This window comes from Sapajus apella, unplaced genomic scaffold (genome assembly GCF_009761245.1).
Source record: "Sapajus apella isolate SASKATOON/1434 unplaced genomic scaffold, GSC_monkey_1.0 scaffold45, whole genome shotgun sequence".
NCBI classification, from domain to species: domain Eukaryota; kingdom Metazoa; phylum Chordata; class Mammalia; order Primates; family Cebidae; genus Sapajus; species Sapajus apella.
The window spans coordinates 12,436,827-12,508,915 of record NW_022436985.1 but is presented as its reverse complement, the minus strand read 5'-3'; the positions used below and the strand labels follow the sequence as shown (position 1 = coordinate 12,508,915).

Sequence of the window (72,089 nt, the reverse complement as noted above, 5' to 3'; positions counted from 1 at the left end):
ACCTTCTTTTGTTTCTCCTAATATGAAGCTTGTGTTTCCTTCTGCCTGGGATGCTTTCCTTCCTCTTGTCAAATGGCCACCTCCATCTTATTGTTCTTAGATCTTAGCTCAGAAGACTTCTCCTCAGAGAAATATTCCTGTACTACTGTATCTGAAGTGTTCCTATACCCAATCACAGTGCCTCAATTATTTCCTCCAGGGTTTTTAGCATGATGTACAATTGCTTTTTTTGTGCTATTTGTTTAAATGAGTTTCTAATTAAACATAAAACAAACAAAAAGCCCTTAAGAAAGAAATTTATTAGTGTCACTACTTTATTGTCAGGCCATTAGAAAAGCTATTTGAGTCCTGTGACTTTCCACTATCCAGCAAATCATAATATCTGGTAGCTGTTATTCTCCTTATTAAACACAGATATCCATGTAGATAAGCATAATTTTCCCTTCATCCATGCTTTTCCTTTCCTTCACCTCTTATTGTGTTCTTATTATTGAGCTTCAGCTAATTGCCATAATGTCTGCTACACTCAGGCATTATGGCAATGACCATTTGGTCAATATTCTTAAATTGCTAATTTGCCTGCTCATCTCACAAATATTTACATATATATACTAGAATTCTAAATTTTCAAGCACTCAAGTATCAATGGTATTGAATTTGCACGGAAATAACTATCATCTTCCTTTTATACCCCTGCCTATCAGATAACATTGGCAAGATTAAAGCTATTACATAATACTTCATTTTATTTATACCCCATTTTATGAAAACAGACACAAATAAAAACAAAGAAAACTCTTAACCTCTAGATTTCTTTAGGAAATCATTGCCTGTAGGTCATTATATATTATGCTGCTTAGGTTGGTAAGAATTTGGTTTACAATATTGTTAATGATGAGGGTAGAACATCCATCTATGTTATAGTCCAAGAGTATAATGAGCTTTTATTATATGTATTTATTTCTAGAGACATGATTCAGTACAAGATAAAGCCGATCCATGGAATAAAAATTCTTCTTTTATGAAGACTAGATTCCTTTTTTTCCTTATTAAGTGGCACTCTATAGATTATTTGCAGAATCGTGTTTGGTACGTATCTGTGTGTGTGTGTGTGTGTGCAGTATGATTTGATCATCTCAATCTTGTTAGCTACCAATTCTCCTTTATTTTGCTTACCATCTCAATTTCTTCATCTAATCAGTCACCAAGCTCTATACATTCTACTTTGCTAAGTCTCCCAGCCAAGTCTTTCACATTTGCATCACTAAAGTATTAAATCAAGCCTTCCCTAATGATATATTTCTTGGATGATTGCAACAGGTTTCAAACTTTCTTCCTTTATTTGTTTCTTTTTTTGGATTTGTGTCTGAACTCCTTACCAGGAGGGTAACTTAGGGTGAGTTACATAGTATCCCTGAGGTTGAGTTTGCACTTTGCAAAATGGGCACAATCATATCACATTTTTATATTTGTTGTGAAGATTAAATGAGTTAATGTATGTAAATGCTTAGCATACATGAACAGCATGGGGGAACCACTCCCATGATCCAGCCAACTCCCACCAGGTCCCTCCCTCAACACATGGAGATTACAATTTGGATGAGATTTGGGTGGGGACACAGATCCAAACCATATCAATGGTGTTTTATTTTAAAATATTAACCAGTACCTAAATATTACTAGATATTTAAGAAATACAAACAACACAAAAGGAAATGGCCAAGATAAAGAAAAATAGAAAGCTGAAACAGGAAGAAACACAAGTAACACAGGGAGCTGAGTTCTCAATATGTAGAAGAGGAAGAAACTGTTCACCATAATATGATCACTTCATCTCCTTCCATGTTCTTAAAGCTAGTCTTTGCTGGAGTCAACAAAACTCATTGCCCCTCAAACATGTTCTATGTTTACCTGTTACTATTTCCTCTTCTGCTTGTGAAATCCAACTCAGGCTTTAAGTTCCAGCTCAAACGCCCCTAAACTCACAGCACTCACAGATCCTAATAACTGGAGGTAAATTTTCCCATCTCTGCACACTCCCAGAGGCGTTCCTTGTCTTTGCCCTAGTCTTTCCTTTTCTTTGTTATTCCAAATGTCCCCTAAGTCATCTGCATACTCTCTTCTCTTCTCCCAGCAAATTAGATGGTAACAGAGAGGTATATTTAGAGTCTTCATTTTGAGATCCAGCAGACTGAATAGATATCCTGTTTTGTTTTAAGAGGGAAAAGGCTATACACTTCTAAGACATCATTCTTCCCTCACCCACCATACCAGATGTAGCAGGCAGATAGCCTGGTGTCTAAAGATTTATCTTTCCATGTTCAGTTTCATACAACACTTCACCCTTGTATCAAGTACCCTTTCAGCACTCAGGAAATCGACACCATACTTTGGTAACAATCTTGATATATAGCCCTTTTCATGTATCACGTGCCGTCCCTATATATGTGTAGGAATGACTTTTATTTTATTTTTATTGAAAACTTCTATTTATTTTAAACTTTTTGAGGATAGAAATAAGTACATTAATCACTTTTACACCTTCCATGTCTTCCCTGTTGCTTTGTAAATAATAAGTATTAAATAAACGTCTAATGAATGAGTAGAATTGATTAGGATTATGGCTTGGATTTGAAGATGTTCACTTAGTACAACATGGAATTGTGTAATTTGTTGCTATTGTTTCCTTCGCTTTTTTTTTTTCCAGTTAAATACTTGGTTTTGAGCCAGAGCTTTTCAACACAGATACACAGACTTTCAGGGCTAATAATTCTCTGTACCTCATCTTTCAAGTACGGGATAAAAACAATCTATTCCTGAAATGGTCAATTCATTTCTACACCTTACATGCTCAGACTGAGGCCGGTGGTGACAAGCTGCCCTGGAAAGTTTACAGGGGGATATAAGACATGACTTAAGGAAAATGTCAGGTGACTTACAAAGTCCTCTTCAAAGGAATCCCCCTGCAGACCCAGACCTAATGCATATACTGCTTGTAATTGCTTCTCCTCTAGTCATGCTGTATGTGCTCATTTTAGTAATACTGAGTACTTCTCTGAAGGGACTGACATTCTCAATTTATCTGTTTTCAAAAATGATGCTTGAAAATTATGCTGATTTTACCTAGTTTTCTATTTCAACCATGGTACCTATGCTAACTAGTAAATTAAGTAGAATAAAGAGAAGATTATAGCCAAATGGTGATAACAATAATAAAAACTAGTAAAGTTACTTACTGTTTTCACACCAGCAAGGAAGCAATTTTTTGATACTGTTTTCAGCTTAAAACAAAATTATGGACTAATGTGTATAGGATTTTCTCTTAATTTAGTTTTGTATTTTCTTCTTTCTAAAGATCTTTTACTTTCTATTTGTGTGTGTGTGTGTGTGTGTGTGTATGTGTGTAAAATCTTTACCTTTCTAAAGATTTTTGAGGATTTAGGGTTTGTAAGTGTTTTGAATAATTGTATAACATACAAGTTAAGAATTACATTCTTGGCTGAGCATGGTGGCTCATACCTGTAATCCCAGCACTTTATGAGGCCAAGGCAGGTGGATCACCTGAGGTCAGGAGTTCGAAACCAGCCTGGCCAATATGATAAAACTCCATCTCTATGAAGAATGCAAAAATTTATCCAGGTATGGTGGTGGATGCCTGTATTCCCAGCTACTTGGGAGACTGACGCAGAATAATTGCTTGAACCTGGGAGGTGGAGGTTGCAGTGAGCCATGATGGTGGCATTGCACTCCAGCCTGGGCAACAGAGCAAGACTCCATCTCAAAAAAAAAAATGCATTCTTGACAGATATAAATAAGTTGGAAGGAGATCATGTTTCTTTGAATTTACAATTAAAGTCTTTTGTGTACTTGTATGTGCATACAGCAGTTCAAATTTGTGGGCCCTGTGTATAAGCCCAAGGAAAGGGGGAGCTTTAAAAGAGAAAGAATAGGCATATTTGGAATCATAACAATGTAAATATTTGAGTAAATAGGATTTTAAACCAAAGTACTACATTATATCATATATTTTAGTTTAGCATAGTATGAGGTTGAGAGGAACAGACAGAGGTTATGTTAAAAAAAAAAAAAAAAAATGCTCTTTTAAAATATATAAAAACATTCTGCCTGGGAACAGCCATAACTCTAAGTGTTGAAATTGCTGTCACCAGAGTAAAATACTTTCTATTTTCACATTTTGGGGGAATCTTACTCCCAAATCTTAGACCCTAATATGAATTCTCTAGTTTACATGTCAGCAGTTAACTTTTCATTAGGTGAGAGTGATGTTTGGAAAAATAAATTTGCAAGAAAGAAGAAGAAACCAGTGTTACCTACATATAGTAATCAATATGGCTGTATTAGTCTCTTTTTACAATAATTTAAAGAACTACCCGAGACTGGGTAATTTATAAAGAAAAGAGATTTAATTGACTCACAGTTCTGTATAGCTGGGGAGGCATCAGGAAGCTTGCAATCAAGGAGGAAGGTGAAGGGAAAGGAGCAAGGCATGTCTTACATGGCAGAGGGTGGGAGGAGAGAGAGAGAGGGAGGGAGCATGAGAGCAGCACAAGGGGAAAGTGTCATACTTTAAAACCATTGGCATTCATGAGAACTCACTCACTGTCATGGGAACAGCATGGAGGAAACCATCCCCATGATCCAATCACCTCCCACCAGGTCCCTCCTTTAACACACGGAGATTACAATTTGAGATGAGATTTGGGTGGGGACACAGAGGCAAACCATATCAATGGTGTTTTATTTTAAAATAAGAACCAATACCTAAGTATCACTAGATATTTAAGAAATACAAGCAACACAAAAGGAAATGACACGTATGCACTAAATAGAAAATAGCAACCAGGAAGATGCACAACTAACACAGGGAGCTGAAAAACAACCAACCAACCAAAGAAAGAAACAAAAAGCTACTTCTTGAATTGTATTTTATATATTTAGAGATATCTGTGATGATAACATACCCATAAAGCCAAAAAATTTTATTAAAAAAGATTAATTAGAGACTAACAAAAAATTACTGTGAAAAAAATCAATGGAAAATTTGGAAAACAGAATCAAATTTTTCAGGAGATAAATAAAATATAATGACAGGTCTCAGAGACAATAAGTATTAATCTGGGAAGTTTAACATGCATCTAAAAAGAGTAAAGAGTTGAAGGGAAGAAATAAGAAATGCAAAAGTATTTGTTAAATTTGAAGAAAGATACATCTTTTCAGATTGAAAGTGTCTACTGGGGTCAATAAGATTGAATATATTTTAAAAACACACACATATTTCTGTGTGTTTTAACAAGAAGGATAAAGTTTTATTAAAATTTCTAGGCATAAACACGAGTATGTATAAAAAATAACCAGATTAACATCAAATTTCTTTTTGATCAGTGATACAATATGCTGAAAGTTCTGATGGAATGACTTTTCATCTAAAATTCAATACAGAGTTAAACTATCAATCAGAGATAAAGGGATAATAAAAATGTTACATGATGTACAAAAATTCAGAAATTCTTTCTATCTCTAACTTCCTCAGGTGCAGGCAGGAGGAGATTCAGTATTATTCCCAGAGCAGGAAAAAAAAATTTCTAAGAAAAAGGAACAAGAAATAAAGGAACTACTTAAGAGTATAATGAAAAGAAATCTCAGGATGACAGAAGTACAGGCAGTTTTAGAGTACAATCAGTACAATTTAGAATGGGAAATCAGAAGCTTCCTTTAAGAACACTTTTCAAGGCTGTGCACGATGGCTCACACCTGTAATTTCAGTACTCTGTGAGGGCAAGGAGGGTGGATTGCTTGAATCCAGGAGTTTGAGACAAGCCTAGGGAACACAGCAAAATTCTGTCTCTACTAAAATTACAGATAGCTGGGCATGGTGGCTTGTGCCTGTAGTTCATCTACTTGGGAGGCTGAGGTGGAAGGATGGCTTGAGCCTGGGAATTAGAGGCTTCAGTGAGCCGAGATGGCACAACTACACCAGAGCTTGGGCAACCAGAATGAGACCCAGTCTCAAAATCATTCAGAAGACTACAATATAATATGTTCAATAGATAATGTGATTTAAAAATTGGAAGTTCTTAATAATATAGTGACTATTTCTTATGACAGGAATTGAAATTTAATTTAAAGAAACAAATATGTAAGAAAGTCATGCCCCAAGTATGTAACAAATAAAAACTGTAAATGATTTGAGCACTTGGAGAAGTAAAAAGAAAAAAGAATCCATTTGATCTTGATGTGTATAATGTCCTAATAGCAGCGGGGGCTTAGTGAATGTTATCTTTTCTATAGGTCTATCCAATTAATTAGTTTTATAATTAAGAGTAATTATATAGTTATAAGGATGTAAATACTGTATCTTGGTTTCTAATTTTGCAAGTGAAGCACTGAAATTTTAATTATACTTCCAGAATGAGATGTAAATGTTGTAAACCTTGACTATGTAATTGATGGTATAGCTGATGTGTCAGGAGGTACAGAGAAAGGATTATTGTAGGGGTGCATAGTAGGATGTCAAGAAAAAGTAGCTAAAGTTGAAAAAGTAAGAAAAAAATTGAAGTATATAACTTTATAGGGTTAATTATTGGAAGAACTAAAAATTAAAAATGTAATCAACACTCCTAAGTAGTGGGAAGAAAGGCAGGAACATAGGAGCTATATATGGGTACTGATTCTTTCTTAGTAGAGTCAATTGTTATCATTACTGACACATAAAGAAAGTAAACAGATAAAGTCGATAAACTAAGTGTGACAGTTAACTTTTTGTGTTGACTAGGCCATGAGATGTCAAAACCTTTGGTCAAACGTTATTCTTGGTGTTTTTGTGAGGATGTTGGATGACATTAACATGTAAATCTGTAGGCAGGGGAAAGTAGGTTGCTCTCCCTAATGTAGGTGGGCATTATCCAATCAGTTAAAAGCCTAAATATAACAAAAGGCTGACTCTCCTTTGAGTAAGAGAGAATTCCTTCTGCCTCATTGCTTTTGACTGGGTCATTACCTTATTTCTGCCTTTGGACTCATAATGAAACACTGGCTGGTACTGGGTCTTGAGATTACTGGCCTTAGACTGGAACTACGCCATCAGCACTCGTGGCCCTCAGCTTGCCAACTCTGCACATCTTAGGACTTGTCAGCCTTCATAATTGCATTAACCAGTTTCTTACAATAAATCTCTTCATATATATGGCCTATTGGCTCTCTTTCTCTGGAGAACCCTGCTCAATACACCAAGGAATATAGCTACAAACATATCCTTTAGAATTATGGTGATACCAGCATAAGATGTAAAAACCAAGGTAAATTCTAAAGAATGAATCACAGAGAAAGGGGATTTCAGTGAAGAGACTAGACTTTTGTGCTATTATATTTTATTATATACATGTATTAGATTATAAAAATAATAAAATACCAAACCTAAGAAATATATCTTTTAAATTATGAATTATACTTTATTCCTAGCTTTCTTGAAATATTTTCTTTTAAAGTCTGAAAAAATATATCACATATATTGTAAGAGTGAGAAAAAATTACAATTGAAAGTAGTAAATTTGAATGTATAAGGCATGTCATAATTAGATCTTCTAACAAGCCTGCACAAGTAAGCATCTTTAAAGGTGTTAATTGTTCACTTCTCACAAGCAAATTGACTATTCTACAGTTAGAGACTGATTTGATTGAATTTCTTCTGTTGTTAAATTATATTGTATGAAAATGCTATAAAGCAATGGCTATATGATGCTGGAAGGTGGCAAGATAGTTGAACCTAGGACAATACACTTTCAGACTGTTTTTGCTGTGTTATTAAGTGCTATGCATCATATTTAGTATAGTATTATGACAGATTTGAATTAAAAGGGGTCAGTATGAAACTATCAGGAAAAACATGAGTTAGTAATATATCAGTAAGCATCAGACTAGGTGCATCAGTGAAAACTGAAAACCCATACAAATGAGCAGTGGGCTGTTGATACACGTATTTCTGATATGATATATCTGTAATCAAGTCCAGAATGACTGTATTAGACCTCTCAAAGGTCATGGAAAAACTGGGATAACGAAATCCCTTGTAACTCTAGAAGTCTTAGAGCAATGGATTGCTGTTACTACATGCATCAAGCCATAATATCTAGTGGACAGACAGTTATACAAATTGCAAATAATGTGGGAACTTTTCACTCACTTTAGGCACTCATGAACCACACAATGGATTTCAGTAAAAACAAACAAATGAACAAAACCTCAGGGGAATTTCAGTGCCATTCCAACCTTAGGAAATTGAATTTATAAGTCATATATATGATTAGATCCTCTAACAAGCCTGAGCAAGAAAACTCCTCTGAAGCGGTTAGCTGTTCACTCTTTCAAAGTAAATCGACTATTCTGCAGTTGGAGACTGATTTTGAATAAGTTGCTTTTCGTATTAAATCACATTGAATGCAAGTGCTATAAAGTGATGTTTATATGGGACTGGGAATGGTGTCAAAATTGCTATAACAGTTAGCAAATACCTGTTAGAAATGTTCTACATAGACCCCACTACTAGCTGGTTAGGAACATGCCAAGTTACACACGAAGATATTTTTTGTGACCTTACCTTGTATGCCTGACTCTGCTGGCCCTAAGCCAGAATCATGTCATTTTCCATCTCTCATGCATATAATCCCTTTAGGACAAAGCAGACACCATCCAGTTTTCTTGCATCCAGCCACCATTCCATCAGCCGTAATCCCAGAGAGTCAAGTGTTAGCAAATCCCAGGTGTGTTCAAAAATATTTTTCAGATGCTGTTGAATCCCTTACAGCAAAAGGCTATGAGATTTAGGTTAAAAAGATTATTACATGATAAACAGTTTAATTCTGCAAGAAAATTATCCTAAATATACATGCACTCAACACTGATAACATTCAGATTCATAAAACAAGTACTTCTGGACGTGCAAATGAACTTACACAGCCAGACTAGATGATAATAGTGGGGGTCTTCAACACCCCATTGGCAGTGTGAGACAGATTATTGAAACAGAAAACTGACAAACAAATTCTGAACTTAAATTCAACATATCGGAACTAATAGACATCTGCAGAATACTCCATCCATCAGCCACAGAATATACATTCTTATATGCACATGGAACATACTCTAAGATCAACCACATGCTTGGCCAAAAAGTAATCTCAATAAATGTAAAAACTGAAATCATACCAATCATATTCTTGGACTATAGTAGAACAAAAATAGAAATCATGAAGTAGCATATTGTAACAAGATGATCCAGCTCAGTGACAGGGAATTTTATGGAAAGGGGGCTATGCCTACACTGAAGATGAGTTTAGTAGATAGTTATATTTGGAAAGCCTTTAACTGGATGTGAAGGCCCCAGTAAAGACAATTGATTTTAAAAGGGAGAATCACATGATCCACATGGGAAGACAAGAATGCCTGTGAAAGCTAGAAACCACTTTGAGTTTGGTTGCTACTGAGGAACATCAAGAATTTCTTTGATTTAGTTATTTATATATCATAGACAGCTTCCATGTTAAATGGTTTTCTATTTTGCAACTCATCATCCAGTGTAATTTGAGAACCAAAGCCTCCTTTCTTGTTTCTTTTTGAACAGTTTTCATCTCAATGCCAACTCATTCTGTATGGTATTTTTGCATACACTCACTTCTTTTCATGTATCCCCCTCATAAATGAGTTTTCTGAACTTATTTTTTCTTTTTTTTTTTTTTCCCGTTTATTTATTTTATTGCATTTTCGGTTTTGGGGTACATGTGAAGAACATGCAAAATTGTTGCATAGGAACACACATGGCAGTGTGATTTGCTGCCTTCCTCCCCATCACCTACATCTGGCATTTCTCCCCCTGCCATCCCTCCCCAGCTTCCTACCCCCCACCCTCCCTCCCCTATTTCCCCCCAACTGACCCCAGTGTGGAGTGCTCCCCTCCCTGTGTCCATGTGTTCTCGTTGTTCAACACCTGCCTATGAGTGAGAACATGCGGTGTTTGATCCTCTGCTCTTCTGTCAGTTTGCTGAGAATGATGGTTTCCAGGTTCATCCATGTCATTACAAAGAACCCTAACTCATCGTTTTTGATGGCTGCATAATATTCCATGGTGTATATGTGCCACATTTTCCCTATCCAGTCTATCATCGATGGGCATTTGGGTTGGTTCCAGGTCTTTGCTATTGTAAACAGTGCTGCAATGAACATTCGTGTGCACGTGTCCTTATAGTAGAACGATTTGTAATCCTTTGGATATATACCCAGTAATGGGATTGCTGGGTCAAATGGAATTTCTATTTCTATGTCCTTGAGGAATCTCCACACTGTTTTCCACAATGGTTGAACTAATTTACACTCCCACCAACAGTGTAAAAGTGTTCCTATTTCTCCACATCCTCTCCAGCATCTGTTGTCTCCAGATTTTTTAATGATCGCCATTCTAACTGGCGTGAGATGGTATCTCAATGTAGTTTTGATTTGCATTTCTCTGATGACCAGTGATGATGAGCATTTTTTCATATGTTTGTTGGCCTCACGTATGTCTTCTTTTGTAAAGTGTCTGTTCATATCCTTTGCCCATTTTTGAATGGGCTTGTTGGTTTTTTTCTTGTAAATCTGTTTTAGTTCTTTGTAAATTTTGGATATCAGCCCTTTGTCAGATGGGTAAACTGCAAAAATTTTTTCCCAATCTGTTGGTTGCCGATTTACTCTAATGATTGTTTCTTTTGCTGTGCAGAAGCTGTGGAGTTTGATTAGGTCCCATTTGTCTATTTTGGCTTTTGTTGTCAATGCTTTTGGTGTTTTGGTCATGAAGTCCTTGCCTACACCTACATCCTGAATGGTTTTACCTAGATTTTCTTCTAGGGTTTTTATGGTGTTAGGTCTTATGTTTAAGTCTTTAATCCATCTGGAGTTAATTTTAGTGTAAGGTGTCAGGAAGGGGTCCAGTTTCTGCTTTCTGCACATGGCTAGCCAGCTTTCCCAACACCATTTATTGAACAGGGAATCCTTTCCCCATTGCTTGTTTTTGACTGGTTTGTCAAAGATCAGATGGTTGTAGATATGTTGTGTTGCCTTCGAGACCTCTGTTCTGTTCCATTGGTCTATATCTCTGTTTTGGTACCAGTACCATGCTGTTTTGATTACTGTAGCCTTGTAGTATAGTTTGAAGTCTGGTAGTGTGATGCCCCCCGCTTTGTTCTTTTTGCTTAGAATTGACTTGGCTATGCGGGCTCTCTTTTGGTTCCATATGAAGTTTAAGGTGGTTTTTTCCAGTTCTGCAAAGAAGGTCATTGGTAGCTTGATGGGGATAGCATTGAACCTGTAAATTACTTTGGGCGGTATGGCCATTTTCACGATATTGATTCTTCCTAACCATGAACATGGAATGTTTCTCCATCTGTTTGTGTCCTCTCTTATTTCGTTGAGCAGTGGCTTGTAGTTCTCCTTGAAGAGGTCCTTTACATTCCTTGTTAGCTGTATTCCTAGGTATTTTATTCTCTTTGTGGCAATTGTGAATGGAAGTTTGTTCTTGATTTGGCTCTCTTTAAGTCTGTTATTGGTGTATAGGAATGCATGTGATTTTTGCACATTGATTTTGTATCCTGAGACTTTGCTGAACTTGCTTATCAGTTTCAGGAGGTTTGGGGCTGAGACGATGGGGTCTTCTAGATATACAATCATGTCGTCTGCAAATAGAGACAATTTGACTTCCTCCTGTCCTATTTGAATACCCTTTATTTCTTTTTCTTGCCTGATTGCTCTGGCTAGAACTTCTAATACTATATTGAATAGCAGTGGTGAGAGCGGGCATCCTTGCCTGGTGCCACATTTCAAGGGAAATGCTTCCAGTTTTTGCCCATTCAGTATGATATTGGCTGTTGGTTTGTCATAAATCGCTTTTATTATTTTGAGATATGTTCCATCGATACCTAGCTTATCGAGTGTTTTTAGCATAAAGGGCTGTTGAATTTTGTCAAAGGCCTTCGTTGCATCAATTGAGATAATCATGTGGTTTTTGTCTTTGGTTCTGTTTATGTGGTGAATTACGTTTATAGACTTGCGTATGTTGAACCAGCCTTGCATCCCCGGGATGAAGCCTACTTGATCATGGTGGATAAGCTTTTTGATGTGCTGTTGCAGTCGGCTTGTCAGTATTTTATTGAAGATTTTTGCATCTATGTTCATCATGGATATTGGCCTGAAGTTTTCTTTTCTTGTTGAGTCTCTGCCGGGTTTTGGAATCAGGATGATGTTAGTGTCATAAAATGATTTGGGAAGAATTCCCTCTTTTTGTATTGTTTGGAATAGTTTCAGAAGAAATGGTACCAGCTCCTCTTTGTATGTCTGGTAGAATTCAGCTGTGAACCCATCTGGACCTGGGCTTTTTTTGGGTGGTAAGCTCTTAATTGCTGCCTCAACTTCAGACCTTGTTATGGGTCTGTTTAGGGTTTTGGCTTCTTCCTGGTTTAGGCTTGGCAGGAGGCAAGTGTCCAGGAATTTATCCATTTCTTCCAGGTTTATTAGTTTGTGTACATAGAGTTGTTTGTAATAATCTCTGATGATGGTTTGAATTTCTGTGAAATCTGTGGTGATATCCCCTTGATCGTTTTTTATTGCATCAATTTGGTTATTCTCTCTTTTCTTTTTTATTAATCTGGCAAGTGGTCTGTCTATTTTGTTGATCTTTTCAAAAAACCAGCTCCTGGATTTATTGATTTTTTGAAGGGTTTTTTGTGTCTCTATCTCCTTCAGTTCTGCTCTGATCTTAGCTATTTCTTGTCTTCTGCTAGACTTTGAGTTTTTTTGATCTTGCTCCTCTAGCTCTTTCAGTTTTGACGATAGGGTGTCAATTTTTGATCTCTCCTTGCTTCTCATGTGGGCACTTATTGCTATATATTTTCCTCTAGAGACTGCTTTAAATGTGTCCCAGAGATTCTGGTATGTTGTGTCTTCATTCTCGTTGGTTTCGAAGAACATCTTTATTTCTGCCTTCATTTCATTGTTTACCCAGTCAACATTCAAGAGCAAGTTGTTCAGTTTCCATGAAGCTGTGCGGTTCTGAGTTAGTTTTTGAATTCTGAGTTCTAACTTGATTGCACTGTGGTCTGAGAGACTGTTTGTTACGATTTCCGTTCTTTTGCATTTGCAGAGGAGTGATTTACTCCCAATTATGTGGTCAATTTTAGACTAGGTGTGATGTGGTGCTGAGAAGAATGTATATTCTGTGGATTTGGGGTGGAGAGTTCTGTAAATGTCTATTAGGTTTGCTTGTTCCAGATCTGAGTTCAAGTCCTGGATTTCCTTGTTAATTTTCTGTCTGGTTGATCTGTCTAATGTTGACAATGGGGTGTTAAAGTCTCCCACTATTATTGTGTGGGAGTCTAAGTCTCTTTGTAAGTCATTAAGAACTTGCCTTATGTATCTGGGTGCTCCTGTATTGGGTGCATATATATTTAGGATCGTTAGCTCTTCTTGTTGCATTGATCCTTTTACCATTATGTAATGTCCCTCTTTGTCTCGTATGATCTTTGTTGCTTTAAAGTCTAATTTATCAGAGATGAGAATTGCAACTCCTGCTTTTTTTTGCTCTCCATTTGCTTGGTAAATCTTCCTCCATCCCTTTATTTTGAGCCTTTGTGTATCCTTGCATGTGAGATGGGTTTCCTGGATACAGCACACCGATGGGTTTGTCTTTTTATCCAATTTGCCAGTCTGTGTCTTTTGATTGGGGCATTTAGTCCATTTACATTTAGGGTTAATATTGTTATGTGTGAATTTGATACTGCCATTTTGGTGCTAGCTGGCTGTTTTGCCCTTTAGTTGAGCTGGTACTTGTTGTTCCTTTATATGTGTAGAGCCTCTTTCAGGAGCTCTTGTAGAGCTGGCCTGCTGGTGACGAAGTCTCTGAGTGCTTGCATGTTCCCAAAGGATTTTATTTTTCCTTCACTTATGAAGCTTAGTTTGGCTGGATAGGGGATTCTGGGTTGAAAGTTCTTTTCTTTAAGGATGTTGAATATTGGCCCCCATTCTCTTCTGGCTTGTAGGGTTTCTGCTGAGAGATCTCCTGTGAGTCTGATGGGCTTCCCTTTATGGGTAACCCGACCTTTCTCTCTGGCTGCCCTTAGTATTTTCTCCTTCATTTCGACCCTAGTGAATCTGACAATTATGTGCCTTGTGGTTGCTCTTCTTGACGAATATCTTTGTGGTGTTCTCTGTATTTCCTGGACTTGAATGTTTGCCTGCCTTGCTAGGTTGGGGAAGTTTTCCTGGATAATATCCTGAAGAGTATTTTCCAGCTTGGATTCATTCTCTTCGTCGTATTCGGGTACGCCTATCAAACGTAGATTAGGTCTTTTCACATAGTCCCACATTTCTTGGAGACTTTGTTCATTCCTTTTTACCCTTTTTTCTCCAGTCTTGCCTTCCCGTTTTATTTCATTGAGTTGATCTTCGACCTCTGATATCCTTTCTTCTGCTTGGTCAATTCGGCTGTTGATACTTGTGCATGCTTCACGAAGTTCTCGTGTTGCGTTTTTCAGCTCCATCAATTCACTTATATTCCTTTCTATTTTGTCCATTCTTGTTAGCATTTCGTCAAATCTTTTTTCAAGGTTCTTAGTTTCTTGGCATTTGGTTAGAACATGTTCTTTAAGTTCACAGAAGTTTCTTACTACCCACCTTCTGAAGTCTGATTCTGTCATTTCATCACACTCGTTCTCCCTCCAACTTTGTTCCTTTGCTGGTGAGGAGTTGTGATCCCTTTTAGGAGGAGAGGTGTTCTGGTTTCGGGTGTTTTCATTCTTTTTGCGCCGGTTTCTTCCCATCTTTAAGGATTTATCCACCTGTCGACTTTGTGGTTGTTGGCTTTCAGATTGGGTCTCAAATCTTTCAGATTGACGTTCTGTTTGTTGATGATGAGGTTATTTCTGTTTCTTGGTTTCCTTCTGACAGCCTGGCCCCTCTGCTGTAGGTCTGCTGAGGTTCACTCCAGGCCCTGCTTGCCTGGGGTTCACCTGCAGCAGCTGGTGCACAGCAAGGGTTGTTACCAGTTTTCTTCTTCTTCTATCTTTGTCCCAGAAGGATACCCGCCTCGTGTCAATCTGATCTCTCTTTTATGAGGTGTCTTTTTGGATATATAGGTGTCAGGGAGCTGCTTGAGGAGACGGTCTCTTCTATATAGGAGCTCAAACGGTGAGCTGCGAGCTCTGTTGTTGTTCATTCAGAGCTGCTAGGCAGGTACTTTTAAGTCTGCTGCAGCAGTACTCATAAACTGCTTTTTGTTCCCAGGTGCTCTGTCCCAGGGATTTAGGGCTTTATTTATGAGTTTCCGTTATGCTGCCGCCTTCCTTTTTTTTTTTTTTTTTCTCCTTCAGACCTGCCCAGCCCACCAAGGAGGCAGCCTAGTCACTGTCGGCCTATAGCAGCTTTGCTGAGCTGCTGTGGGCTCCGCCCCGCTGCCGAGTGAACTTCCCTGCAGTCCTGTTTATATGGGTGTAGTTAGAGCTGCTTTGGCGATGGTGGCCCGTCTCTGTTGGGGCGGAGTCTCTGCTGTGGCGGGTTGCCTTGGCAACGGCGGGCTGCCTCAGCAATGGCGGGTTGCCTTGGCAACGGCGGGCTGCCTTGGTAATGGCAGGCACCCCTCCCCCACAGAGCTGGACTGTCCCGGGTTTAGCTGCGCTTGCTGTGAAACTCTCAATCCAGAGTTTCTGGTTGCTGTTCTTTTGTGGGGGTGGGACCAGCCGAGCCTGATAGCCTGGCTCCCTGCCTCAGAGCCTTTTTTAAGTTGGTGTTCCAGTCGCCTGTTGAAGAGGCGCCGGGTTCTGTTTGTTTTCCCCTGCGGCCACTCACTGCGCTGGCTTAAACAGCGGCACTGAGGTTTGTGGCGCTTTTTTTTGTTTTTTCCCCTGGAATCTACTGTCCTGGTTCTCTGCTCAGTCCCCTTTTTGAGCCGGCGTACGGGCGACTTCCTGTGGCTCCAATCGCCAGCCTAAAGGGTCCCCGGACCAGTGTATTTTGTACGGAGAACCGCGGCTCTGGGGCGCTGACAAAGCAGGCGCGCGGGGCAAAGCAGGGGTGCCGGCCGGCACAGCCCCGCTGGCCGAAACAACCGCGCTGGCGACCGTGGAGCACCTGTGCCCAGGAATTTCCTAGTTTGTGGGCAATAAAAACGCGGCGTCCACTCACCCTCTGCGCTTTCACTGGGAGCTGCGATCCTGAGCTGTTCCTAAATGGCCATCTTGGATCCTCTCTCCGATGAGCCGATTCTTTGTATTTTAAGTTAAAACAGACACATAAGTCTATTAAAAATTCACAGCTGGCCAGGCGCGGTGGCTCAAGCCTGTAATCCCAGCACTTTGGGAGGCCGAGGCGGGTGGATCACGAGGTCAAGAGATCAAGACCATCCTGGTCAACATGGTGAAACCCCGTCTCTACTAAAAATACAAAACATTCTGAACTTATTTTTTCTGTAAAGGCAGACTAAGATTTTCTACAATACACAGAGAGAGTAAAGTACTCTATACAGCTGACACTTATTCCAAATATTTCATAATCAATGTATAACAGCTGTTTCAATTAATTCTCACATCATTCTGATGACTATTTTAATAAATTATATGTGCAAGTTATTTAAATACTAATAAAGAAAATCAGAGTATCACAAGAGAAGTTTCCAATATAGTTTATTTTAAAGAATATCAGCTTTTCTAGCTTTTTCTCTTTTTATCACATTATATGGAAAGAATAATAGGAAAATGCAGTTTCTCAAAAATGAAGTAGTCAAACTGGCACAATAATATTCAAAATTGTCTAGAGTAATAGTGAGAGAAAATAGCTTCTACTGGTTGTGATTTACAAATTCCAATGCTTTAATATTAACAGCTATAAACTGCATATGGGATGAAGCCTTGTGGGGCCCTGAGGTTTGGAAAACATGTCATTCTTGCATTAATGTTCCCACTGACACTCTTAATGCTAAATTTAACTTCTTAATATATTTTTCTATTAAAATATTTCCTATTTAAAAATTTGCATGGTTTATTCTCTCTGGGGTGTGTGTGTGTGTGTGTGTGTGTGTGTGTGTGTGTGCATGCGTGCGTGCATGTGTGTGTGTGTTTAAAGCTAATATAATTTAGATTAAATCACCCCAAAATAGCATTTACCTGCCTAGTCTTCCCAATGCATAATGTCAGGGATTTATTTTTTATTTTCATTTTTTCCATTTATTTATTTTATTGCATTTTAGGTTTTGGGGTACATGTGAAGAACATGCAAAATTGTTGCATAGGTACACATGTGGCAGTGTGATTTGCTGCCTTCCTCCCCATCACCTACATCTGGCATTTCTCCCCTTGCTATCTCTTCCCAGCTCCCCACCCCCCACTGTCCCTCCCCTATTTCCTCCCAACTGACCCCAGTGTGTAGTGCTCCCCTCCCTGTGTCCATGTGTTCTCATTGTTCAACACCCGCCTATGAGTGAGAACATGGATTTATTGATGATGTAGCTGCAGCCGAGAGGGCAAGATAGAAGGGTTGGTGAGAAAGGCATGAAAACTAGTGTTGGTGAATTTTACCTGACCATATTCTTTACCAAAGGCTGTTCTCTAAGTTGCTTTCTAAGGCATAGACTACCTTACTCTTTACTTTCACAGCTGCTCTGTTCCACTCTGTCTCTTGTCATTCTTCTTCCTTGTAAGTCTGATTACACAGTCATAATGTTTAATGTAATAATATCATTACATAATGATAATGGTCTGCTACCCATACCTTTTTTTTCTTTTTCTACAAAAGTACACCAAAGATGATTTTCTTGTGTACTAATAGAATGTGGTAGAAGAAACATAGTTTAAGTACTTACAACTTAAGAAGTCTTATAGAAACTATTCTTAACTTACTGGAGCCTTGAAACCACCATTCTGTGAGGAACCCAGCCAAGCCTATTGGAGGGTAAGAAGCCAAATGGAAGAGAACCAGTTGACAGTGAACACCAACTGCCAGACATGTGTAAGTCGGGCTGTCATATGACTGCAGGTACATGAGTGATTCCAAGTAAGACTAAAAGAACTGCTCAAATTGACGACTTATAGGACTGTGAGAATTAATATATCATTATTTTAAACTGCTAAGTTTTGGAGTGGTTTTTACATAGCAGTAGATAACTGAAACAATTCCAAAGTAGAGAACTGTCAAAAGAAATGGTCATCACCTGCAAAAGTCCAAGACTGAGATGTAACAAAATTACTACTCCATAATTGTAAAATTTCTTTGTCTCATGTTTTCTTAAAAATTTGTATAATTTTTATATGCATATGCCATTCCATCAGGAATTTATTTTTATAATCCAAAAATATTTGCAATTTTGTATTCTGTTAAATGCTATATCTATGTTTGTTTTGATCAGAAATGCATTTAAAATTTTTCTTACCATTAAATGCTCAAGCAAGATATGTTTTGTTTATGCTGTGGAAGCATAACCTCTGGTATACCACTCTGTATCCCAGTTTGAATAATAGAGTTTTCTAACACATAGCTATTGAAATGCAGTGTTGAAAAAGATGGTAATTTTATCTGTCCATCCCTTGCAGTTTTGCCTGACTGCTGTTTCTTTCATCATTTGTGATGAGCTCTCCTGCAGTTTCTCCTCTATATTCTTGAAGAAGAATAAAAGTCATAGTTATCTGATTATAAGCAGTATTCATAAGAGACCCCACTGAGAGCATCTAGACCTGGTTTTGGTCAGTTCTTTACAGACCTAAGGTTTTGTTTTTTGTTGAGAAAAATGTAATCTGTTCATTTTTGTTGTTACTGTTGCTAGAAAAAAATTAGTGGTTGCCTGGCAACCAGTTGCCCATCAGCTTCCTAAAGCAGGAGAAGCTGCTAGGTAAATCATTTTACTTTTTTTTTTCCCCCAGAAAAGACTGGACTTATCTGAACAGATTCTATGGTCTGAAAAATTATCCTGGAAGCATCAGAAAGACAAAAAAAAAATAATAAGAAAATGACTTGATCTTACATTAAGCCAGTTTACTATAGTTCTGCTATTAAAATATGGAAATACTTCCATGTATTTCCATACATAGCTATTGGTAAATAGCCACTTCTTTGATCAAGATGGGTGTTTTCTGTCCCCAGCTATCTTATTTTCTTCCCTGGCCTCACTCATACCTCTACACACAAAGCGGTAAGATCTGGAACAGCAGGGCTCTCCTCTAAGGCTCTGCTTCAGCAATTCTGATTATTAAATATTTTTAGTCTAACCCTTGGAAATGACTATGCCTACAGTTTCAGTTTTTATCAAAGTAATTGGGAGAATGGATTAAAAAAACATATAAAACAATAAAAAGGGCATGAGAGTATGAATAAAAGGGCTTGTTGTGTCATAACTTAATGACTCACTAGCTCAGTAACATTGATCTTGTCTATCATATTCACATCTGGATCATGAAGGGATTAAATTGTATAATCTCTAGGGCTATGGTCAGTGCAAAGTTTTAAAATAATTTAATAATTTAGGTAACCATTTTCATCTTTCAAGTTGAATTACATCTTAACTTAGAAAACATAAATGATTTAGGTAACATATAACTTGAAATGCAATGCCCATAGGTGATAGAAAAGACAACAAAATAAGCAGAAGGACACTGCTAGCAGAGGCTAATTATAAACCTTTGGAGAAAATGAAAAAACTGAGCAGTAAGACAGAAATAAGCGTGTTACTTTTGTAGACTGTTTATATATTTTAGGCATGCAACTCTCAGGTGATTTTATAATTGGATTTATTAAAACAAATCACAAAATTATAAACTTTATCAATAAGAGTTCCATCTGGGAGTAGCATAGTAAATGACTCTCTTCCAGAAGAGTAACATATTATGTTTAATGGCTTTCACATACTGATGAGATTTAGAAACAGAAAAGTATAACTTGCTCACTATAAATGTTTCAGTTAGAGAATATCGCTTAATTTACATAAAGTAATAATTATGATTCACTAAAGTTATATTTAAAAAGACATGAGGTTGGATATTAGCAAAATGATAAACTAGGAAGATCCATGTTTCCCCCACGGAAGCATCAAAAAATACCCAGAAATTGGTTGATTTAATCTTTAGAGAACCTCAAGAAAATAGTCAAAAGTCCACAGCAACCAAATATATGTCCAGTTAAGAAAAAGCCACCTTCAAAGTGGAATGAAATTTTATGGAATTTTTATTTTCCCTTCCTCCACCTTTTCCTCAGTCCAGTGTGATCTTGGTCTGAAGGAGGTGGTCTAGGCCAGCTTTCTGCCTAGAACAAGAAGAAGCATAGGAGATCTTATCTGCAAACTTCTCTTCTGTCTGGGGACTACCTGAAAGACTGGTGACTGTCTTCTTAACTCAGATCTTAATGGGGAAAAGCAGCAGGGTATACTTTTATACATGCTTTATTCCTGGGATGCAAGTATGCAAATCAGTAAATGTGATTCATCACATAAACAGAATTATAATATTTGGCTTTTGATAGTTTGATTATAATATGTTTCATTTTGGTCCCTTGGGATTTATCTTACTTGTTTTGTTAACAAGTAACAGGGGACTGATACTTGTTAAACTACAGATTTACCAATGCCTGGTGTAAAAGATTATAGGTGGAGACATACACTAGATTATCCAAGAACCCTGAGAAGAATCTAGGGTGATGCTTTTTGGGAAATTAATAAGACATTCAAAAGCAGCCATAGTGTGGGAAGTTGAGAAACTGCATGTGGCCCAAGATAAGAATGCATGGTCAGAAAAGACCTGAGAAGATCTTAGTCTTTCACCTGGGACTGATACTTAAGCTCAGAACAAGACTAGCTAATAAATGAAGGACTTCCCTGGCATAGAGCCAGTCTGCCAAGTCAGAAAGGGGTGGCTGCTTTTTCAAATGCCCTATTTAAAAGAAATCATAAGGCAAAAAAGAAACAGAAAAACATAGGTCACTCCAAGGAACAAAATAAATGGGCAGAAACTGTCCCTGAGGAAGATATGAGACTTACTAGACAAAGACTTTAAAACATGTATCTTAAATATCCTCAAAGATGTAAGGAAAACATGGGCAAAAATTAAATTTAACCTAGAAAATGATATATCAACAAGATTAGAATATCAACAAAGATAGAAGTTATACAAAGAAAATTCTGAAGCTAAAAAATAGAACTCCATTAAAAAATTCATAGAATTCAACAGCAGTTTTGAGCAGGGAAAAAAGAATCAGTGAACTTGAAAACAGAGCAATTGAAATTGTCAAATCTGAAGAACAAAATTTAAAAAAATGGAAAACAGTGAACAGAGCTTGGACACCATCAAAGCTGATCAATGTATCTATTATAGGAGTCACAGAATTAGAAGACAGAAAGAGGAAAGAGATATTATTTGAAAAGGTAATGGCTGAAAACTTCCCTATTATAAAAACATGGATGTACAAATTTAAGAAGCTCAAAGCACTCCAAGTAAGACAAATCCCAAGGGACCCAAAATAAAACAAATTTTAATCAAACTATCAAAAGCCAAATATTATAATTCTGTTTATGTGATGAATCACATTTATTGATTTACATACTTGCATCTCCGGAATAAAGCCTATTTCGTTGCAATGAATTAACTCTTTGACATACTGCTGAATTTGGTTTGCTAGTATTTTGTTGAGAATTTTTGCATGTATGTTCATCAGGTATATTGGCCTTTAGTTTTCTTTTCTCATTGTATCTTTGCCAGATTTTAGTATCAGAGTAATGCCGGCTTTCTGGAATGAGATAGGGAGGAACCATTTCTCCTTGATTTTTTGGAATAGTTTCAGCAGGAGTGGTACTAGCTCTTCTTATATGTCTGGTAGAATTTGGCTGTGAATCCATCTGGGTCAGGGCTTTTGTTCGTTGCCAGGTTATTTTTATACTAACTAAATTTCAGAACTCGTTATTGGTCTGCTCAGGGTCTTAGTTTCTTCCTGATTCAAACTTAGCAGGTATAAAGCCACATGTTCATCTCAATAAATGCAGAAAAAAGCTTTTCATAAAATCCAATATCTTTTCAAGGTAAAAATCTTCAACAAACTAGGCACTGAAGGAACATATCTCAAAATAATAACATTCATCTATAACAAAACCACAGCCAACGTTATACTTAACTGGCAAAATCTGGAAGCATTCACTTTGAGAATTAGGATAAGACAAAGTTGTTCACTGTCACCACTTCTTTTCAAACCAGTACTGGAAGCCCTAGCCAAAGCAATCAGGCATTCAAATAGGACAAGATAAAAGGCATTCAAATAAGAAAAGAAGAAGTTAAACTGTCTTAATTGATGATATGATTCTATACTTAAAAAACCCTAACGACTCCATAAAAAGGCTCCTAGAATTAATAAATGACTTGAGTAAAGTTTCAAGACACAAAAGCAATGTACAAAAAAGTAGCATTCCTATACACCAACAGAATTTAACCTGAGAGCCAAATAAAGAGTGCAGTTCTGTTTACAGTAACTACAAAAATAAAATACTTAGAAATACATTTAACCAAGGAAGTGCAAGATCTCTACAAGGAGAACTGTAAAACACTGCTGTCAGAAATTATGGATGAAACAAACAAATGGAATTCCTTGCTTATGAAATGGAGGGATCAATATCTATTAAATGGCCATACTGCCTAAAGCTATCTACAGATTTAATGCTATTTCTATTAAACCACCAAAATCATTTTTTACAGAATTTACAGAATTAGAAAAATCTCTTCTAAAATTTATATGGAACCCAATAAGAGCCTGAATAGTGAAAGAAATCCTAAACACAAAGAACAAAGCTGGAAGCATTACATTGCCCAGCTTTATACTACAAGGCCACAATAACTGTTGTACCAGTGCCAAACAGCATGGTACTGGTTTGGTACTGTTTTGTACCAGTACCAAAACAGCATGGTATTTGTACAAAAACAGACACATATAACAATGGAATAGAAAGGAGAACACAGAAATAAAGCTGCATGCCTACAACCAACTGATCTTGACAAACTCAACCAAAATCAATGGGGAAAGACTCTCTATTCAAAATGGTGCTGAGATAACTCGCTAGCCATATGCAGAAGGGTAAAATGGGACCCTACTTTTCACCATATGCGAAAGTTAACTCAGAATGAATTAAAGATTTAAATGTAAGACTTCAAACTGTAAGAATTCTAGAAGAAAACCTAGGAAACATCATTCTGGACATCAGCCTTGAAACAAATTTACTATGAATTCCTCCAAAGCAATTGCAACAAAACCAAAAATTGACAAGTGAGACCACATTAAATCTAGGAGCTTCTGCATAGCAAAATAAACTGTCAGCAGAGTAAACAGCCTACAGAATTGGTGCAAATGTTCATAAGCTATACCTTTGACAAAAGTGTAATTTCCAGAATCTATAACGAACTTAAATAATTCGACAAGCAAAAATAACTCCATTAAACATGGGTAAATGACATGAATACATACTTCTCAAAAGAAGACATACAAGTAGCCAAAAATATGAGAAAATGTTCATTATCACTAATCAAAGGGATGCAAATCAAAACCACAATGAGACACTATCTCACACCAGTCAGAATGGCTATTAATAAAATGTTAAAAAAAAAAAGATGTTGGTGAGTCTGCGGAGAAAAAGGAATATTTATACACTGCTGGTGGGAATGTAAAATAGTTCAGCTACTATGGAAAGCAGTTTGGAGATTTCTCAAAGAGCTAAAAATAGAACTACCATTTAACCCAGCAATTCCATTACTGGGTATATTCCCAAAGGAATAGAAATCATTCTACCAAAGAGAAACATACACTCATATGTTCAGTGCAGCACTATTCATAATAGCAAAAATATAGAATCAACCTAGGTACCTATCTATGGTGGATTAGATAAAGAAAAAGTGGTACATATACACCATGTAATACTGTGCAGCCATAAAAAAGAATGAAATAATGTCTTGCAGCAACATGGATTAAACCAGAGACCACTATCCTAAGTGAATTAATGCAGAAATAGAAAACTAAATACTTGATGTTCTTATTTATAAGCGGGAGCTGAACAATGGTAACACATGGACATGAAGATGGGGAAAATAAATATTCTAGAGTTAATTCATTCTACTTTTTCATGACAGAGCTGTTCAGTTGTAGAGTTTCTATATGCCATTGAAGTTAAATTAGTATCACTTCAAATTCTATTAACTTTAGGGTGTTTTAGGCAGTGAGTTCATGTCCTTTGCAGGGACATGGATGGAGCTGGAGACCATCTTCAACCATCTTGGTAATCACAAATAAAATACACACACACACACACACACACACACACACACACACACACACATGCATAAAAGGAAATGATCAGGGAATTAAAAACTTGTTATGATTCCACATATATGAGAAATCTAGAATAGTCAAATTCATAAAGAGGAGATAGAACAGTGTTGGGCAGGGGCTGGGAAAAAGAGGCAACAGAATATTATTGTTTAATAGGTGCTGAGTTTCAATTTGAAATGATGAGGAAGTTCTGGAGATGGATCGTGGTGATGGTAGCACAACAATGTGAATGTACTTTAGAGTCACTGAGTTGTGCACTCAAATGGTTATGATGGTAAACTTAATGTTAACTTTTACCACAACTTAAATAACAATATCAGGCAAAAGACATAAAATTATGAAGGATTTAAGTTAATAGCCATTATTTCTATAACATTTATTATAAATGCCACTGAGTTGAATATTTTGCATATATATGACTTATTTACTTAATTCAGTAACTTCATCAAAGTAAACAGATAAGCAAATCAAGGCTCAAAAAGTGAAATATTTTGCCCAAAAAAGAATACAAGACAGTGAAAAAGATGGAATTTAAATTTTCATTGGTCTGAGTAAAAACTCATTTCCTCTGTAATTTCATAGAAAAGAGAAAAAAATTAAAGAGGGCATTTAGGAAATTTATAGTTAAATATAAAGTTAATATTTATTGGAATATTTATAGAAACAAAGTAACAGCCTGTCATTAGAAATTCTAAGTGTTTTTATATGGAATCATATAAAATATTCTTGTTTATTTTCAAAAGTAAGGAAAAGTAATTTATTAATAAAATTGATTTTAGTGAAGACAACTCCAATTCACTATTTGATTTTAGGGAGTTAATCTCCTTTTTATTCTGGCAGAAGATTCTAGATACTCACCCAAATGTCTTCTCTTGTTCCTGAGTTCACAGCTAGAGCATACTTTCCAGACTGTTTGTGATTATGAGTTATTATATGACTGAGTTCTAGCCATTGGATTGTAAAAAGTAATATGTATTCATATGGGCTTTAAAATCCTTCCACTAAAACCCTCCATCTCTTTTCCATAGTTGTCAAAAATAACAAAAATAAATATGACATCCAGTGTGAGCTTGGAAGCTGCCAAGATGGCAGAAGCTGTGTCACAGTAAGTCTTTAAAATGCTGAAGAATAATGATGTCTTATTTAATTGTTCACTCACCTGATATTGTTCATGATCAAGAAATACACTTCTATTGTGTCTGAATCAGTATAAATGTGTGGTCTTTTCTGAATAGGAGTTAGCCTACTCTAACTAACAAAGTTATTATAATAACACCAGTAATAATTACTAGCTTGCTCCCCATTATTAGGTTATATTCTATCTTCTACTTATAACCAGTTAGAATGAGAAGGGTTAGAACATCAGCAAGATGGCAGAGTAGGCAATTCCAGTGCTCATCCCTCTATGGAAACATGAGTTTGAAGAACTATCTGTGCCTAAAAATACCTTCACAAAAGCTAAGATATTTAAGTGAGAGATTAAAGTACCTGAGTGGAGCACAGAAATAAGAAAAGACACAGAGCCTGGGAAGGACAATTTCACCTTAGCTACATTACCCCTTCCCCATGCCTGTGCAGCAAAACATGCAGAGAGATCCCTTTTGCATGGGATAAGGAGTGTGAAGTGAGTATCCAGCTTTGCCATTCACGCCAGCACCAGGTCAGTCTTAGTGACCCCTGATGCCAGATCAGCCTCCATGGCCCCAAGTTCCACACTAGCACCTGTGTACTCATTTTCTGAGCTTGCCTCTGACCCAGGATAGACGTGCCTCAGTGCCAGGCTGGCTCCCGTGGACTCAGGCTATAGGTAACAACAAATTGAAAAACACTGTAGACCAGATGGATCCGATAGACATACACAGAAAATTCCATCCAATAGTAGAATACACATTTTTCTCAAGCAACATGATCAATCACATGTTAGATTCTTCGTGATCAATCACGTTAGATCGCAAAACAAGTCTTAATAATTTAAAGATCAAAATCATATAAAGTACCTGTTTCAGCCACAATGAGGGAAACTAAAAATTAATAACAGCAAGCAACAACAACCAAACAAACTGAAAAACAAACAACAACCAAAAACACCCCACAGATACACAGAAAATAAGTAGCAGACTTAAAAACCCACTTAATTAAAAAGGAAATAAAAATGAAATTTGAAAAATATCTAGAGACAAATGAAAATGAAAACACATATCAAAAGTTAGGGGATGCAGCAAAAGCAGCACAAAGCAGGACATGTACAGTGATAAATCCCTACATTATAAAATAAGAAAGATCTCAAACAACTTAATATTATACCTCAAGGAACTAGAAAAAGAACAAAAGCCCAAACGTAAGAGAAGGAAAGAAATAATAAATGTCAGAGTAGGAAGAAACGAAAAAGACACTAACAAAACAATAGGAAAAAATCAACAAAATTACGAGTCAGTGTTTTGAAAAGATAAACAAAATGAACAAAGCCACAGCTATACTAAGTAAAAAAAAAGAGATAAGTCTCAAGTAAATAAAATCAGAAATAAAAGAGGAGACCTTACAACAGATGCCTCAGAAATAAAAAGGGATCATAAGGGACTATTAATCTCTTTAATAAATAGTGTTGGGAAAACTGGATATTTACATGCAAAAAATTAAAATTGAATTCTTATTCACAAAAATAAATGGATTAAAGTTTTGAACATAAGACATGAAACTAAACCTTCTAGAGGAAGAAGTAGAGAACATCTCCTTGTTATTGGTGTTGGCAATAATTTTTTGAATATCACACCAAAAAGCTGGTCAACAAAAGTAAAAATGAACAAGTGAGACTATATCAAACTAAAAAGTTTTTGCACAGCAAAGGAAAAAATGAACAACATGAAAAGACAAGCTACAGATTGAGATAAAATATTTGCAGACCATATATCTATAATAATAATAGTTTAATATCCAAATATATAAGGAACTCACATCTCAAAAACATAAAAACAAATAACCCAATAAAAATGGGCAAAATGCCTGACTAGACTTTTTTTATTCTTCCCAAGGAAGACACACTAATGATCAACAGGTATATAAATGGTTCTCAACAAGCATTAGGGAGATGCAAATCAAAATGACAAAAGATATCACATTATACCTGTTAGGATGGCTATTAACAAAAAGAGATAAGAAGTTTTGATCAGAATATGAGAAAGGGCAACCTATGTGCACTGTTGGTGGGAATGTAAATTGGTACAACTAGAAAATGTCATGAATATTTCTTAAAAAATGAAAAACAGAACTACCATATGACCCAGCAGATCTTCTGCTGGTTATACACCCAAAGGGAAGGATATCAGCACCTTGTTGAGATATCTACACTCCCACATTCATTGCAGCATTATTTACAGTAACAAAGCTGTGGGAACAACCTTAGAGTCCATGATGGATTAATGAGTAAAGAAATTGTCATCTCTCTCTCTCTCTCTGTCTTTCTCTCTCCCTCTCTGTGGGCTACAGACACACACACACACACACACACACACACACACACACACACACACACACACACACCACACACACAGAAATATTATTTAGACTGAAAAAGGAGATATTGTTATTTATAACAACATGGATAAACCTGGAAGACATTATGCTAGGTGAAATAGGGCAGACACAGAGATAAAAATGCCATAGGATTTCACTTATATGTGAAATATATATTTCAAACATGTAGAAACAGATAGTAGGTCAGGGGTGACCATGAATGGGTAGGGGAGGAAACAGGAAATTTATAAAAGATGACTGTATTTGTGTAGGAAATATAAGTCTAGAGATCTAACATACAGTATGAAGACTATAATGATATTATACAGTTGACCCTTGGACAACCCAGGTTTGAACTGTACAAGTCCACTTATATGTGGACTTTTTTCAAGCAAATACAGACAGAAAATTCAATTACTTGTGGGATGTGAAACCTGCATACACCAAAGGACAAATGTATAATGAAAATTTGCTAAGAGAATAGATTTTTTATGCTCATACTACACAAAAAGAATGGGTAATTATGAAAGGTAATTGAGGGATTGATGGTTTAGTTTGCTTAACTGTAGTAATCATTTCACTATGTATTTATGTAACAAAATGCATGTTGAACACCTTAAAAATATATATGATATATAGGCTGGGCGTGGTGGCTCACGCTTGTAATCCCAGCACTTTGGGAGGCCGAGGTGGGTGGATTACCTGAGGTCAGCAGTTCAAGACCAACTTGGCCAACATGGTGAAACCCCATCCCTTAAAAAAATAAAATAAAAAATATAATATATAAAAATATATATATTAATGTTAGGAAAAAACATTGTGAGCTATCCCCTCATACCTGTTTGGCTGGCTACTACCAGAGACAAAAGATAAGTATTGGCAAGGATGCAGAGAAAAGGGAACCTTTGTACACTGTTGATGGGAGTGTAAACTGGCACAGCTCTTACAGAAAACAGTATAGAAATTCATTAAAAATTAGAAATAGAACTACCATATCATATGGCAATTCCACTTTTGAGTATAAAGTCACATGTCACATGACAATGGGAATATGTTCTGAGAAATGTGTCATTAGGTGATTTTGTCATTGTGTGAACATAATAAAGTGAACTTACACAATCTAGATAGTATAGCTTACTACACATCTAGGCTATTTGGTATATGTTGTAGCCTACTGCTTCTAGGCTACAAACCTGCAAATCACGTACTTAATACTGTAGGCAATAGTAACACATTGGTCAGCATTTGTGTATCTGAACACACCTAAACATAGAAAGATACAATAAAAAGATGGTATAAAAGATAAAAAATGGGGGCTGGTCACAGTGGCTCATACTTGTAATACTAGTACTTTAGGAGTCCAAGCTGGGAGGATCCTGAGGCAAGGAGTTTGAGACAAGCCTAGGCAATGGCAAGACCCCAGCTCTAAAAAATATATAAATAAATAAAAATAAAAAATAGCTAGGTGTGATGGTACAGACCTGTAAGTTCCAGGCTGAGGTAAGTGGATTACTTGAGCCCAGGAGTTTGAGGCGACAATGAGCTATACTCCTGCCACGGGCATGGCACTCCAGCCTGGGTGACAAAGACTCTGTCTCTAAAATAAATGAGAATACCTGAACTACAACTGTATGCCATATGTGGATGGTTCTCACAAACTTAATGTTGAGTAAGAGAAGCAAGACACAAAACAATGTATACAGATATCATATGATTCCATATGTGTGAAACACAAAAAAATACAAACAAATTCATGTTGTTAGAAGACAGGAAAAGTGACTGGCTTAGGGGCTAGGGTAGTGACTGGGAGACTTCTGGGTGCTGGTAACACTCTGTTGATCCTGGTTAGATATGTGTTCATTTTGTGAAAATTCAAAGAGCTGATACTTAAACACATTTTGCTGTGTGTATACTAAACTTCAATGAAATGTATAAAAGTTTGAAAAAATAAAAAATACACACTTGTATAGGGCACTTACCGTGAATGAAGTTCCAGGGCTGGAAGTTCCTAAGGGTAAGTCAGTGAGTGTGAAGGCCTAGGACATTGCTGTACACTACTATAGACTATATAAACATTGTACACTTAAGTTACACTACATTTATAACAAAATATCCTCCGTTCTTCAAGAATAAATAAATTAACCTTCACTTACAGTAACTTTTTCACTTTATATACTTTTAAATTCATTTAAAACCTCTAGACTCTTTCATAATAACACAGTTTAAAACACAAACACAGTGTACAGTTGTATAAAAATACCTTCTTAAAAAATACTACATAATGCTGAAAGGATCAATACAACAAGAAGAGCTAATTATCCTAAATATATATGCACCCAACACAGAAGCACCCAGATATAATGCAAATTCTTAATGACTTATGAAGAGTCTTAGACTCCTGCACAATAATAGTGGGAGATTTTAACACCCCACTGTCAATATTAGATAGATTAACAAGGCAGAAAACCAACAAGGATATACAGGAATTGAACACAGAATTGGAAAAAGCAGACCTAATAGACATCTACAGAACTCTTCATTCACAGCCACAGATTATACATTCTTCTCAGCACCACATCGGACTTACTATATAATTGACCGCATAATTGGAAGTAAATCACTCATCACTCCTCAGCAAATTAAAAAAAAAAAACACCAAAAATCATAACAAACAGTCTCTCAGACCACAGTGCAATCAAATTAGATCTCAGCATTAAGAAACTAACTCAAAACCGCACAACTTCATGGAAACTGAACAACTGCCTCCTGAATGTTGACTGGATAAACAACGAAATGAAGACAGAGATAAAGTTGTTCTTTGAAACCAACCAGAAGAAAGACACAATGCACCAGGATCTCTGGGACACATTTAAAGCAGTGACTACAGGGAAATTTACAGCAATAAATGTCCACATGAGAAGTGAGGAAAGATCTAAAATCAACACCCTATCATCGAAATTGAAACAGCTAGAGGAGCAAGATAAAAAAACCTCAAAAGCTAGCAGAAGACAAGAAATAACTAAGAGCAGAGCAGAACTGAAGGAGATAGAGACATAAAAAACACTTCAAAAATTCAAAAAATACAGGAGCTGGTTTTTCAAAAAGATCAACAAAATAGACCACTAGCCAGATTAATAAAAAAGAAACAAGAGAAGAATCAAATAGATGCAATAAAAATTGATAAAGGGGATATCGCCACTGATCCCATAGAAATACAAACTACCATCAGAGATTACTACAAACAACTCTATGTACATAAGCCAGTAAACCTGGAAGAAATCCATGAATTCATCGACACTTGCACCCACGCAAACCTAAACCAGGAAGAAGTTGAAACCCTAAATAGACCAATAACAAGGGCTATTGAGGCAGCAATTAACAGCCTATCGACCAAAAAAACTCCAGGTCCAGACAGGTTTACAGCCGAATTCTACCAAACGTACAAAGACAAGCTGGTACTAATCATTCTGAAACCGTTCTAAACAATACAAAAGAGGGAATCCTCCCTAACTCATTTTATGAGACGAACATCATTCTGATACCAAAGCCTGGCAGAGACTCAGCAAAACAAGAAAACTTCAGGCCAATATCCATGATGAACATAGATGCAAAAATCTTCAATAAAATACTGGCAAACTGATTGCAACAGCACATCAAAAAGCTTATTCATCATGATCAAGTAGGCTTCATCTGGGGGATGCAAGACTGGTTCAACAGAGGCAAGTCTAAAAACGTAATTCACCACATAAGCCGAATCAAAGACAAAAACCATATGATTATCTCAAAAGATGCGAAGAAGGCTTTTGACAAAATTCAGCAGCCCTTTATGCTAAAAAATCTCAATAAACTAGGTATCAATGGAACCTATCACAAAATAATAAAAGCTATTTACCACAAACCCACAGCCAATATCATACTGAATGGGCAAAAATTGGAAGCATTCCCTTTGAAATCTGGCACTAGACAAGGATGCCCTCTCTCTCCACTCTTATTCAATATAGTATTGGAAGTTTTAGCCAGAGCAATCAGGCAAGAAAAAGAAATAAATGATATTCAATTAGGAAAGGAGGAAGTCAAATTGTCTCTATTTGGAGACCACATGATTGTATATTTAGAAGACCCCATCATCTCAGCTCAAACTCTCCTGAAGCTGAAAAGCAACTTCAGCAAAGTCTCAGGATACAAAATCAATGTGCAGAAATCACAAGCATTCCTGTACATCAATAACAGACAGCCAAATCAAGAGCAAACTTCAATTCACAATTGCTACAAGAAGAATAAAATATCTAGGAATAAAACTAACGAAGGAGGTAAAGGACCTCTTCAAGGACAACTACAAACCACTGCTCAAGGAAATAAGACAAAAACAGATGGAAAAACATCCCATGCTCATGGTTAGGAAGAATCAATATTATGAAAATGGCCATACTGAAAGTAATTTATAGATTTAATGCTATCCCCATCAAACTACCAAAGACTTTCTTCACAGAACTGGGAAAAAAAAACACTTTAAACTTCATATGGAACCAAAAGAGAGCCCAAATAGCCAAGACAATCCTAAGCAAAAAGAACAAAGCTGGTGGCATCATGCTGCTGGACCTCAAGCGATACTACAAGGCAACAGTAATCAAAACAGCATGGTACTGGTATAAAAACAGCGAAATAGACCAATGGAACCGAACAGAGGCCTCAGAAGCAACACCACACATTTACAACCATCTGATCTTTGACAAACCTGACAAAAACAAGCAATAGGGAAAGGATCCCCATTTTAATAAATAGTGTTAGGAAAAATGGCTAGCAATGTGCAGAAAGCAGAAACTGGGCCCCTTCCTGACACCTTACACTAAAATTAACTCCAGATGGGTTAAGGAATTAAACATAAGACCTAACACCATAAAAACCTAGAAGAAAACCTAGTCAAAACCATTCAGGACATAGGCATAGGCAAGGACTTCATGACTAAAACACCAAAAGCAATGGCAACAAAAGCCAAAAGAGACAAATGGTATCTAATTAAACCTCAGAGCTTCTATACAGCAAAAGAAACAATTGTTAGAGTGAACTAGCAACAAACTGAATGTGAAGAATTTTTTGCAATATACCCATCTGACAAAGGGCTAATATCCAGAATCTACAAAGAAATGAAACAGATTTACAAGAAAAAAACAAACCCATCCAAAAGTGGGTGAAGGATATGAACAGACACTTTTCAAAAGAAGACATATACAAGGCCAACAAACATATGAAAAAATGATTATCATCACTGGTCATTAGAGAAATGCAAATCAAAACCTCAAAACCATATTGAGATACTATGTCATGCCAGTTAGACTGGTGATCATTAAAAAATCAGGAGACAACAGGTGCTGGAGAGGATGTGGAGAAATAGGAACACTTTTACACAGTTGGTGGAAGTGTAAATTAGTTCAACCATTGTGGAAGACAGTTTGGCGATTCCTCAAGGATCTAGAAATAGAAATTCCATTTGACCTGGCAATCTCATTACTGGGTATATATCCAAAGGACTATAAATTGTTCTATTATAAAGACACGTGCACACACATGTTCATCACGGCACTGTTTACAATAGCAAAGACCTGGAACCAACCCAAATGCCCATGAATGATAGACTGGACAAAGAAAATGTGGCACATATACACCATGAAATACTATGCAGCCATAAAAAATAATGAGTTTGTGTCCTTTCTAGGGACATGGATGAACCTGGAAACCATCATGCTCAGCAAACTGACATAAGAATAGAAAATCAAACACTGCATGTTCTCACTCATAGGGGGTTGTTGAACAATGAGAACACTTGGACACAAAGAGGGGAGCATCACACACTGGAGTCTGTTGGTGGGGGCTACAGAAGGGCTAGTGGGAGGGAGGGTCGGTGAGGGATAACATGGGGAGAAATGTCTGATATAGGTGACGGGGGGTTGGTGGCAACAAACCGCCTTGCCATGAATGTACCTATGCAACAATCTTGCATGATCTGCACATGTACCCCAGAATCTAAAGCACAATAAAAGAAACCTTCTTTATATCCTTATTCTATAAACATTTTCAATTTTTTGTTTAAATTATTTTCTTTTTTGTTAAAAACTAGGAGAAAAATACACACACTAACCTAGGTCTACGCAGGGTCAGGATCATCAATATCACTGTCTTCCACCTCCACATCTTGTCCCAGTGAAAGGTCTTCATGGGCAATAACTCATATCAGCTTCATCTTCTACAAAACAATGACTTCTTCTGCAATATGTCCTGAAGAATCTGCCTGAGGCTGCTGTACAGTTAACTTTAAAAAAATAAGTAAGGGCATACTCTAAAATAGCAATGAAAATATAGTAAATAAATAAACCAGTAGCATAGTCATTTATTATCATTAGCAAGTATTACATACCACACATAATTGTATGTGCCATATTTTATACAACTGTCAGTGCGGTGTGCTTGTTTACATCAGCATCACCATGAACATGTGAGTAATGTAATTAATGCATTGCACTGTGACATTACAGTGGCTATGACATTAGGTGATAGGAATTTTTTACTCCATTATAATCATATGGGACCGCTGTCATATATGTTGTGTATCATTGATTGAAACATCCTGTTGTAGTGCATGACTATATATCCAAAGGAAATGAAATCAGTATTTCCAGGAGATATTTGCTCTCCAGTGTTCATCCAGCACTATTCACAATAGCCATGATATAGAAACAAGCCAAGAATTGATTGATAGATGAATGGGTAGAGAAAGTGACACACACGCTTACACAGGAATACTATTCAGCCACAAGAAAGGGGAAATCCAGTCATTGATGACAATATGGTTAAACATAGGGGACATTATGCTAATTGAAATATTCCAGACACTGGAAGACAAATACTGCATGATCTTGTTTATATATACGATCTAAAAAATTTGAACTCACAGAAGCAGAGAGTAGCATAATGTTTTCCAGGAACTAGGGTACAGAAAAAATTGGGAAACCTGTCCATTTCACAATGAACACTTATATCAAAACATCACATTGTACACCTTAAATATTGCTATGGTGAATGTCTGTGTCCCTTCCAAAATGCATGTGTTGAAACCCAATCACCAATGTGATATTTTTCAGAGGTGGATCTTTTGAAGCTGATAAGGAGTTAGTTTCCTTATAGAAGATGTTTCAAGGGTCTTCTTTGCCCTTCTACTATATGAGGGCACATCTAGAAGGTGCTATACATGAACCAGAAAGTGGTTCCTTACCAGACACAGTCCTCTGGTGTCTTGGTCTTTGGTTTCTTAGCCTCCAGAGCTGTGAAAAATAGATTTCTATTGTTTGTAAGCCACCAAGTCTCTGGCACTTTACTATAGCAGCCAAAACAAATTCAGAAAAAATATATAAAATTATTATTTGTCAATTATACCTTTATAAAGCTGGAAAAAGAATATATTTCATTGAAATCTAAACATTAAAAATTAAAGCTTTGATTAAGAAAAGAATAACAAGGTTTGGATATGATTGCCAGTGGAAACAAATTGTGTTTTTTACATGAAGGCAATATAAAGGAAGATGAAAATGATAAAGAAAACATTGATGTATACAAGTTTATGAGATCGAATTTTTATTTTTCTCTAATGTAATCACTAGTAGGTCAATTATGTCTTTGATTCAACTATTTAGTTCTTAGCACTGTTCTTTGCACTCAGTAGTCTTTAATAAATGTATAAATGACTGAATGACAGAATAAGCGAATGAACCAGTTAACTCTTCATGAGACCTTGAACCAAAAGTTTAATCTAGTGTTACTTAGGTTCATTTTAAAAGTTATCAAAACACCTCAAAATTGTGGTGATTATAGTGAGAAACTATTATTCAAGTCCCTTTTTAAAAGTATTTTGTTTACAGCTAAAAATCTTCTAAAGAAACAAATTTAGAAAGAGTAAATTGTATGTAATGATATTCATACTTTTAATTTATAATGCTGTGTCCATCTGTCATCCTAATTCTGTATAACTAAATATTTGATCTTTCTTACACTATCTTTTGTGATAAGCTTGAATATTTCTTGTTGAAGAGATTAATGTTGTGTTTTTCTTTATGATGACATTTAATATCTTTGTCTAATAATTTGTCATTGAGTAGGATTATGTGTCTCAATATACTTTGCATAAAAATTACAAATTAAGGTTTGTAAACAGTGAAACATCTAGATTTACACAATGTTTATGGATAATAAAGGGAAATTGATTTACTTGTGTATATTAAGTTCACAAAGCATCTGCTAAAATTTCATACTAGTTGCATTTCTGAATAGATACTAGGTTTTTTAGTTCTACTGAATTCTCTTGTTGAAAGTTTTCATTAAATGCTAACAGATGCCTGATTTGCTGATCTATCACAAAGCAAAGGACACTAGGATTATGAGGTGATGAACTTGCCTCCATTTTTTATTGCTTTTCACTGAAAATAAATATTAGAAGTAAAAACTTATTATTTTGTGAAATATTAAGAGTTATACCCCTTTAAAGAAATTATTACTTAAGGTAATAATTTTATAAAAATGATAATATCTTAATTACTTTTGATATTATTGGTTCTCTTATTTTTAATTGCCAAATAACTATCTATATAATAATTATATAACATGTAATATTTATATATATACCCCATATATATATCTCCATATGGTACAATATGATGTTTCAACACATGTAAACATTTGGAATAATCAAATCAATGAATTAGCATAACTGTTACCTCAAATATTTTTATGAAAATAATATTTAAAATCTTCTGTTTTTGCTACTTTGAAATATAGCAAAATATTTATTTTATTAACTATAGTCATTATATTGTGCAACTGAACACCAGAACTTATTCCTTCTATCTGACTAAAACTTGGCTGTTGATCAACATCTCTCTTTTCTCTGTTCACCTTTCTACCCTCAGCCTCTGATAACCATCATCTTACTTTTTACTTCTGAGTTTGACATTTTTAGATTCCACATATGAGTGAGGTCGTATGGTATTTTCCTCTTTGTGCCTTATTTATTTCATTTAACGTAATGTCCTCTAGGTTCGTCCATGTAGACACAAATGACAGAATTTCTTGTTTGATAGAGGATGAATAGTATTGCATTGCAAATATGCACCACATTTTTAAAGTCCATTCATCCACTGATAAACACTTGGGTTGTTTCTGTATCTTGGCTATTGTAAATTATGTTGCAATGAACATGGGAGAGCAGACATCTCTTTAATACACCAATTTTAATTCCTTTGCTTATATACTCAGTAGTGAGATTGCTGGATCATGTGGTAGTTCTATTTTTAGTTTTTTGAGGCAACTCCATACTGTTTTCCAAAATGGCTGTACCAATTCACAATACTGCCAACAGTGCATAAGTGTTCCCTTTTCTCTACATCTTTGACAACAGTTGTTATCTTTCATCTTTTTGATAATAGCCAATTAAGCAGGTGTAAGACAGTATTTCACTGTAGTCAGTTTTTTACTTTTTATATATTTGTACCTTTATATTTATAGTGGTTTTGTATTTTTCATCACAGTGGTTTTCATCTCTAGAAGTTTGATTTGAGTGGATTTTTATATCTTCTATGTCTCCAATTAATACATTTAGCTCTTTCTCTAGTTTCTTGAACATATGGAATGAAGTTATCACAACGGTTTTATTCTCATCTACAGATCCAATCATCTTTGTAATATTTAGGTCAATTTCAACTGATTTTTTTGCTACTCATTAAGGATAAAATTTACTTCTTTACATGCATGTTAATTTTTTAATTGGATACCATACATTGCAAATTTTACCTTTTTGGGTGCTGGATATGTTTGTATTTGTAAAAGTATCATTGAGTTTTATTGTGGGACAGTTTATTTACTTAGAAACAGTTTGGTTCTTTTGAGTCTTACTCTTAAACTTTGTTAAGTAGACTTAAGCCATACTTATTCTAGGATGAATGTTTTCTCTACTATTGAGGCATTCCCTTCTGAGTACTATACTCAATGTCTTGTGAATTATGAAGTTTTCTACTCTGGCTGGTGGGACCAGAAACCGTTCACGGCACTGTGTGAATGCAGGTATTTTGTTTTCTTCTAATCTTTTTGAATATTTCTTTTCCTTGCTTTGGGTAGATTTCTCATGTTCATGCTCCAATCAGTACTGATGATGTGAGGGGCACCCTCCTCTAACCTTGGTATCCCCTGTCTTTTGGCAACTTTCTCCTCTTTTCCCCTCACTGTGACCACTAGCTGCCTTGGTCTGCCTGGATTCCTAGCATTGTCTTACTTGTAAGTCTCCCGGGTATAACTTCTCCCTTTCTGAATTATAGCCTATAAAACTCTTTTTAGGCACTAACCTGGGGCAATCGTAGGACTCACTTTGTTTCCTGTCTCTTAGGAATCACTATTTTTCACATGTTTATCTAGAACTACCATATGATATACTTTGTCTATTTAAAGATTTTTTTTTCAGAAATACCGGTAAATCCATTCTCTGTTAATCTATTTTTTTTCCTGGAAAAGGAAGTTTTTTTCTGATATTAGTGAAAATACTAGAATCATGTAATTTTGAGTAAGGCATCTTGAAGAGCTCAAATATTTTAAAGAGCTCAAATCTGGAGGAAGGAAACACAAGTATTGGGAATTTGGGCTTTGTTGTCCCTGAAATATTTGGCAAATATGCTCATGGGACAATGAGAACATAAAAAAGAGGTATCTCATTCAACCAGATTAGAAACCAATCCTTCAAAGTGACCTTAATGAAACATATATCTGTTCATGGTATTTCTCTGTTTAAACCTCTCAAATGGCTCCTCATTATAGTAAATGTAGACATGAGAGGGTGGAGAAAGGAGGAGAGATTCTTATTTATAATGTATGACTGAGAACAAGCTGTGCATACGTGTGGTAGTCATTGTGGAAGGGGATTGGAAGATGATAGGAAATAAGTAGGAGATATTTGTGAGTGATACCTCATAGGACTTGTCTATAATTCTCAAATCACAAATATTTACCAAGGAATTAATTCAAAGATGGCTAGATGAAAACAAAATAGCTGTATATGAGAGCTCAGGAGTCAGAAGATCTGCCACAGTTTCAAAAAAATTAAATTTGTAATTCATACAAATTACAAATCAGTGTACGGTGGACCTTCGGGATAACTCTCCAATAGCCCAGAATAAGACAGCCGAATTTAGAAATGTCTTTATTTTATTATTTATTTAACAGAAAGATGAGTGTTAAGATCAAGCTCCAGAAGGATGTCTAGGCTAACTTCTGAACAACCTTATTTAAGATCACTGGACACTGCCAAACTGGACTCTGCCAATCATTTGACCTTCATGGGACTGATTATTGTCTTACTTTTAAATTAGAAAAGTTTAAGCAACAGACTGTTTTTTAATTAATACATTATATTTGTACATATTAATGGAATACATATGAGTATTTGTTACATGTGCAGAATGTATAATGACTAAGTCAGGGTATTTAGGATATTCATCACGTTGAGCACTGATCATTTCTTGTGTTGGGAACATTTCAAATAATCTCCTCTAGCTATTTTGAAACATAAAATACATTGTTGTAAACTATAGACATTCTACTATAGAGATTGATAAATACTATCAAACTTTAACTTATTTCTTCTATCTAGTTGTATGTTTTCTTCTCTTTTACCGACCTCTCTTTATCATCCTTCTTCCCCCAACACTTCACAGCTTCCAGTAACTATCATTCTACTCTCTCCTACCATGTAAACAAAACAAGATTTTAGCTTCCACATATGAGTAAGAATATGGAATTTGTGTCTTTCTTTGCCTGGCTTATTTAACTTATCACAACTTGAGTTTCATCTATGTTGCTACAAATGACAAGCTTTTATTCTTTTTTATTGCCTAATAGTATTCCATTGTGTATCTATGCTACATTTTCTTTATCCATTCATCCAAAGATAGACACAGGTTCATTGCATATATTGGCTATTGTGAATGGCAGTAATAAACATGGATGCGGAGGAATCCCTTTGATATACTGATCTCTTTTCCTTTGGATAAACAGCCAGTAGCGGGATTACTGGATATTGTGGCAGTCCTAATTTTAGTTTTTTTTTTGAGAAGTGACATACCTTTTTTAATAATGGCTGAACTAATTTACATTCCCACCAACAGGGTTCTCTTTTTTGCACAGCTTTGCCAGGATGCTATTTTTTGTCTTTTTGATAATAGCTATTTTAACGGGTAAGATTATATCTCTTGTGTTTTTTATTGCTGAGGTGACCAGTGGGGCCAGGGATCCCCAAATGGGGAGCAGGAAGTGGGGTTCATAGCTTGAGCGCTGGTGGGGGCCTGATGCCAGGCAGTAAGAGCCTGTCTTCAGGACCCTATGATGTTGTGCAAGGGTGCAGGCTGTGGTGGGGGACGGGGTGGGGGTGCTGATGCAATTCCTAGGCTTCTGGCTGGTGGCAGCTAAAGGAGAGAGCCTGTCCTCAGGGTGCATGCAATTGTGTGCTTGCCCTGCTGCTAAGGAGGGCATAGGGTTGCTGTCAATGACAGCTGCCTGAGGCAGGTGGCTCTCAGACTGCAAAATGCATGCTTTGTCTCCCAATGTCTCAGAAACAGCCTGGAAAATGTGCAGCACTGCCTGTTGTCTGGCATGTTGGACACTGGGTAGGCTGGAGTGGGAACCCAACTGCACTGCTGGGTGCAACTGGCATCACTGTAGTCCTCCAGGTGTACACAGGAGGACTTCAGTGCAGCTCCAGGGATGTGGAGATAGAGGGGCTAAGGATCCCAAGGCATTATGCAGTCTTGAAAGGGCCAGGCTTTCAAAATAGCATCATACTGCAGCTGCTTGGGTCTTGGAGGTGGAGAGTGGAACTCATTGTGAACTCTCAAGAATAATGCATTCACCCAGGTTCTAGGCAGGTCTCTATACCAGTCTCAGGGTGTATAATGATGGAGGAGCTGTTCTGTGGCTGAGATGGCAGGAATCTGTGGTGGGAATGTGCATTGCTGGGATCCTTCTTACCCTTTCTCCACATTGAGGGCCTCTCTGGGCTCCCAGACAATCCTAATCAGGCTGGCTGCCTCTCTTTCCTCTTTTTCAGTTCCCTAAGTGTAGGGAGCCAGCCCTACATTACCTGTGGGTACCCAAGTTCGGTGGTGACAAAGGAATGAGAAAAAGTCAGATTAAGAGAGATAGTGGGACCAGGGGGCCATCAGTTATTACTGGAGGCAGTGAAGGCTCTGAGCTCTGATCATCCACACTGTTTATTGATTACAATCACTTTGATCTACAGGGTAGGGATGGAGGGATGGAGTGATGGTGGAGTGAATCAGTGAGCCAGAAGTGAATCAGTGATCTGGAACTGGTGTGTCATTTTAAGGATTGATAACAGTGGTGGTTTAGGGGTTTCACAAAACAAGAACATGTGGTTATCTTTAGCTTACTATCTATGTGCAGCTGATGGAACATGGACCTTACAAGGATTCTACAGTCTGGCTATGTCATAGTGCTACGGAGGGGTTTTAAGTCCTTGAGCACAATGTTTATGGTAACAGAGCTGAGGTCACCCTGCACCCGAACATGAGGCATGGAGAGGCCTTCCTCCTTAGAGGCCTCCTGTGGCCTTCCACAGTTTGTTGTTCCTTGTTTACATGTTATTCATAACTAATTTATGTAGGCACTCTGTAAGTCCTTTCTCCTTTGCAGCTTATCCCAACACCTAAGTCTTTCCTTTCACTTCTCTGCTGAATTCCAGCATTCTCTCTTAAAGGCACTAAGTGTGATTATTTACTCTTTGGTTCTTCTTTGTGGAGGAAGTGAGTGTCCAGTGCTTCTAGTCAGCCATCTTGAAGCCTCCTCCCAAAGGACTATTAATAATTATAGATTATTTGCTTCTTGCAGAACATTGCAACAGGTGCTATAGGGCATTACAAAGAGGAGATAACCATGGTCTTTTTTTCAGCACACTTTTCTATGATCACGACTTGTAGACAGGATTTAGCTGAAAGGCTAATTTTTTGCCATATGCCTAACCTTTATATATTAAAAAAAAATTATTCGTGCAACGTTCTTTGACTCAGGCCAATGTAAACAAATAATTTTTGTAGTGCTTTGGGTTATTAATATGAAAATCTATTTGGCTTATGCATTTACAGGGATATTAAATTCTAGGGTAAAATTTGTCTCCCTAAGGTGGCAAATAATGAATACTTGTGTATTGAAAATAAATATGCAAAATTGACATGATAAAACTTGCTTAGAATATGCATTATAAAATGTGATGAGGCAACTGCAGGATCTGTTCATTCATTTTATTGTTGAAAAGCAAATTGGCATTTTCATGGGTATGATTTGTAGGTAAAAGTGAATCTACCAATATTGGGAGTCAGGAACATCCTGAATAAACATATCTTTTTTTGAGATTAAAATTTGTTAGTAAGTGCCAATGGTGATTTCTCAGAGATGTGGGAAAATAACATGATTTTTCATCTAATAAACATAATGTCTATGCATATGGGATGTTAAAACTCTTATATTGATTTAGCCTTTAATGAAGGCTGATGCTCTGAGTCTAAAATGCATCTAGAATATAAAATATGATAAGCATATAAAGCCCACGTTACTGAATATAAAAAACACTTAGTAAAACTGGGTCTCTGTTTTAATTCATATTCTCATATTTAAGGAAGGAGCTTTGTTTTAAATTAGAAATGTCAATTGACGTATTTTTGGAATTCTTTTGGAGAATATTCTTGTGCTTTTTACTACTTGTCCAATTCTCTTCTCTTGTGGTTTACATTTCAATAGCCTCTTCATTCTTAGCAGTAATCTGGCAGCTGCTAGGTTCCTGTTAATGAGTTCATTTGGATGCATAGTATTTTTAGTTAATACACTCCAAGCTTTACTCTCTGTGAAGTAAATCTTCTAATTTTGCTACCCTATATTGGTTATTGGTGGTTGCTGATACCACTTCTTAAAATATGTCACCTGACAATTTTGGATTAACAAAAATTGATTTGCATGTGGTGACATTTTCAGTCAATATTCTAGCAGCTCCCATGTACAATTTTAAGACGGTGAGGGAATAGTCTGTCGGGCTCCAAATAAACTGTACTTCATTTTAAGGCTTCCTTGTTAATATCAAGAAGGCTCATTTTCAAATAGTTCATTAGCATCTTATCCAAAAGCCAGTACTTTATTTAGGCAGCACCCTGCAAATGTCTGCTTAAATAGCTCTTTCCTTGCATCCCAGCTTAGCTAACTCCTACTCAGTTAAGAACTCAGTTCAGGCACTATCTTGACCCTAGAGATTTTCTCACACCTATCCTCAGGGTCTCCTTCACCACTCTCTAGTGTCTTCCTCAATACAACATGTTACCCTCTACTGTAATTATCTGTTTGACAGCTTTAGCCACTAGGAAGTGGATTCATTGTGGACATTGTTATGTCTTCCTAGTCCTGGTAGAAATAAATAAAAGTTTGTTGAATGAATAATGACATGAATCTATAATTTTATAAGACTGGTCAATATGCTTATTTCTTTTCAATATTAGCAAATTATGTTTTTGATTATCGAGTATGTTTAGCAGAGTTGATTGCTAGAAAACCTTTATAAATTTTTTTTCTGGCTTTCATTAATCACTTAAGGTCTTTCTTTCACCGCAATAGGAAAATCTCTGAATGTTCAGAGTGCTACTTCTCAGCATGAATTCTATAAAATTATTTCTATAAGGTCCCAGTGTGTTCAAATGATCTTGAATGGCTTTCTGGGTCATAGAAGTTTTATCATATAGAAGTGACAACTTATGACTTAAAAGCTATGTTTTTAAACATAAAATTACATTATATAGCTAGTATGGTACAGTTATTTCAAGTTATTGAATGCAAAACTATATATATATTCTAGATCTAGTAATAACCCATTAAATCACACTAATTTGGTAAACCTGAACATTAGCAGAAAGGGAAGTGTCAATGCTTTCATCTTTAAAAATACTGGCTAAGATGAGTGCTGCCCATAACTCTAAAGGGTAAGGTAAGAACATTAGTTGGTTACCTACCATCCACCAGCACCTCACATATATCATTTATTTTAAACCTTACGATAAGTCCATTTTTATGAATTACTGTCTCAATTTTATGGTTGAGAAAATTGAGTATCACAGATATTATATTTCTTGTTCAGTGTTTCAGATTTAGTGATGAAGACTGAATTTGACACCAGATATGTCAGAATAATTGGTAATAGATTTGGTACAATAATGGCTCTCAGGACTTTAGCCATTGACCGTTTTAATTTGTATTCTAAGAGTCTTTTTGATGACCTTGTAGATAAACTTAATATATTACTATTAAAGAGAGTTTACAGATACCATAAAGATTATAGCTTTATACATGCACACTTCGATGTACACAAGTTTGTAAAGAATAATTATACATATTTCTTTTATGTTCTTTCCCTTTCTTTTTTAAAAATAATATGACTAACTTAAACATAGATGATGCTTTTCCTGTGGTGCTTGCACAAGAGTAAACTAAAGAGTCTAATAAAGTAGCTTTTTTTCTCCATTAGAATTTATCAGGAGGTATACAAAAACATTTATACCATTCTTCTTTTGGTATAACTGAATAATTGAAAATAAGAAGTATTTGATCTGATAATGGATGTTTATTAACATTTTGGAGGCTTATAAAAATAGGAATGCAAAGTTATTAAATGACAAAGGAAAGTATCTTTCAGTGACACTCCTGAAGATTGATAACAGTGGACATTTTGTTTCATTATGGAAAGCAGTTAACATTAATGCTGTATACAATATTTTAAAAATATGCCAAGTGAATGTAAATTAGCTACAACTGTATAAAAAGATAAAGATATTTCTCAAGTTCTAGATTAAAAAACAATATATTGGATCAACCTATGTTTCCACAATCTATTATAACCTGTGGGCAATAGGGGTTTGGGGAGTGGGGGAGTGTCACAGGGTTGTCAGCCACCATTCCCCAGTGATCATTGCAAGTAATGCACCAGTGTATTATGTCAAAAGGCAGACACAGTAGTAAGAGTGTGTGTGTGTATCACTATATATATCTATGTATAGATATATAATCAATGTATATCTATATTTGTCTTTTTATATATTACCATATGTCACTATATAGATATATATATTACTATATGCCTATATATAGATATAGTGATCTCTCTCTCTCTCTAATTTAATTAAATAATTAAATATTTAATTAAATAATTAAATATTTAATTATTTTGATCCAAAGAGATCCAAAGAGAGGAGCCCTAGTAGCAGATTCATGTCTAAGGATGGACCTGGGACAAGTATTTCAGTGACAGAGCTGTGCTGCATCTTAAAATTTTTATTATTTAGTTTTCCCTTAAAAATGTAACTTCTGCACATGACAAGAACTTCCAAGAATATATTTTAAAAAATACCAAAAAATAAATATTTCATTCCTCTTCATTCCTCACCTCTAAGTTCTATTCCTTAAAGGTAATGTCATTACAATTTTTAGTCTCATCTCCTATTATGTATTTATTTTAAACAGGGGAATTTCCTGAAGGCTCTGTAATGTATATTTCCCTGTGGAACACATTAAGTGCATTTTCTTTTTCTATCATACAACTTTGGAATATATTTAGAATAAAAATTAAAGTTACCAAGCAATTCTGTCATCACATGCTTAATATGCTATGTAAATTATTGACATCTTTGCCCTTTGTGGCCCTAGCTGCTGAGAACTCCCATAATAGCAGCAGAATGAATGACAGGCCAGACCTAGTAGCTTATGTTTAATTTTCAGTGAGCTAACATGAGGAAAATGAATAAATCTTTGTACTTAATGAAGACCCAGTATGCTTCAGCATTATATTACCTTTCCAACTGCTAGGTGATTCAAAAAGTAAATTTTATATATTTGTGCATCTCTTTATATTGTTGTCATGTATGTAGAATGATTGAGGGTCTTTCTTTGGCAAAATGTAGAAAAATTCTTGTACTGTGAAGTATAAGTCTGTCTCTACTCTGCCTTTCTAAGCTATCATGATCATGTAATATATTTTAACAAAAATGGTGATAGATCTGCTATAAATTCTTATTTTTTTAAAATAGCTTTATTGCAGTACAATTGACATGTCATAAACTACACACATTTAAAGTGCATAATTTGTTACATATTGGCATAAGTATATGCTGTGATACCACCAACACAATATAATGAACATATCTGTTACTCCCCAAAAGTTTCCTCATTCGCCTTTGTCATGCCTGTCTTCTCCCCGGCCCAGCTTATACCCAGTCAGTCACTAAACTGTTTTCCTTCACTATAAATTCATTGGAATTCTCTAAAAAAAAAAAAAATACACACACACACACACACACACACACACACACACACACATATGGTGTATTATTTTCTCTTCTGGCTTCTTTCACTCAGCATTATTCTGAGATTTATTCATGCTGTTGCATATATCGGTAGTTCATATCTTTTTATTGCTGAATAGTATCCCAATGTTTAAATGCATTAAAATTTGCTTATTCATTCACTTGCTTAGGGATGTTTGAATTAGTTTCGGTTTGGGGCTCATACAAATGAAGCTTTTATAAAAATATGTGTTCAAGGTTTTGAATGGATGTGTGCTTTTATTTCTTTTGGGTAAATACCAAGGAAAAGGAAGGGCGATTCTTATGGTAGATGTGTATTTAATTTTTTAAGAGACTGTGAAACTGTTTCCCAAAGTGATTGTACCATTATACATTCCCATTAACAAGGTATGAGAGTTCTAGTTGCATTGCATTGTGGTAACCTTTGATATGGCCAATGTTTTAGTTTTATTCATTGTAATAGGTGTATAGTGATACTTCATTGTTTTTTTCCCATTTTTGTGCTTTTAAAAAATTTCAATAGTTTTTGGGATACAGGTGGCTTTTGGTTACATGGATGTTTTTTTAGTGGTGATTTCTGTGATTTTAGTGCACCTATCACTCAAACATTGTATACTGTACCCAATATGTAGTCAGTTTCTCCCTCCCTCCCTCCCAACCATTCTCCCACAGTTCCCAAAGTCCATTATTATCTTTCTTATGCATTTGTGTACTCATAGTTTAGCTCCCACTTTCACATAAGGAACATGTGATAATTGGTTTTCCATTCCTAAGTTACTTTACTTAGAAAGAATAATGGCCTGTGGCTCCATTTAATTTGCTGCAAAAGACATTATTTCATCCCTTTTTATGGCTGAGTAGTATTCCATGGTGTATATTTATCACACTTTTTTTTTTAATCCGCTAGTTGTCAATGGGCACTTAGGATGGTTTCATATTTTTGCAATTGCTAATTGTGCTGCTATAAACAAGCATGTGCATGTGTCTATTTCCATATAATGACTTCTTTTCCTTTGGGTAGATACCCAGAGGTGGGATTGCTGGATTACATGGCAGTTCTACATTATTTCTTTAAGTAACCTCTATACTGTTTTCCAAAGTGGTTTTACTAGTTTATATTCCCACTAGCAGTGTAAGCGTGTTCCCTTTTCACGACATCCATGCCAACATCTATTGTGTTCTTGACTTTTTAAAAGTGGTACCTCCTTGTGGTTTTAATTTGCATTTCCCGGATGATGAGTTAAACATTTTTTTGTATGTTTGTTGGTTGTTTGCATATGTTCTTTTGAGAAATGTCTTGTTCATTTCCTTTGCCCACTTTTGATGGGATTACTTGTTTTATACTTGCTGATGTGTTTGAGTTCCTTGTAATTTTGCATTCTAGTCCTTTGCCTGATTCATAGAAAGTGAATGTTTTCTTTCACCCTGTGGGTTATCTGTTTACACTATTGATTATTTTATTTGATGTAAAGATGCTTTTTAGTTTAATTAGGTCCCATTTATTTATTTTTATTTTTGTTGAATATGCTTGTGGGGTCTTAGTCATGAATTATTTGCAGAAGCCCATGTCCAGAAGGGTCTTTCTGATGTTATCACCTAGGATTTTTATGGTTTCATGTCTTAGGTATAAGTCTTTGATTCATCTTGAGTTGATTTCTGCATGAGATGAGATATGAGATTCCAGTTTTATTATTCTACATGTGGCTTGATCTATCCCAGAACCATTTATTGAATAGGCATCTTTCCTCACTTTATGTTTTTATATGCTTTGTCAAATATCTTTTGGCTGTAGTATTTGGCATTAATTTTTGGTTCTTTATTCTGCTCTGTTATTCATGTGCATATTTTTATACCAGTAGCATGCTGTTTTGGTAACTGCAGCCTTATAGCATAATTTGAAGTCAGTTAGTCATATATGGATTTTATTACTTTGAAGTAAGTCCATTCTATCCTTACTTGGTTGAGGATTTTATATCATAAAGAGGTGCTATATTTTATCAAATGCTTTTTTGTGTCTATTGAGATGATCAGATGGTTGCTTTTAATTCTGTTCATGTGATGTATCACATTTATTGACTTGCATATGTTAAACTATCTCTGCATCCCTGGGATGAAACCTATTTGATCACAATGTATTACCTTTTTAGTTTGCTGTTGGATTTGGTTAGCTAAAATTTTGTTGAGGATTTTTGTGTCTATGTTCATCAGGGATATTGATCTGCAGTTTTATTTTTCTGTTAAATCCTTTCTTCATTTCAGTATTAGGTTTCATAGAATGATTTAGGGAGGATTTCCTCTTTCTCAATCTTTTGGAATAATTTTAATAGAATTGGTACCAATTATTCTTTAAATGTCTGGTAGAATTCAGCTGTGAATTCATCTGACTGGCAATTTTGCTGACAATTTTTAAAATATGGATTTGATCTCATTGCTTGTCATTGGTCTCTTCAGGGTTTCTATTTCTTCCTAATTTAATCTAGGAGAGTTGAATGTTTCCAGGAACTTATCCTCAAGATTTTCTAGTATGTGCATGTAAAGATGTTCATAGTAATCTTGAATGATATTTTGTATCCCTGTGGTATCAGTTGCAATGTCTCCTGTTTCATTTCTAATTAAGCTTATATTGATCTACTTTTCTTGGTTAATCTCATTAATGGTCTATCAGTTTATTCTTTCAATGAACCAACTTTTTGTTTCATTTATCTTTTGTATGTATGTTTCAATTTCATTTAGTTTTGCTCTGGTCACTGTTATTTCTTTGCTTCTGCTGGGTTTGGATTTGGTTTGTTCTTGTTTCTCTAGTTCATTGAGGTGTGAAATTAAATAGTCAATTTGTGCATTTTCAGACTTTTTGATGTAGGCATTTAACACCATTAACTTTCCTCTTAGCATTGCTTTTGCTCTATCTCAGAAATTTTAGTAAGTTGTGTCGCTATTATTCATTTCGAAGAATTTTCTAATTTCCATCTTGATTTCATTGCTAACTCAAATATTCAAGAGGAGATTATTTAATTTCCATGTATTTGTGTAGTTTTAAGTGTTTCTTTTGGAGTTGAATTCCAGTTTTATTCCACTGCCTGAGAAGACACTTGATAGGATTTTGATTTTCTTAAATTTGCTGAGATTTGTTTTGTGCCCTATTATGTAATCTATCTTGGAGAATGTTTCAAGTATTGATGAGAAGAATGTACATTCTATTGTTGTTGGGTAGAACGTTCTGTAAATACCTATTAATTTCATTTGTTCTAAGGTATAGTTTAAGACAATTGTTTCTTTGCTGGACATTCTGTCTTGATGATCTGTCTAGTGCTGTCAGTGGAGTACTGAATTCTCCCACTATTATTGTGTTTCCATCTATCACATTTCTCAGGGTTAGTAGTAATTGTTCTATAAAGCTTGGTGCTCCAATGTTAGTTGCATATAAACTTAGGATCAACCATCCTTTTTGTTATCATACAATGCCCTTGTCTTTTTTTCTGTTGTTGCTTTAAAATCTCTTTTGACTAATACAAGAATAGATACTGCTGCTTGCTTTTTTATTTGCATGGGATATCTTTTTCCACCCCTTTATCTTGAGTTTATATGAGTCCCTAGTGTTAAGTGTGTCTCCTGAAGGCAGCAGATATTTGTTGGTGGTTTTTACTCATACTGTCATTCTGTATCTTTTAAGTGGAGCTTTTAGGCCATTTACATTCAACTTTAATATTGAGACGTGAGGTATTATTCTAATTATCATAATAGTTGCTACTAAGATATTTTGATGTTTTTCATTATATTATTGTTGTATAGGACCTGTGAGATTTATGCTTTAAAGAGGTTCTATTTTGGTGTATTTTATTTCAATATTTAGAGCTTTTGTATCAAGATTTATAACTCCTTTTAGCATTTCTTATAGTGCTGGTTCGCTAATGGCAAATTCCCTCAGCATTTGTTTGTCTGAAAAAGAATTTATCTTTCCTTCATTTATAAAGCTTAGTATTGCTGGTTACAAAATTCTTGCCTGACAATTATTTTATTTGAGGAGGCTAAACATAGGACCCAAATTCCTTCTGTCCTGTAAGGTTTCAGCTGAGAAATCTGCTTTTAGTCTGGTAGGGTTTCCTTTATAGTTTATCTGATGATTTTGCCTCACATCTCTTAAAATTATTTCAATCATGTTGACTTTGGATAGCCTGATGACTATCTGCCTTGGTGATGGCAGATCTTTTTACAATGAATTTCCCAGGCATTCTTTGAACTTCTTGTATTTGTATATTTAGATCTTTAGCAAAGCCAGGGAAGTTTTCTTCAATTAGTCTCACAAATATTTTTTTCCAAACCTCTAGACTACTTTTGCCCTCAGGAACACCAATTATTCTTAGGTTTGGCCATCTTACATAATCTCATATTTCTTGGATACTCTGTTCATTTCTTTTGATTCTCTTTTCTTCATCTCAGTGGGTTAATTCTAAAGCCTTGTCTTTGACTTCCAAAATTCTTTCTTCTACTTATTCTATTCTATTGTTGAAACTTTCCATTGCATTTTGTATTTCCCTAAGTGTGTCTTTTATTTCCAGAAGATCTTAGTATTCCTTTATGGTATCTATCTCTCTGGAAAATTTTTCATTCATACTCTGGATTGCTTTTAAAATTTCTTTATGTTTGTGTATTAGTTTGTTTTTAATGCTGCTAATAAAAACATACATGAGACTGGGAAGAAAAATATATTTAATGGATTCACAGTTACATGTGGATGGGGAGGCCTCACAATCATAGCAAAAGGCACTTCTTATATGGTAGTGGCAAGAAAGCATGAGTGAAAAACAAAAGCAGAAACCCGTTATAAAACCATCAGATCTCATGAGACTTATTCACTACCATGAGAACAGTATGGAGGAAACCGCCCCATGATTTAATTATCTCTCACAGAGCCCCTCAACAACACAAAGGAGTTATGGAAGTACAACTCAAGATGAGATTTGAGTGTGGACACAGAATCAAACTATACTATTCTGCCCCACAACTCCCAAATCTCATGTCCTCACATTTCAAAACCAATCATTCCTTCTCAACAGTTCCCCAAAGTCTTAACTCATTACAGCGTTAATTCAAAAGTCCACAGTCCAAAGTGTCATATGAGACAAGGCAAGTTCCTTCTGTCTATGAGCCTGTAAAGTCAAAAGCAAGTTAGTTGCTTCCTGGATACAATGGAGGTACAGGCATTGGATAAATATACCCATTTCAAATGGGAGAAATTGGCCAAAAACAAAGGAGTGAAAGGCCCCATGCAAGTCCAAAATCGAGTAGGGCAGTCAACTCTTAAAGCTCCAAAATGATCTTTGACTCTATGTCTTACATCCAGGTCATGCTAATGCAAGAGGTAGTCTCCCATGGCCTTGGGCTGATCTGCCCCTGTGGTTTTGCAGAGTGTAACCCCCCTCCTGGCTTTCATGGGTGGCACTGTGTGTCTGCAGCTTTTCCAGGTGCACAGTGGAAGGTGTCAGTGGATCTACCATTCTGGGGTCTGGAGGATGATTGCCTTTTCTTACAACTCCACTCAGCAGTGCCCCAGTAGGGACTACGTGTAGTGGCTCCAACACCACATTTTCCTTCTGCACTATCCTAGCAGAGGTTCCCCTTGAGGACCCCATCCCTGCAGCAAACTTCTGCCTGTGCATCCAGGCATTTCCATACATCCTCTGAAATCTAGGTGGAGGTTTTCAAACCTCAATTCTTGACTTTTGTGCATCCACAGGCTCAACACCATGTGGAAGCTGCCAAAGCTTTGGCCTTATACCTACCAAAGCCACTGCCTGAGCTGTATTTTGGCCCCTTTTAGCCATGGATAGAGCAGATGGGAAGCAGGGAACCAAGTCCTTACACTACACATAAAATAGGGACCCTGGGCCTGGCCCACAAAATCATTTTTTTTTCTCCTAGGCCTCCAGGCCTGTGGGGGAGGGGCTGCTGAAAGGCCTCTGACATGCCCTGGAGATATTTTCTCCATTGACTTGGTGATTGGCATTTGGCTTTTTACTTATGCAAATTTCTGCAGGTGGCTTTAATTTCTCTTCAGAAAAATAGGCTTTTCTTATCTATTGCATTGTTGGGCTGCAAATTTTCTGAACTTTTATGTTTTGTTTCTGTTAAAAGTGAATGCTTTTAATGGCACCCAAGTCACATCTTAAATGCTTTGCTGCTTAGAAATTTTTTCCCCCAGATACCCTAAATTATCTTTCTCAAATTCAAAGTTTCACAAATCTCTAGGGCAGGGACAAAATGCTGCTAGTATCTTTGCTAAAACAGAGCAAGAGCCACATTTGCTCCAGTTCCCAACAAGTTTCTCATCTCTATCTGGGACCACCTCAGTCTGGACCTTATTGTTCATATCACTATCAGCATTTTTGTCAAATCTATTCAACAAGTCTCTAGGAAGTTCCAAACTTTCCATATTTTCCTGTCTTCTTCTGAGTCCTCCAAACTGTTCCAACCTGTACATATTATCCAGTTCCACAGTAATATGTGGTGTCTACATTTTTGAATATCTTTACAGCAGTGCCCCACTCTACTGGTATTAATTTACTATATTAGTCTATTTTCATGCTGCTGATAAAGACATATTTCAGACTGGATAATTTGTAAAGAAAAAGAGGTTTAATGGACTCACAGTTCCATATGGCTGGGCAGGCCTCAGAATCATGGCAGAAGATAAAAGCCATGCCTTACAGGGTGGTGAGCAAGAGAGAATTAGAGGCCCAAGCAAAAGGAGAAGCTTTTCATAAAACCAGCAGATCTCATGAGACTTATTCAGTACCATAAGAACAGTATGGAGGAGCCACCCTATCATTCAAATATCTCCCACTGGTTTACTCCCAAAACACATGGGAATTATGCGAGCTACAATTCAAGATGAGATTTGGGTGGGGACACACAAAAACCCTATAATTCTGCGCAGCCCAATTTATTGTTTATCCTATTGGGTGCATTTTTCATCCTAGACATGGTAGTTTTTATCATTAGAAGTTTGATTTGCAATTTTTTATGTCTTATGTAGCTAAATTTTATGGATGAGAAAACTAAGACACACAGAGGACTTACTAAGATTTCAGAGCTGTTAAGAAGTGGATGTGAGAATACAAATCCAGGTAACCCTGCCCCAGAGACTGCACTTTTAATTACTACTTGTACCCTTCTTTTTAAGGTGTGTTACTATTTCATACTATTCTCTTCCAAAGCATTTAGAACAATGCTTGGCACATGAAAAGGGTATAACAATTGTTAATTATAGAATTAAATGCTGGCAAGCTGCAAAACTTTATCAAGATTGAAAACAGAACTCAGATGACAATTCTTTTTAAAATTTCCCTTATCTTTCCATAATTTTGCTTAAAATTTTTCCTTAACTCTTATCACTAACACAAGATAAAATTCCTTCCTATGCATTTTCATCCATGTTGTTCTTACTTCTATAACAGCATTACAAAATTGTATAGCTGTATGTGTCTTTGAATGTTGAATTGAAATTAAATTGGATCATGGCTCAAGTAGTCATGATGGTCAAAGGATGAGGTGTTGCTGGTTGCTACCAAAGAAAAAGCTTACCAGATGCCACCTGGAAGGATACATAACATGATTTTTAACCATAGGCAATGTGCCATGTTTAGAGACTGGGAAATTTTCAAGGGCTACATTAGCACTTAGGAGACTTATAGTGTTGTTGTGTTTGATGACAAACCTCAGGGAGTGTCATTCAGATTGTAATTCATTTGAATAGTAGCTCCCTAGAATAATGGAGTCCACAGTCCTCACAATGGTATGCAGCTGCCCAGTGAGGCTATCAGACAGGTTGTAGATTAAGGTGATCTAAGTTGGACCTGAGCTAGAGGCAAGGTGGCTGATTATACTCCTCCCGGCAGAACTCCTAGAGATCTGGTTACCCCATGCTAAGCTCTACAGATCTTTCATTTCTGCCAACCTCAACTGTTTCTCCCTTCCTTTTCAGTCAAGTTTCCCTCCTTGAAACCCAGGAAATTTATATTTTGTTTTGGAGGCAGGGAATTTAGCAATAACTCATTGGATTTCTTTGCCCTGAGTTACCTCAGAGACTAGGCTTTTGAACTTCTACATTCTCTACAGTAATAAATCTTCCTTGAAGCTTTTATGTTACAAGATCAGATTATTACACAAATGGACAGGAGAGTTAGAAATACTAGAAAAGGAAGAAAATATCCATTATTATTTCAAATACATTAGTCTCCCAACTGGACTATGAGCTCCTTAATGGTAAGAAACATGGTTTATAAACAGAAGAAATGCATTTCAATACCATTCAGAGTTGCTCAAGCTAAACTGTCAATTCTTTATAGTTCTTATTTGTGCTACTACTCCAGAGGAATCTCTGTTCTACTATTGTATTCTGCACAATTTTATCCTGAAAATCTGTTGTGTGCTTGACAGATAATTCACTTCTGTGCTACAGAGATTGTTTGTTTTGTAAGACTACTATTTGTTTTCCTAATTTTAAGGACTGTTATATTGATTTTTCCCCCCTGATTATAGCTTATAGCTATACTGACTCTCACCATTCAAGCCTCTTAGAATCATAGCTGTAAATTCTGAGAAGTGGGTAAAAGAAACTTACTCTTTACTTTTAAATTGTCACACTTTTCTTGTGATAAAATTATCTGTTGCATATTTTCCGAGATGTCTAGGCAATTATATTTAAAATTCTACTGGAGAAGATTTAATGAAAATATTCATTTTACATTATATGCTTGGATATATAGTTTATATCTGAAATGTAAGTGAATGCAAATAATGCATAAATTAAAATACATAAAATTATAATTAGTAGCCATCACTTGCTGGCCATAGATGCAAAGCAACATTTTTTAAAAGTTTTATTTGAGTTTAGTATTTTCAGTAATAATAGCTGTGGATTCACATTCAGAGTTTCAGTTATATTACTTCATTTTGTGATTTGAGAAAACATTTCCCTTTGAACTGTATTTTTCTCTTTATAATGAGAGGATTGGATCAGATGTCAGCTTGATACTTCGCATAAATGTCAATTAGAGAAAAATTATGCTACTAAAAAACCACCAATTTTATTAATTGTGTATTTTATCAGGAAATGCAATATTTGTGAGTATATGCAAGATTTCTTTTATTTCTCTTTTGATAAAGAGTTTAAATAATTTCAGAGTATACAATAAAGTACTATAATAATGAAATTTTGAGACTGAATCAAATTAGTTTCTGAAATTGGTACATTTTGCCTCCCCCCTAGTCTTCTAAACCACTTAATTGAAAATGTGATTTGGGGCCTCTTAATGTGTTCTTTAAAACAAGATTTTTTCCCACTGAAAATGGAAAAAATAAACAGTGTTTTTAATCTAAAAAATATTATTCCCCAGGCTCATTGTGTTGGAATGTATGATTTTCATCAGCTACTTTTCTCTTGGGAGTAGCCTTAGAAATGTTTTCCATTTTATTTAGAAAACAGGTTTCACAACACAGTGCCACAGGCTGGTCTTTTTCTCTTGTATCTTACAGTAATCCAATCATTTTTCACATTCTTGCCCAGCAATTTTAATCAATTTCTTACTCTCTAACCACTAGACCTAATGAGTAGAGCAGCAAAACTGTTGATCAACAAGTGTTTTCTAAGGGCTGGACATCAGTTAGCAGAAATTGGCCCTCCCCAGGCCTCCTTCCTGATATTAAATTGTGAGTCAGAAAGCAGAAATGCCAAATGTAGTCTGTGGATTCCAGAATGTACATCTACACTTTACTATCTCTAGGATTCCTTTCAGCTTCAAAACATCTATTAATTTTTTTCACCATGGAATACCAAAAGCAAAGTTTTTGTTGTTATTGTTTGGTTTTTAGATGTAGGTCATTTATATCCACCAGAATCTTCTGAAACACATAGAAATCATGTGACCCTGGAATTTATTTTTACTGAATGCCATGTTGGTGATTCTGATAAATTCTATATAATTTTTGAGAAAGTTGAGATACAACATTTTGGAATATCCAGAAGTCTGTTGACTGGTTTGACAGTCCCAAGTAGACCTAGAAATAATATATCAACGAAGACTCCCAATTCTAATTGAATTTGGAGACCCGAGTTGACCTAGAAACCATACAGCTCCCTTAGAAATTAGACCTTGGTTTATAGAAGGTACAAACATTACAGAACTCATATAGAAAAATACAACAAAAATAGACATGTATGCTATTTATACCATAAATATCATAACTATAATAAAACTGCAAATCAAAATTTTCTAATAGTAATTTTCTAATAATTTCTCATTATTAATACAAATGATCATAGTATTTGAGTAACAGTGGACAGTCTTACATAGATTTAGCAATATTTAGAGATACTGATGCAGAATTTTTGCTCCTTAGTTCAGCTAGCTCCCAGTTCTTATCTCATGACCAGGAAGGATCAGGCACATGGATCCCAGACAGTGAGTGGAGTAGAACTTATTAAGCAAAAGGAAAACTCTCATCAAAGAAAGAGGTCCTGAAAAGCAGGTTGCTGGTTTCCCCCTTCACTGTTCAATACCTGGGCTTAAGGCATGAATTCCTGGTGGCTCCAACCCACCTTTCTAATGTACATGTGAGCCCTTAGACTGAGTCACTCTATATTGATTTATTTCCCTTACTGTGTGTGTGTTAGGAATGGAATTTTCCACTGTGGGCATGCGTAGGCAAGCCTCCTGTGCAAGTTCCTTTTTCTGCACAATACATCTGGTGTAAGCACTTGTAGGGTGGGTCAGATGCTCTCCATGGACGCTTCCCTTACTGTCTCCCTAAAGCAAGCTGGCTGACCCCTTTCATCCCCTACTTCAGGAGTGGAGACGCCAACTGTTTCTGCTGTTGGGAAAATTGGACAATGACCACTCTTAACTCCTTCGTGCTGACAAGGGGCACTGTTTTAGGAATGCAGCTATGCTTACCACTATACTACAAACACAAGGACACTGTTTTAGGAAAGCAGCAGTTAGGGCTCCTCCTGAGGTCAGTTTTAGGGTCTCCAGAAGAATGGCACATCCATCCATGGTTTCATTTGCATCACCATTTGAAGTTTAAATGAGAATAAACAATTTTGGTTATTAGAAGATGTATGTCAAACAATATAAGGAGGTAAGAAAAGCTCAAAATGTCCAAGACTGTGGACACACCCAGATAACTGGTGGCTATAATTATGCCTGCTAAGATTTGGATGCATAAGTTTTGGCTCTATTTTCCCAAACAAAGAAACCTCTAGTTTATATGTTCCCCATTCAATCCTATTACCTAGCAGGATTTGCAGGATAATGGCTAAAAATTAAAACAGTGTAAAAGTGTTCCTATTTCTGCACATCCTCCCCAGCATCTGTTGTCTCCAGATTTTTTAATGATCACCATTCTAACTGGTGTGAGATGGTATCTCAATGTGGTTTTGAGTTGCATTTCTCTAATGACCAGTGGTGATGATGATTTTTTCATTTGTTTGTTGTCCTCATAAATGTCTTCTTTTGAAAAGTGTCTGTTCATGCCCTTCGCCCACTTTTGAATGGGTTTGTTTTTTTCTTGTAAATCTGTTTTAGTTCTTTGTAGATTCTGGATATTAGCCCTTTGTCAGATGGATAGGTTGCAAAAACTTTTTCCCATTCTGTTGGTTGCTGGTTCACTCTAATGATTGTTTCTTTTGCTGTACAGAAGCTGTGGAGTTTAATTAGATCCCATTTGTCTATTTTGGCTTTGGGTGCCAATGCTTTTGGTGTTTTAGTCATGAAATCCTTGCCTATGCCTATATCCTGAATGGTTTTGCCTAGGTTTTGTTCTAGGGCTTTTATGGTATTAGGTCTTATGTTAAAGTCTTTAATCCATCTGGAGTTAATTTAGTGTAAGGTGTCAGGAAGGAGTCCAGTTTCTGCTTTCTGCCCATGGCTAGCCAGTTTTCCCAACACCATTTAAGAAATGGAATCCTTTCCCCGTTGCTTGTTTTTGTCAAGTTTGTCAAAGATCAGATGGTTGTAGATGTGTGGCATTGCCTCCTAGGATTCTGGTCTGCTCCATTGGTCTATGTCTCTGTTTTGGTACCAGTACTATGCTGTTTTGATTACTGTGGCCTTCCAGTATAGTTTGAAGTCAGGTAGCACGATGCCTCCAGCTTTGTTCTTTTTGCTTAGGATTGTCTTGGATATTCAGGCTTTCTTTTGGTTCCACATGAAGTTTAAAGGGTTTTTTTTCCACTTCTGTGAAGAGGGTCATAGGTAACTTGATGGGGATAGCATTGAATCTGTAAATTACCTTGGGCAGCATGGCCATTTTCATGATATTGATTCTTCCTAACAATGAGCATGAAATGTTTTTCCATCTGTTTGTGTCCTCTCTGATCCCTTGAGCAGTGGTTTGTAGTTTTCCTTGAAGAGGTCCCTTACATCCTTTGTTAGTTGTATTCCTGGGTATTTTATTCTCTTTGTAGAAATTGTGAATGACAGTTCGCTCTTGATTTGGCTCTCTTTTAGTTTGTTATTGGTGTATAGGAATGCTTGTGATTTCTGCACATTGATTTTGCATCCTGAGACTTTGCTGAAGTTGCTTATCAGTTTTAGGAGATTATGGGCTCAGATGATAGGGTCTTCTAAATATACAATCATATTGTGTAAAAATACAGAAAATTTGACTTCCTCTTTTCCTGATTGAATACTCTTTATTTATTTTTCTTGCCTGATTGCTCTGGATAGAACTTCCAGTACTATATTGAATAGGAGTTGTGGGAGAGGGCATACTTGTCTAGTGCCAGTGATTAAAGGGAATGATTCCAGTTTTTGCCCATTCAGTATGATATTGGCTGTGGGTTTGTTGTAAATAGCTCTTATTATTTTGAGATACATTCCATTGATACCTAGTTTATTGAGAGTTTTTAGCATAAAGGGCTGTTGTATTTTGTCAAAGGCCTTCTCTGCATCTATTGAGATAGTCATGTCATTTTGTCTTTGGTTCTATTTATGTGGTGGATTATGCTTATAGATTTGTGTAGGTTGAACCAGCCTTGAATCCCCAGAATGAAGCCTACTTGATCGTGATGGATAAGCTTTTTGATGTGCTGTTGCAATTGGTTTGCCAGTACTTTATTGAAAATTTTTGCATCTATGTTCATCATGGAGATTGGCCTGAAGCTTTCTTTTTTAGTTGAGTCTCTGCCAAGTTTTGGTATCAGGATGATGTTGGTCTCATAAAATGATTTGGAAAGGATTCCCTCTTTTTGGATTGTTTGAAATAGTGCTACCAGCTCCTCTTTGTACATCTGGTAGAATTCGACTGGGAGCCCATCTGGACCTGGACTTTTTTTAGTTGGTAGGTTATTAATTGCTGCCTCAACATCATCCCTTGTTATTGGTCTATTCAGAGTTTCAACTTCTTCCTGGTTTAGGCTTGGGAGGGTGCAAGTGTCAATGAATTTATCGATTTCTTCCAGGTTTACTGGTTTATGTGCATAGAGTTGTTTGTAATAATCTCTGATGGTATTTTGTATTTCTGTGGAATTAGTGTTGATATCCCCTTTATCATTTTTTATTGCATCTGTTTGTTTCTTCTCTCTTTTCTTTTTATTAATCTGGCTAGCGGTCTGTCTAATTTGTTGATCTTTTAAAAAACTACTGCATATATTGATTTTTTTGAAGAGTTTTTGTGTCTCTATCTCATTCATTTCTGCTCTGATCTTAGTTATTTCTGTATTCTGCTAGCTTTTGAGCTTTTGTTGATTTTATTCCTCTACTTCTTTCAATTTTGATGATACGGTGTCAATTTTAGATCTTTCCTCACTTCTCATGTGGGCATTTATTGCTGCAAGTTTCCCTGTAGTCACCACTTTAAATGTGTCCCAGAGATTCTAGTATGTTGTGTCTTAGTTCTTGTGGGTTTTGAAGAACATCTTTATTTCTGCCTTCTTTCATTGCTTGTCCAGTCAACATTCACTTGTTCAGTTTCCATGAAGTTGCGTGGTTCTGAGTTAGTTTCTTAATCCTGAGTTCTAATTTGATTGCACTGTGGTGTGAGAGACTATTTGTTATGATTTCCATTCTTTTGCCTTTTCTGAGGAATGATTTACTTCCAATTATGTGGTCAATTTTATAGTAAGTGTGATGTGGTGCTGAGAAGAATGTATATTTTGGGGATTTGGGGTGGAGAGTCCTGTAAATGTCTATAAGGTTTGTTTGGTCCAGATCTGATTTCAAGTCCTGGATACCTTTGTTAATTTTCTGTCTTCTTGATCTGTCTTATATTGACAGTGGAGTGTTAAAGTCTCCCACTGTTATTTTGTGGGAGTCTAAGTCTCTTTGTAGATCATTAAGAACTTGCTTTATGTACCTGGGTGCTCCTGTATTGGGTGAGTATATATTTAGAATAATTAGCTCTTCTTGTTGCATTGATCCCTTTCCCATTATGTAATACCCTTCTTTGTCTCTTTTGATCTTTGTTGGTTTAAATTCCATTTTATCAGAGACTAGGATTGTAACTCCTGCTTTTTTTTTTCCTATTTGCTTGATAAATCTTCCTCCATCCCTTTATTTTGAGCCTATGTGTGTCCATGCACGTAAGATGGGTTTCCTGAATACAGCACACTGATGGGTTTTGACTTTTAATCCAATTTGCCAGTCTGTGCCTTTTGATTGGGTCATTTAGCCCATTTATATTTAAGGTTAATATTGTTATGTGTAAATTTGATCCAGCCATTTTGATGCTAGCTGGTTGTTTTTCCCATTTGTTGACACAGTTTATTCATTGTGTCGATGATCTTTACCTTTTGGTATGGTTTCAGAGTGGCTGGTACTGGTTGTTCCTTTCTATGTTTAGTGCTTTTCTCAGGACCTCTTGTAAGGCAGGCCTGGTCGTGACAAAAATCTCTCAGTAATTGCTTGTTCATAAAGGTTTCTATTTCTCCTTTGCTTATGAAGCTTAGTTTGACTGTATATCAAATTCTAGGTTCAAAGTTCTTTCCTTTAAGGATGTTGAATATTGGCCCCCACTGTTTTCTGGCTTTTAGGGTTTCTGCCGAGTGTTCCACTGTGAGTCTGATGGACTTCCTTTTGTGGGTAACCCGACCTTTTCTCTGGCTGCTCTTAGCATGTTTTCCTTCATTTCAACCTTGGTGAATCTGACTATTATGCACCTTGGGGTTGCTCTTCTTAAGGAATACCTTAGTGTTGTTTTCTGTATTTTCTGGACTTGAATGTTGGCCTGCCTGGCTAGGTTGGGGAAGTTCTCCTGGGTAATATCCTGAAAAGTGTTTTCCAGCTTGAATTCATTCTCTCTGTCACATTCAGTTACACCTATCAAAGGTAGATTAGGTCTTTTCACAAAATCCCATATTTCTTGGAGGCTTTGTTCATTTCTTTTACTCTTTTTCTCTAATCTTGCCTTCTCGTTTTGTTTCATTGAGTTGATATTCAACCTCTGATATCCTTTATTCTCTTGGTCAGTTTGGTTATTGAAACTTGTGTATATTTCACGAAGTTCTCATCTTGTGGTTTTCAGCTCCATCAGGTCATTTAAATTCTTCTCTAAGCTGTTCTCATAAGCATTTCATCAAATCCTTTTTTCAATGTTCTTAGTTTCTTTGCATTGGGTTAGAACATGTTCTTTTAGCTTAGTGAAGTTCGTTATTACCCACCTTCTGAAGCCAGTTTCTGTGAATTCATCAGATTCATTCTCCATCCAGCTTTGTTCCCTTGCTGGTGAGTTCTGATACTTTGAATGATGAGAGGCTTTCTTGTTTTTGGTGTTTTCATCCTTTTTGTGCTGGTTTATTCCCATCTTTGTGGATTTATCTACTTGTGGTCTTTGTAGTTGTTGATTTTAGATGGGGTCTCTGAGTGGTCCCCCTTTTCATTGATGTTGATGTTATTTCTTTCTGTTCTTTAGTTTTCCTTCTAACAGTCAGTCCTCTCTGCTGTAGGACTGCTGGAGGTCCACTCCAGACCCTGCTTTCCTGGGGATAACCTGCATCAGCTGCAGAATAGTAAGGGTTGCTGCCAGTTTCTTCTTCTGTTATCGTCGTCCCAGAAGCATGACTGTAAGATGTCAGCCTGAACTCTCCATTATGAGGTGTCTCTTTTGATATACGGGAGTTGAGGAGCTGCTTGATGAGAGAGTCTGTCCCTTATAGGAGCTCAGGTGATGAGCTGGGAGCTCCATTGTTCTGTTCAGAGCTGCTGGGCAGGTACATTTAAGTCTGCTGCAGTGGAACTTATGACCACCTTTTTTCCCAGATGCTCTGTCCTGGGAAGGTGGGGCTTTATTTACAATTTCCTGATGTGCTGCTGCCTTTTTTCAGAGATTCCCTGTCTTGCAAAGAGGTAGACTAGTCACAGTTTGCCAGCAGAGGTGTTGCTGAGCTGCTGTGGGCTCTACCCAGCTGCTGTGTAAGCTTTCCTGCATTTTGTTTATATAGGTATAGTTAGAACTGCCTTGATACTAGCAGTCTGCCTCAGTAATGGCGGACTGCCTCAGTAATGGTTGATTACCTCAGTAACGTTAGACTGCCTCAGTTAGGGTGGACTGCCTGGGTAGTGGTGGACTACCTCAGTAATGGTGGAGGCCCTTCTCCTGACAGAGCTGGACCATATCAGGTCGAGCTACACTTGTTGTGAAACTCTCAATCCAGAGCATCAGATTGCAGGTCTTTGTGGAGGTGAGAATCGCTGCCCCAGATCACCTGGCTCCCTGTTTCAACCTCCTTTGTTTCCATTGAACTGGTGGCTCTGTCTCCCAGGCATTCCAGGCACCAGTTGAAATGGCCGACCAGATTTGTGTGAGTTTTTCGCAGAGACCCACTGCGCTGGCTAAAACAGCTGTGCTGGAAACTTATGGTGCTTTTTAGCCTGGTAAACTCCGGGTCTGTGGGCAGTAAAAACTCATTTGGAAATGCAGTGATCACTCACCCTCTGCATTGTTCTCACTGGGAACTGCACTCCAGAGCTGTTCCTATTTGTCTATCTTGGATCCACCTCCAAGGAAATGGATTTTTATTACACTGATGCAAATAACTGTGTTGCCATAAGCTAAGAATACTTACAAATAATTTTCACATTCTGGAGAAGCCAGTCGGAGAGAAACAAATGTGTTCCAAATTTTGTTCCAGTTGTATCACTTAATTATTAAAGACTGTAAATAATTTAAAATAAGTTTCCTTAATTTTGAAAACAAAAGAATCAACATTTTGAGCAAAAAGTTAAAAAGATTACTTCAGTTTTCTATTAGTTCAGATCATTCCATTAACTCTTATTCTGCTAGGTTTTCATAAACATTTCAGGTCTTCATGATTCCTGTACATTGCTCTCTATTTCAATATCATAATCTCCGAAGATATCAGAAACCCTGCATTTAAAAGTACCTGTTAAAGTCCTATAGCTGATTATAAACTATCTTTTTAAAAGGATCAAAGCAAGACAATTGTCTGTGAATGACAGAATATTCAGGGTAGTTACAGTAAAAAACATAATTATTTCTGTGGCTTACAACAACTTAACATAATAACCTCAGTTATGATTGGTAGCACATACTGAGACATTAGAGTTTTAGAAATTCCATACAATTTTGGGACATATATTAACATTATTCATTAAAATATAACCTGAAGAGGATTAAACCTTATTTTGGCAATTTCATGTAACTAAAATCCTGTTTACCTCTCTTTTGGACACCCCAGGGGCCCTCTGTAGTATCCAAAGCCAGGGGTCAGAAAAGACAATTTTCAAAGCTAAAGTTTGATTTGAGGAAGACTATCAAACAGTTAAAAGTTCAAAACACTTGGTATTATGAAATATAATTCTAGGTTACAGTAAATTACATAATTGGCCAAAATGATGACTCAAAAATTTGAAAACAAGGTAAAACCTTTACTCATTAAGAGTAAAGGCTTACCTTTCCAAATAATCTGTCTTTAATATTACACGAAAATCCTGTTCAAGAGAGAGAAAACCCAATTTCAACCTTGGATTAGTCTATTATTAATGTCTACCCCAATTTTTAAATGAAACTTTATAGATAATTCTATCCAATTTTAACCAGTTTGACCATGAGGTAAAATTTACATAAACATTTTAAAACCCTTTATAAATTTCTGAAAGAGCAGGTTAGCACCTTAAAAATCCTTGTTTCACTTTTATTTCAAAGCTCCGTTTACAGAAAAACTAAATAATACCCTTTTGAATTTAGTTTTTCACACAGTTTCTTTTGCAAGATTAATTTTTATAACTTTCCACCGCTTGTTTAAACCTTTGATTTTATCTTATTTAAAACATCCTTTAACCCTGTAAACTAGGCAAAAATCCACATTTCCGTACCCTCTTGTAATCTTTTACCAAAATACACATTTTGCTTTCCTTACACAGCTTGCATGCAAATCTGTTTTCAGTAGTCTCGGTTTCATTTTATAATGACAACTCTTAGCAATTTTTAATTTTATTGTAAAACCTTGCAAGTTATTTTAATTATGTACTAGGTACAGATAAGGTCCAACTCTTTCCAGCATAGCTAATACTGTGGGTAATTCTATATGTCTCTAGGCCTTATCAAATTGTAAAGCAGGCAAGTCAAACAGTTCTCAAAAGTCAAAGAAGCAGTTTACAACCTTAAAACATTTAGCAAACCTAGTATCTAACCCACATAGTTTAGGTGACATATTTACATTTTGAAGATATTTGTATTTTTCCAATTATCTTTAAAACTGTTTTTATTTTTTAAATATTAAAATCACATGAACTAAAAGGCATTATAGCTTTAATTTTTCCTTCAAAACTATTTGATCTAAATGCTTTTTGTAGGCCAATAATCACAGCTCTTTTTAAAGTAACCATCACACATATAACTTACATGATTACACAGGAAGACAGAAGAAGATCCAATAGTTGTAAGATTTTTCATTTGCCAATCTCCTAATTAGATTATTGGCTTCAGCATGGGGCCCCTTAAGAAGCAGACTAAGAAAGCGTGCAGTTTTCAGGGTCCAACAAACAGGCATAGCTGGAAGACAGAAACAGATTTTGAGAGGGATCTATCCGCTTTTAATTTCTGGGGTTCAGTAATGAAAACAGAGGGCTTTCCCCCATGTGGGTTCCATAGCACCTTCTTTATTTTTTCAAGGAGTCTCAGGCTATCAGAAGTTATTTTAGGGCCTCTCATGCATGAATTAAGAGTGGCAAGACAAAATGGAGAAAAGTAATTTTGTCGACTGAGAAAAAAAAAATCTTTTCCAGAAAAACAAGATCCAAGAAAAGAACAATATAAAAGCCTTTTAAATAACCTATATCCTAGACATCGACTTTTAGTTAGACTGAGTGCTGTTTAAGGAAATCCTTTCCAATTCATTGTTATCCAACTTTACCCATGCCACAAAATCTGGCTTTTGAGTTTTACGAAAAGTAACCTCACAGGTTAAACCAACAAGTCTCAACTAAGGCTATGACTTAAAGACAAGCGTACATTGTACTTTCAAAGATGTGGAAGCAGGTTTTACAAAATCCAGATTCTTTAAAGTCAATTCAGAGAAAGGAAGATTTAAGAAAGGAAGCTAGAAATTGTGCATGTAGGGGAAGAGAATCAGCAAATGACAAAAGTCACACAGATATTAACCTAAAAGTACTCATTCCCTAAGCCAGGATTGAACCCAGGCCACCACTGTTAAATGACAGAGACCAAAACAAAGTGCTGCCATGTTGTTACAGGTTATGCTTCCAAGGACATAAAACAAGATAAATTAGGTTATAGGGCTGCATCCTATCCTAAGGTACTCTTCTTTCTGACAGATAGAGACAGACAAATTCTTAGTGCAAAGTAAAACAGATTTGCCACAACTTAAGACTGGCCTCATAAATCCTTTTTTCATTAATTAAAACTTTACAGAGGATATGAACAGTGATTGTATTATTCATTCAACTTGTTTGCATAGGATGAAGGAGACCAGAAGTCTGAATAGTAAGAACTTTTATGCTTTGTCAGCATGTCAGGCTTCTGGGTTCCCTTCCCCTGAGTTCAATTTTAAGCCAAGTTGTTTAAGGTTTAAAGAAATTAACTTTTCCCAGTTCAGGTATGCATCTGAGGGGGGTCATCCTGTGGTATGGGAACACAATTACTCATCTGCAAAAGGAAAATGGAGGAGAAAAAAGAAGATTTCATCCAAAGGAGTCCCAGGGATTCAGGAGGCATTTGGGAGAAATACAGACTGAAGATGATTGGTTACCCATCTAGAAAGAGGGGAACAAGGCATCCCTAGCTCTCTTATCTCCCAAGAAAATACCCGGGGCATATGAGGGAGATAAGAGGTGGCCTCTTTTTTCTTTCATTTTTATATCCCCAAGTCCTGGTCACCTTGGTAGGTTGCTGCCCACAGGTACCAACAAAGCTTTTACCCATGCTAACAGTGAGGCCTAAGGAGTGAGAATTATCCATATTTGCCCACGTGCTGCCTTTTCTCTGCTGTCAGTAGCCTTTGAGTTCCTAGATATCATCTATGCCATGGGTGCAAGTATGACTTCTATCCATGAAGTGGGAGGGCCTAACCAGCAGAAATTAATTATGCTCAACTGTGTTGTGCCCTGTCTTCTGTTGTTGCCTGCCTCTGCATTACTTAGATCCAGTTTTCCTCCTAAAGCTTCAACCCAAACCCTGGAATTGAGTTTTGGACAAAAGCGTACCTCAGGGGGTGCATAAATTCATTTAGATTAAGTCACAGAGGGCTCTCACCAATTTGCAGCCAGTAGCCCATGGAGTTGCTCCTCCATTGCTTCCCTATCATAAGTAGGTTGTTAAGGTAGGAGTAAAAAAAAGTCTCTCATAGAAAAGCTCCCTGTATTTGCAGGGCTATGTGCTAACTCCTATAGTGGAGGGTGTGGGAAAAGAGACAGATAGAGACAGAGAGAGAGAGAGAGAGAAAGAGAGAGAGAGAATAGCTTAAGTGTAGAAGTGTAGGGTGCAGAAGATGCCTGGGGGAAAAAAGACTCTTGCTTTATGCAAATTGTTCCTCCAACAGAGAGAGAAATTCTCAATTGTTTTACCCTCTCTCTGGCTCTGCCAGGGGAGGAAAGACTGTGGGCACATAGTGGGATGAGATGGTGAGTAGGAAACACGGACCACCTGGCTGCATGGAGCCCTTGGCCCCCAATACCACCCTGGGGCTGAGTGATGGCTGTGTCTCATTCCTGCCCCACATGGACATTGAATGGAGCACATGCATATGGCACACATAGTCATGTACCTCACCTGGAGTGGGGGTGGGGAGCCACTGCTTGCCCATCCATCCTCTGTGCACACCCATGGCTGTTGGGGTGTGGGTGGGGGATACCCCTAGGAACAGATAGAAATCACTTTGCTCTGAATTGCATATCTGATGGCTAGGCCAAATATTCATTCTACCTAGTAATATATCTGCAGTTGGCAGCAACACTTTTAACATTACTAAAGAAGAGATAGGGGCCATTTCAAACCATTAAAGAAGGAAGGTAAACTCCATAGAAAAGCCTGAGGGTCTTGGATGACTTCAGAAGAAAGGTCTGAGGATGAGAAGTCTTGAAGATGAGGGTGAAAGGTTTGGGATCTGCACTTAGTTACCCTCCAGGTACCTCCATGTGGGCCACCAAAATCATGCAGGATTTCTGCTCCTTAGTTAAGCTAAGTCCAGGTTGTTGTCTCATGACCAGGAAGAATTAGACTTGCAGACCCCAGAGAGTGAGTGCAGTAGAATTTATTAAGCAAAAGGAAAACTCTCAGCAAAGAAAGGGTTCCTTAAAAGCAGGTTGCTAGTGGCCCACTTCACAGTTGAATACTCGGGCTTATGGTGTGAGTTCCTGGTGGCTCCACCCCATCCTTCCAGTTTGCATGTTGTCCCTTATACTGAGCTGCTCCATATTGATTCATTTCCCTTACTGTATATGTGTTAAGGAACTGAATTTTCCCCTTTGGTCGTGTTTAGGTAAGATCTTAGTCAAGTTCCCTTATCTGTATGAAACACTTGGCATAAGCTCTCATGGGTTAGGTCAGAAGACCTCCAGGGACCCTTCCCTTACTGTCTCCCTAAAGCAAGCTGCCTAACTCCTTTCAATGCTGTTATTAACACTGAATTCAATGTATTATTAAATGACTGGGTGCTATAAGCAAAGAAGTATTTATTGGTAGTAAATGAAGTTTACATTTATATAATAGATCATCTTATCTCAGCTTGAGGCTGATGTGGTAGACACATACTATGTATTCCTCAAATCCCATTTCATTACTTTCTTGAGTATGTAGAAAAATTATATTTTTTAGCCTTCCTTGCATTTGAGAAGCATGAGCATGATTGCATTCTGACCAGTGGAAGGTGGGCAAAACCAAAATATACCACCTACAGCCCTGACACATAAAGTCCTCTTGCCATTTTTTATACTCTTCTTTCCCCATTATCCTGGCTTTTGAAGGAGGATTCTGTGGAAGACTTTAAGGCCACAGGGAATGATGAACTTGGGAAAAAAAACTGGTTCCCTGAATAACTGCATGATGTGGAGCCCCATCGCTCACCCCCAATCCTCTGGCAAGCTGCTTATGGAATGAATAAAAAATAAACTATATGTTATTAAACCAAGAATATTTGGGAACTGTTATTTATAGCAGTTAGGTTACCTTGAATAATACAGCCTGTTAGTAGATTTATCATTCTTCCTAAACATTATGCCTAACATTAAGAGATCAACTGTGAGCTGTGAAGTCCAGTCTCAGGAAAAAAAAATGGCAATTAGATTTTACCTTATTAGCCAATTATAGGATTGATTGTAGAATGCTGAACGGTTTGAAGGGTTAATTTTGGCAGATTTTTGCCAGGCTATCTTTCATTTCAGTGAGAAAAAGAGACCAAATCCATTAGTGTTCTTTATCAGGGGCAAAGGAAAGAAAAATGGTGGTACAACTGGCACATATTGACAATCCCTGGGTAGGACAATTAATCCTTTTAAAGTCATTGATAAGGCAGAATTGTCAGATAAGTCTAAGTTGTGGTCAAAGTTACTTTTTCTTCCAGTAATAATATAATTTACTATTGCAGCTGTGTAATTATAGAGTAAATCCCAGAATTTAAGATCCAGAACTTGTTTTTGTTGAATGAAAAAATGAATAAATAGAGATTCCCAGCGTTTGCCTCCTAAGAAAACCATCCTTTAAAATAAGTAGTTTCCCTGGAGGTCTAGTGGTTATGATTTGGTGCTCTCTCATAAAATAACCAGTAAAGAAAGATTACAAGTTTACACATGGATGTCAGCTTCATGATTATTTTTTTCTGCTATCCATTATTAGATTTTGAGCTCCATGAGGACTGAAATTTTTATCTGTTTTGGTCCCACCTGTATTCCCAACACCTAGAAGAATGCCTGATACATTGGAAGGACTTAATTAAATATTTGTTGAATTGACAAATGCAGTTTAAATTCACTTTATTCTGACTTTGACTTGTTTCTAGAAGCAATGATTTTTCTATGCTGTGTTTATGGTTGACAGTAATTCCATACTTAATACCACAGGTCTTGTAGGTAGGTTGCTTGTTTAATTAGCTATATATTTATATCAGAGAAAGGTGTTTGTATAACAGCATTATGCAAAAGCATCACTGATCCTTACTGGAAACATGTGCTTCTGAATTAAATAAATAACATGTACATAAATATAAACACATATACTGTTAGCGAAGGGCATAGATGTCCCTTGCTGTTATTCCATAGTTTTAAAAAAAAATTTAAGCAGGCATAAACCATGAAGTTTTTTTTCACACTGAAAATAATAAGGAAAGCTCAGTGCTAAAATCACCTGAAGGGCCAGCTTGATGGGCATGCAGCTTGTACATGCCCTAACCTTGGTTAATGTTCTTAAACATCTCAGTGATTTTCATGAAAAGGACCTCATGTTTTCGATTTGCACTGCACCTGCAAATTAGGTAGCCAGCTCTGATTCTGTGGCATCTTCTAAAATAGACCTTACAAATAAGCAGGGCATTTCCTGTCACAGAAGTGATGCCCAATAACAAAAATAGATTTTCAGTGAATAAACTGTTAAACAAAAATGTTTTAATGGCATATCATAGAAACATGAACCATTTGTATCTAACTCTCAAGCAGAAGACGTTCTTATTCAAATTAGGAAATGAAGGCAAAAAGAGTGAAGGGTGAGAAAAGGGCACTCAGAAGTTCTATTTTTTCCAAATCCATGAGAGCACAAAGTTGAACATAAATTCACGCCTATGAATCCAAGTAAAAGAAAGTAAACTCTTACTTTTAAAAGCACATAATTATCTTTTAACTTTTGCTATTGTTAATGGATAGCTGCAATATACTCAGAAACATTCATGAGTTTGTAAGACATTCCATTGAAAATCATTTTATCAAATTTAGACAGGTTCTTTTAATTTGAATGAGCATTGCTTCTCTTGTGTAAATGGTATATTATAAATAATAATACTATTATTTGAGATTTTTATAGAATCTTTTTTCTGTGAAGGTTGATGTTGAAAAAATGTCATCTTCTTAACCTGCCTATTTGGCAACATATTAGCAGAAAATAAACTTGAAACTCAGGAAGGCTGGCATTAGATCAATAACAGGAATGAAAGAAATCTCAGTCCAACCTCAGAAATTTAGATCCACCATTAGATGTGTTGTTTTCAGCACAATATCATACATTTTTTGTGCAAATTATAGTCCATACAAAATAAGCTAAAAGTTGGCATATCATCATCAAATAGCTTTTGCACAGCTACTGAGAACAGCACTGATTGAAGTGTCATGGATTTGCTTAGCTTGGGATGTAATCCATTTGATGTCTATCCAGCCATGTCAAAAGACTAATAGTTCTGCAATTGCCTGCCTTTACCTCTGCATTCCTGACCATCTGGAGTCAGGTAATGAGTTTGGTCACATTTCAGACCTATTTTTTCTGCCTGGCATTGAAGTATTTTCTACAAAAGCAATAATGTCTGCATATGTTGAGACGTTAAGGTTAGGCTTTAACTTCTCAGTAATTTGACAAAGGCCAAGAATCTGATTACTTTTCATACTAAAAGTATCACTACTTTTAGTAGATGCTAATTTATAAATTTTATTCTCGCTAGAGTGATATCATTTCTTTTGGAATAAATAAACAATGTCTTCCATCACTGACTTGATGACTAATCTAACAGAAAGTTGCCAGTCCATTCTGCTGCTACTGCCTTGATATGCTACTTTCAGAAAGTGAATATCAGGCCAATATTTCAACTTCACTTTCAGGGTAAGTTGAAATATTGGCCTGATAGCTGACGATTGCTACTAATTTTAATTTTAATGGAAAAAATTAACTAAAATGAGATATTGTTTCAATTTTGAGACTATATTTCCTTGGAAAATGTGTGTCTCACTTATTACAAATTAGAAGCCATTTCGCTGGCTGCTGTCCCTATACATTTTCTCTCTGAATGTTCTAAACAAAATTAATGAAATAAGAATGCTAAGTTTCTGGTTTGTAATATACTTTAACAGAGTTATTAAACATAGATTTTTAAAAAACTAAAAAACCTCTTACACATCTAATCATCTTAAAATATTAGTAAACTTTAATGTTTTACTTTTAAAAACACGCATGTAGTTTTCCTTATTTCTTATTTATTACACTATAGCTTAATACTCAATATTGCTTCAAATATGAAAGAGTGATAAAAAATAACTGTATTCTTACTTGAGTCTATTTTTATTGCTCTATAAATATATTTATTAATGGCATTTTCTCTTCAGCAATTAT

The 72,089-nt window shown here is 36.3% G+C and overlaps 1 long non-coding RNA gene across 1 annotated transcript; it reads left to right on the top strand.

Annotated features, from left to right (window-relative positions):
• Positions 1–43,867: 43,867 nt before the first annotated feature.
• On the top strand, positions 43,868–63,940 carry LOC116524539. Its single transcript, XR_004257380.1, has 3 exons — positions 43,868–43,878; positions 52,937–52,944; positions 63,874–63,940. It is a non-coding gene; the product is annotated as an uncharacterized LOC116524539 (long non-coding RNA).
• Positions 63,941–72,089: the final 8,149 nt, after the last annotated feature.